This window comes from Neltuma alba, unplaced genomic scaffold (genome assembly GCF_004799145.2).
Source record: "Neltuma alba isolate B1F8T4 unplaced genomic scaffold, ASM479914v2 tig00011022_pilon, whole genome shotgun sequence".
Lineage (NCBI taxonomy): Eukaryota > Viridiplantae > Streptophyta > Magnoliopsida > Fabales > Fabaceae > Neltuma > Neltuma alba.
Window position 1 is genome coordinate 378636 of NW_021635775.1, and position 62701 is coordinate 441336.

Genomic DNA, 62701 nt, shown 5'->3' on the forward strand with positions numbered 1-62701 from the left:
TAATTTTGGTCATAAATAGAATATCTATTTCTCATATGTATCAATTTTTTTCTAAATTATATTTATAAATATTCTTTGAATCATAATCAAGTAGGAGTAAGAAAAAAAAAATTAAGGGAGATGATTGGTGTTTTGGGAAAAACATGACCTATTTTTTTATAATTAACTAACTTACCTTACTTTCTTAATTTCATCAAATTAGTTAAATAGGTCTTATATTATGAATTAAAAAAGTATTTTTTTATTTATAATTTAACATTTTGATAATAATTTTGTAAAAGATTAAATCTGAACCATTCAAATATTATTCTTATGGTTATAAAAAGAGATGAGGAGGGAAGAGAATGGGAGGGAATAATAAGAGATGTTGGTGCATATGATATGACCCGCCTCTAATTTACCATTTGCTAATCACATATTTATCATTCACATGATGTCCTTCCATAATTGCCATACCCACAAATTCCAGATATGATCAATTAATATTGTAGATAATAATGATCATATCCAATTTTTCAATTTTTCATGTACCATGAAAAAGGGCGTTGGTGAAACAATCCATGGAGTGGCGGAGCTTGGGAAGGAAATCTAGGGAAAAAAAAGTTTTGATGAGGAGCAAAGAAAGTTGATTAAAATATTCTGTTTGTATTAGATTTTAATTTACAAAACAAAAATAATTTAAATTAAGTGAATGACCGTTGCAAGAATTTTTCTCTGTCAGGTCATTATTTACATTTGTTGAGTCAACATTTTTTTCACATGAAACTAATAATAATATTATGATTAAGTGATTAAAAATACACTTTATAAAATTAAGAAAATAAACTGAAATTTAATGTAAACTTAGAGGAACAAACTTATACTTTAACCTACTTTAAATAATTAAATATGGTATAATTAATTTAAGAAAACTTTGTATTATAATTAATAAAATTTAAAGAAAAATAAATATAAATTATATTTATTAATTTATTCTAGACTATATTAAGTCCCCATGTAACACTCACATTCTTTTTTTTTTTTTTGGGTCAGCATGTAACACACATTCTCACACTATTGTTTAGATAACTAAACTTATTTAAAAAGTCTGCCATAATAGAAAATACATAAACTACAATTTTGAAAAACTTAACCACATAATTATTTTTGTATACACAAAAGTTAATCATAATATAAAAGAGTCTAGCTAATCATTAAACACTCCAACGTATTAAAAGAAACAAACTACATCTAATTTCATCCTTGAAGCAACATAATTAAAATGTATTACAAGTAAATTAAACATTCTTGTACTTCTTTGAAAGTCATTATTTCTAATATTTTCCCCCTTCTATAAGTACAAAGATGGTCTAGGGATATCATTTTAAAAAAGAATAATAACGGGAAAAAGGGTTGCAGTATGGGTATAGGAAAAACAATTGTTAGAGAAAGAAAGCAATTTTCTATCCTAGTTTTGTTTCTCCTTTTCATTGCCAGTCCAATAATTTTTCATTGCAAGTAGGATTTTTTCTGGGTTGAAAGGGCCACTTTCGTGATCCATAATGTGGCTTTTCCATCTCATCCCATCAGTAATAGCTTTGATCTTCACAAGAATCTCTACAGTATCCCTAAATATAACTGTACCTTCCGGCCTCAAAATTCTGTCCATTTCCAATAGCAACAAAGTAATATCGCACCTTCATCACCACACAAAATTGTAAAGTCAGAACTTTGATATATTCTCGTCAGTGGAAAAGAAACAAGAAGAAGAAGAAAAGCCTTGGTGAGAAATAAATCCTGATTAGGGATAGAATCAGTAGATGTGGGGTAATAAGGCCCCATAATGCCTCATTCCCTAATGCTCCTTATAATGTGGTGAACTCCCTAAGCTTTTCTGTTTTATCTATAGATCATTAGATTCTATATATAATCAGCGACATGTTGACATCTTACAAGCACGAAATGGTGTGATTTTAAATTTTCTTATGATTTTTCAAAACCACACCATTTTATGCCTGTAAAATATCAAAATGTTGTTAGTTTTATGTAGAGTCTAATGATCTCGTCCATGGAAAAAGAAATCTTGGGAAGGTTGGAACATTAGAAAATGGGGCATTAGAGGCCCTTTAATATCTTACAGGGATAAAATGGTAAGAAGTTTGAATTTTTTGCAATTTTTCAAAAAAACAAGATCAAAACTAACCAAATTTAGGGTATTTTTCTTTAAAAAATCATAAAAATTTTAAAACTATACCATTTTATATCTATAAGATATCAAAATATTGCTAGTTTTATATAGAATCTAATGATCTATAAAAACGAAAAATCTTTGGAAGGTCGGAGCATTAGAGAATAGGGGGGCATCAGAGGCCCGTTGCCCGATGTTGTTTCATGTGATTACCTGTCTTGATATATGCTAAATACACCATTGGCATGGATGAGATCATAGGTTCTTGGATAGGTTGAGAAAGCTTCACACCAATCATGGTATGTCCCAATGAAACCTCGTTCATAGATTGCTCCTAAAGTGTCTGGGTTTGAATTGGAAGGCACAATGTTCATAACCCAAACTGGATATTTGGACAAGGCAGCCGCAAAGCCTCCAAGATAAGCATTCATGTCCATAATGTTTCTGTATTTTCCCTGGGAAAGTGGAATGATTCGCTTGTAATGTGTTATCCTGTTCTTCCATTCATCATTATCCTCTTGAAATTTCTCAGCATTAATCCCTGGAAGGGAATCAGAAGCAATTCGAGGAGGGAGGGAAAATGCACGTTGAGGCCATTTCTCTAATGCCCCACCAGCCACTTCTTCAGAGTTGCTAACCTCAGGCAATGGCGTAATGCAGCTTTCTAGATCTCTATACCTATTCAAAGCAGTTTTCTGGGTCCTCAATATAAAATATCAATCTATTTTGTCTCCTAAATTTGTAATTCATTCTTTAAAACATTCACGCTGATTACACATGTAAAGTAGTTTCTATCCAAAAATAGTCATAATTAAAAATAAAACTTTAAGAAAATCAACTCATATTAAGGATCAAAGGTAGTGTGTGCATAGATTTGGAGTGTTAGTTACCCGCTATGCTGTCCCCTAATTTTTTATGTCTTATGGGCAAAAACTGGTGCAATTTTCAATTTTTTATGATTTTTCAAAGAAAAATACCCCGTAATTTCTTAATTTAAACACAAATTCTTTGAAAAATCATTAAAAAAATTCAAAACTGTGTCACGTTTTGCCTATAAGATCCAAATTTTGCCCATTTTATGAAGAATTCAATGATAAAAAGAAACTACAAAAAAATTGGAAAGTGGAGAAAAATTAAAGGGACAACAGATGGGGGCAGATGAGACGTATATGCGTGTGTGTGTGTGTATAGACACTATTTTGCAGTAAAAGTAAGTGAGTATCATACCAAGCCATGTCCGGATTGTCTGACTTGCAAATGTGCGGAGTTTTATAAACCTTTCGATTTTGCACACATTCCATATGGTTGATCGGTTTCTGCCAAATAGCCAAGTCATCTTTCTCAATAACTTTCTTCCAACAGAGGCGTTTGGCTGTGTTCTCAATAGCGTCTTGCTCTTGCTTTAGATCTTCTTGAGTTCTTTCCCATCCTCTCCAATATTTCTTCCATCGAATAGGCGGGCCAGACAGAATCCAATAACCACCTGGCCTCAGAACTCTATCCACTTCCATTAAATACAAACCATCTGCATATAATATAATCAATGATTTAATGTCCATGATAACAACTGGACAGTAAAAACAAGGCTTAAGGCTCAATTTTACCTCGAATGTTATTGCAAAAGAGCTATAACTATTCAGAAGCTTTAATATTATCCCGAAAATGTTAAAAAAAGGAGCAAAATCGACTTAGCCGTTAAAAAACTAATGTTAACGGTTAACAATTTTAACATGCAAGAGCAACATTGGTATTTTTTTTTTAAATATTTTTGGGAGGATATTGATTCAAACAAAACTTCCAAATACTCACAGCTCCTACAAAAAAACTTTTGAGGCAAAATTAGACCTTAATGCTAAAAGCAATTATGATCATACAATGATATCTCGGAGGCATGTTATACCATTTTTGCTCCAAGGTATGAGGCAACGAGAACAGTGAGCCATATCAAACGCCCTGGCTGCGTAAGGAAGCCTTTGGGAACCCATAATGCCAATCATGGCGGGAACACCTCTTTCTAAAGCAAATTGGACTTGAGCTTCATGTGTATCTCTTGGCGCGAAAGACATTGCAATGATATCCCTTTTTAACAAATATGCACCCCAACTTGCTACCTTTAAAACCATATAGACTACAAACCATTAACTCCATATCTGTTATAACTTGGCAAACAACAAGCAAAATTACTTAAACTTAGCTTGGAAATCATTTAAACTAAAGTAAAAAAGTACAGGCAAATAAGAAAAATCACAAATAACGGGAGCTTCTAACATGAGATTTTCTAAACCTTCAACATAGATTTAGCTCTAAACCCCATTTAAGCATCAGATTATAGAGACACACACAGACGAAGGATACTAAAAGAAAATTAAAGAGTTAAGGGACCAATTTGTTCTGAAAATTTTTGCTTAGGATCAATGTTGTTTGGGAAGTTCTTTTTGTTTCAATGTCGTCTTGGAAGTTTCAAAATGTAGTAATGTTGCTCCATTCTGTTAAAAAACTAACATTGATCATTAATGGTTGTAACAGCAAAGGGCAACATTTCTCTATTTTAATACTTTCGAGGCAACCTTTAACCCAAAAACACTTTCGGGAAACATTGCTCATGAGCAAAAATTTCTAGGACAAATTCGCATCTTAATCCAAAATTAAACCTTGCTTGACTTATGCATCAACTTACACCACAGCCGGTGTCAATTGCAGTTCTGATATTACCACTGGTAAGAGGAATGAGTTCATTGATGTCATCAATATATGCGTCAGCTCCATTAGGAAACATCGTACCTCCTCCAGGAAATCTGAATCTGTCACCTTCAACTCGAATCCAATTCTGAATAGCCTTTTCTATGCTCAGTTCCTTATGTGGAATATTATCATACCAAGCATAATCTCGACTCTGAGGCCACTTAAAAGGTGTCTTATAATTTGGTGGGGCAGGTATAAGACAAAAAAGCTGTTCTTCTTTCGTTGGACAGTGTCTTTCCCTATATTTCAACATGTTTCTGTCAAATCTCCTTCCTCTGTCTCGATCTTGGCAAGGAGTATATTCACTGAGTGATAATTCACATGGTGGAAAATTCTGGAGCCCACTTGAATTGTTAATCTCAATTTGATGATGAGCTTCAAAGTCCAAAACAGTGGAAGATGGAATAATAGCAGAAGAAGAACTTCCTGCTGTGTTTAATGTAGGTGACCCTCCAACATCACAATCCACTTTTGAGTAAGCCTGGGATTGGTCAGGAGGGGCAATGGTATTTTGTCTTGCGCCAATTATATAAGACAAAATGCACAATCCACTGACCCCTAAGATACAAGTGAGGCGCTTTCTCTTGGTTTCCAGTTGATTATAATGCTTTGGCGATCCGTTGTAATCCTTTGCCATTTTTCTTTTATTTCTGAGATCTAAAAGAAGTTTTGGTTAAAAAGAGCATATTCCACATTAGTTTGCATCCATAAAATTGCAATATACTACACATAATAAGACCAAACTAGTAAGAATAATGTCTTTTCTCACGTAAAGAAAAGTCTTTTTCTTTTTCTTTTTTAAAAGAGAAAATGAGTGCAAACTCTTAAAAGCAACTTATTATTTGCCACATCATTTTTATCTTAACATATTTCACAAGGGTTAATTTGAAAAAAAAAAAACATATGAAATAGGTCTTATATATAGAATCAATATTAACTCTCTAATTAACTCTTATATTAAGGACCTAGACTATTTTGAACCAATCCATAGAGTTCCACAAATAAGAAGAAAAATTCAAGGAGAGAAAGCAGATAGATACCTTAAACCTCAGGCTGATCAAACGCTTAAAATGATATCCTCCTCTTTCAATGCAATCTTATTGTTCATAAGTAAACCAAGAATATATATAATTCTTGAGACAAATCGATTGAAAATGGTTTTAAACCTAATTCAAATGTTGATGGGTGATAATTTATCTCAATAGACGGGAAATTTATCGCCTTAATCACACAGATATGAACAAGCACGACGATTTGATTGAACACTGAACTTGTGAAAAAGTGAAATGGTAAAACTCGAATCCTTTGGTAGCCCTTAAAGTTATATTTACCGAGCAAAAATACATGACAATAATTTTTTTTTTATTATTAAGTATGAAAATATAGGTTAAATAATGGCAACGAGGAAAGGGTGGCGAGGTTTTTTCACTTAGCCAATGAGAAAAAATGGTGTGGTTGCTGGTGTTAGTATTTGTTGCTTTAATTTTGGATCCCTCCCTACTTTTAGTTTATCCAGAAAATAAGGAAGCTTTGTGGGATTTAGATTTGGTCAACATGATGACTTATGATAATGATTTAGGATGTTATTTAGATGATTTAATAGCCTCAAGTTATTCTTCTTCCATCATAAATTGCTCTGCTAGATGGTTATGGAACTGGTTTGGATGAATGAGCACCAAGAACTCACCCCCTGAATTTTAAACGATCCAGATTTAATATTTTTAATTAATTATTTTTGAATAAAAATTATTTTTTAAAAAATGATAGTTAATAAATTATCTTCATTTTATATTTTATACCCATCAAAATAATTATTTTAAAAAATAAAAATAAAAAAATGCCAAATCTGGACGGTTCCAGATGGTTACACACCTCATAAATTCAGATTCTTCTTAGCTTTTTCTTTTTTCTTTGGCTTTTTTTCTAAATTATTTCCAATTCACAAGATATATATACTTTCTTGAATCGCTGTTTAATATTCTTTCACTCAACTAATTATCAATTTAATTGTTTAATTGTTTGACATACTCATAATAATTTTTATAAAGCCTGAAGAAACTTTTGGAGAAGAAAATTAGATCAAGTTCTCTATATCCATTATGTCAAGTTCTCTAATCACACTTCACTACAAAAAAAAGGGTATTAATGATGGAATTTAGCAATAAAATTTTATTTTGTCGCTAATATGTAACAAATTTTGTCACTCAAATTAGCGATGGAATTTAGTGACAAAATTTTTTTGTCACTAAATTAGTAAGGATTAGTGATGGAATAGTGACAGATTAATGACAAAAATTTATTTCATCACTAAATTCCATCATTGATTTTGTTGTAAAAGGATTAGTGATGAAAATTAATGATAAAATTTTTGTGTTACTAATCCGTCTTTAACTCCCCTAACAAAACATTTTGTGACAGAATTAGTAATGAAAAAATTTCATCAATAATTTTTATCATTATTCTGTCACTAATCCGTCAGAAAAAATTACAATATAAATGTATAACAATTATTTTTAATACTTATTATTAAAATAAAAATATAATATATGATAATTTTTTATAATATATTATATAGATTAAAATACAAATGTTATAAATAAAATAAAAAATAAAAAATATAATATACTTATTATTTTATTTAATATTTGAATAAAAATATTAATAATTAATTATTTTTAATAAAATAAAAATTAAATTGAAATAAATAATAATGTATTAAATTATTTATGTAATATTTATTATACATATTTGCATTTTCAATTAGAAATATTATTTATTTATTTTTGCATAAAAATTTGTAAGTGTTTCTCAGCAAAACTAGCAAAGATTTTAGCATGTGTGCATCCTGACTTCGAACCACCACTCCTTCACAAAAATTAGCTCAATTTGTAACGTGGCGATGACATGACAGCTCAGAATAATAGACGTGTAGTGATGACATAGACAAAGAGATGACGTGACACCATGGGGGAAGAGAAGACGATGACGTGGACGATGGGATGATATGGCAACATGGGGGGGAGAGAAGAAGTAGTGAGGTAAAGGGTGGTGATGCCATGTCAGTTGCCATGTGATATTTTAAATTTACATAATAAAAAAAATTTACCAATGAAAATTTTCGTTATTAGTTTGCGACAGAATTTCCATTACAAATCCATCACTATTTTGTGATAGAATTTTTATGAGATATCCGTCTCTAATTAGCGATGAATTAGTAACAAAAAATTTTCCTCACTAATTTTTGTTAGTAATCCGTTGCTAATTAGTAACGAAATTTTGAATTCCATCACTAAATAATTAGTAATTATAGAATTAGCGATACAAAAAATTTCATCACTGATTCCATCACTTACTAAATTCTGTTACTAATCTGTTGCTAATTTTGATTAGCGACGAAAATTCTGTCATTAAATTCCATCAGTAATTTGTTGTTTTTTTGCTGTGCTTGATTTCAATTGCTAATATCATGACACGTTGTTATTAATTATTGGTTTAAGATGCGTTTCAGTGGCTCAAAGAATTTGGTGCTCTGTGGTCGAAGTAAAACATGAAATTTCACATCCAAGCTATTGCATTTTTACAATTTAGCCCTCACAACTTGTTATTTGGCACGTAAAACTTGTCATTGACAACTAAATTATATAAAGAATGCCAATTTCTGCTAAAATTTAAATTATTGTAAATAATTTTTCAATACTTGTTATTTTTCCTACTAGACTTATAATTAGCAACTAAATCATGAAAATAATGTTAATTTCTGTTAAAACTTAGGTTATTGTAAATAGCTTTTTAACACTTGTTATATTTCATATTAGACTTATTATTGACAACTAAATTGTGAAAATAATGTCAATTTCTGCTAAAACTGAAGTTATTATGAATAACTTTTTATCATTTATTATTTCTTATACTAAACTTATTATTAGTAACTAAATTATAAAAATAATGACAACTCCTGCTAAAACTTAAGTTAATACTAATAGCTTATTTCAAAATATTATTTTGATGGCCAACGAGATGTGTTAAGTGCATAACAAATGGATTGCAAGGGAGAATTATATTAAAAGAAAAATAAGAACCTGAAAAGTGTTATGAATATAATAATATCTTTGTGGATGTCCATATCTCTCTCTTTATCTCCTATATCTCCTATAATCTCTAATATCTTCCATTATCTCTATATCCCACAATTATCTCATATTATCATGTAATCTGTAGATTCTATCAAAGATATAAAGCTGTGCCTATAAATAGAGGCCATGTATAATGTATTGTGTACTCTTGAATGGAATGAGAAAGACTCTCTCTTATTAATCATCTCTTTCTTTGTATGATTCTTCTCTATTCTTCTTTATTCATAACACGTTATCAGCACGAAACTCTAACCAAGGTGCGTATGATATACCTTTCTATTCCGGCATAATTTTAGAGCATCATCTATATTATTTTTTTTGGAGTATCTCTTGCTTTGTTCAAATAAGAATATCTCGAGCATCACATATATGGTGTTTCAGAGTATCCATATTCCTATTTAATTTATCTAGGACAATCTAAGCCATTATATGAAATTAAAAAAAATATCTACTGTTGTTTTAAACATCGGGTTCCATGGCTATGATTGGAGATTTTTTCGCCCTCTATTTCTTATTGACTTGATGTCACTATTTCGATGGAACCCGAAGTTCCAATGGATACTAGCAGTATCTTAAAAGAGTTACCATCTAAAGTTAAATGGCCAAAAGCCATATAGTTCTAAGTTCTCATCTCATTGAGATTAAATGGCTAGAAGCCATATAACTCTGATTTTACATTCTTTTCAAATTAAATGGCTAAAAGCCATATAATTTTGATTTTCTATATTATAGCCAGAAGCTATACAACTTTGAGTTTTTATCTTATGGCTAGAAGCCATATATATATATGGTTAATTCTCTATTTTTTTTTAAAATGACTTGAAGTCATATATATTTGATATTTTATCTTATTAAATAACTAGAAGTATTTACGTATAAATTTTCTATCTTATGGCTAGAAGCCATATATATTTGATTACTGTTATCTTATTAAATGGTTAGAAGCCATATAATTTGAATTTTCTATTTTATGGCCAGAAGCTATATATATATAATTTTGTTTGATCTTATTAAATGGCTAGTTGCCATATAAATTTGATTTTCTATCTTACGGCCAGAAGCCATAGATATTTGAATTTTTTTTATCTCATTAAAAGGCTAGAAGCGATATAATTTGTATTTTCTATTTTATGGCCAGAAGCCATATATATTTAATTTTTTCTTTATTTATATATCATGTTGAATTTTCTATTTTATAGTCAGAAGCCATTTATATATATTTAAATTTTCTTTTATCTTCTTAAATGGTTCGCATTCATATAATTTTGATTTTCTATCTTATGACTAGAAGTCATAAATATTTAATTTTGTTATTTTATTAATTGGCCTGAAGCCATATGACATCAAAGTTTTATCTTATGGTCAGAAACCATATATCTTTAATTTTTTTTTGTTTATTTTGAAACTAAATAGCTAGATGCCATGTATCTTTATTTTCTTTATTAAATGGCATGAAGCCATATAATTTTGATTATGAGAAGGATCATTATATGGTTTGTTTATAAAAAAAAAATTATGATAATTAGAATTATAAATAATGTAGCCCAGAAAACTAATGATTATATAGTGAAGGATGTATTGGTAAAAGAGTTTATTTGTTCTTTTTATTTCATGTTACATTTAATTAATTTGAAATTCAATTTTTATTTTTATCTTATTCTCATATATTTTTGACATTCAATTTGACATTTATTAATATTATAATTTTATTATTAGTAAATGGCCAGCAACCATTATACTCATGTTATTGAGTAACATGAAAATAATAATTTATGATGTTTTTAAAGCCCTGAAGGCTCATGGTTTAAACATGAAGTGACAGAAATGATCTTTAAAAAAATATATATATAATTTCCAATATAGAATCTTGAAGTCTAATGACTTATAAATAGCCCTGAAGGCTTATGATTCAAATCTTCCTAACTAAATAGTTTGATTTTAGTCCTTATAGATTTTTTTTTGTTGAATTTATAAATTTATGAATAAGTTTTGAAGCATTACATAATATATACAAAGAAATAAAGTTTTTGAATAACGAAATATCGAGAAAATATATATTTTGTTAAAAAAAAAGCTTCATATTTTGAAAAAAAAAAGGGGGTATAACAAAAAGTGAAGTATATCAGATAGTGAAATAATAATATATTTTAGTTACTGAAGAACTATATAGAGCATTTTTTTTGAAGAACTATATGTAATCAAAAAATTGATATAGTTCCAGAAGGACTAATAACAAAAGATTGATATAATTTCAGAAGAACTAATAGCAAAATGTTGATATAGTTCCTCAAGAACTAGTAACAAAATCGATATAGTTCTTGAATAACTAATGTAGTCCCCCCCCTTTTTTTTGTGGGCAGAAAAGGAATTGATAATGAAAAATTATAACCCACAAACATTTATATGAGAATATTTACTTATTATAGGGTCTTAAGATGATAGCTCAATTGGATTTAAATCTATTATTATATATAAATTAAGAAGCATTTGGATTTCCAAGTTAAAAATATGTTATTAGCTTACTATATATTATTTACTGTATTTGAAATACAGAAATAAGAAAAATATATTTATATGACTCACACTTGAGGGGGAGATTGTTGAAATACAAGTGTGAATCATGTTAGGTGGAATTTGTTATTATTAATATTAATTTCATTCCTTATATCTCATGTTCCTTTTGAAAAAAGCTCCAGAAGAGCCAGTAGCGCTCAACCTTCCATGAGTGCACAGGTTTCTACCATTTAGGTAAAAGATAAAAACTAATGCTCTAGAAGAGCTATATCATTATTTATTATCCTGAAGATAAAATCTATAATTGATAACATATTCCTTATAGAATATTAAGGAGAAAAATAAATAATATAACATGGTAACAAGAAGTTTACCAATAATTGAGAATGATTTTACAATAAACCAGAAGTTTATGCATTCATAGTTTGGCATGACCGGTCAGATCATCCCGGATCATAATGATGCAAAATATCATAAAAAATGTGCATTGTCATTTATTAAAGAACCAGAAGATTCTTTAAAATGATATGTGATTCCAGAATTTTTATGTGTTGTTTGTTCTCAAAGAGAACATCACTAGCTATGCTCAAAATCGGATCTGTACAGATTTATAATGTATCAAATTTATATATGGGCCCATTTAGACACCATGTAGACCAAAGTAATACTCTATAAGTGAAAGATGCATCTATAAAATGGTCACAGGTGTTTATGTTCAACTTGCAACCTGAAGTTTGCAAATATTTTCAGATAATTACATTAAGTACATAAGTTCTTGATTATGAAATCAATATGATTCTTGTTGAGATTGCTAGTGATTGTTCCTCACGTTGCTGATAATTATATGCTTATTAAAAGCCTCCATAAGTAGCTAGATCAGAGTTTATGAGAACAGAATTCCTATTTGAGTGTTGGGATGATTGATTTTATATATTTTTGCACATAAATGCATCAAGCCAACAATATATTGTGAATTCTCCTATTATATTTGGCTTTTGGTCAGGAGTCAGACATTTTTCATCTTAGAATATGCAATATTTATTATTCCACCGTAATAATGGACATAGGTGGATATTAAAAGTAAGTTGGGATCAATGTTGGATAAGAACCTCCTTATTCTTGTTTGTCTCTAAATGAAACAAAATAATGTTTCTAAAGGAGATTTATGGATTTGGGAGACCTACATTGCATATTCCCAATATGAGGGGGAGAAAATGTATAGCTGGAAAAGAGAACACATAGAATGTACTTTCACTATCAAATGTAGATCCTCGAATATAGTAGTATGAACTAGAAGTTCATGAAGTATTGCATTTGTAAAATATTACTAATGTTTGCCAGATGCAATTACTGACCCAAATGAGAATTTTTAATTCTTATATTCCGGCTAAAAATGCTCCTATTCTTGAAGACATGCTAAAAGCATGATATTATGATCGGCTCCAAAAGAAAAGAAAAGAAAAGAAAAAGGAGCAAATGATAATGATGATCATACTAAGGAGGCATGAATTGCAAAAGAGATTAAGACATAACTCTTTGACCCCTAAAGAGATTTAAGTGTCTGAAAGCAATAAAGAGATCTCGATATATTATGTCATAAAAGAAAACAGGACCGACAAAGGAATAAAATTGTCGACAATAATTTGATTGATGATATCACATGATCAAGTGAGGATCTTATATATAAATCTGTTATGAGATACAGACAGAAAAATGATTGGCCAACAGAAAAGAAAAGACGCAACATTATAACAGGAGATTTGTGTATTTTTAACTCAAACACCTGAAGTGTAAGGGGTATTTGTACAAGAAAAGAGAAAGAGAATCTTGTGGTGAATTAAAATTTTTATGTATATTATCAATCCGGCAGTTTGATAAAATCTCATATGCGTCTAGAAATATAGTGACCCACTATATAGTGAAATTATATGTGAATTCCAGAAGGATTCAAATTCTTGTATAAATATAAACGATCCAATACATGAATAGATATGGATCATAATGTATGAAAATTCTTGAAGGATTTAAGTTTCTAGAAGCATACAATTATGTTCTCAAGAACATCATTGAAGTAAGTCTCTATATGAGACATATGTGGTTAATATCAACTGAAGGAATGTTGTAAACTTATTCCAACTTGTCTGTTTATGAAAAGATTCAAAATGAGTCTGTTATCGATACTATTTATAATGATAGTATCACAACTCCTGATGAGTTTTCAAAAACTGCAAATTACTTAAAGAAAAAGTTTGAAATAAAAGCTTTGAGAAGAATACATATGGATAAATCACATCCATTATGTGGATAAGTAACATCCATTATGTGTTTCGATAGTTGCAAGATCTTTAGATATGGATTAAAGATCGATTTAGACCTTTAGAAGGTAATGAACAAATACTTGGTCCAGAAGTACCATGCTTTAGTGTCACTAGAGCACATATGTATCTATCTAGCCACACATAACTCAATATATCATTTGCTAGTTAGCATGATATAGTTTGTCGCTAATATAAAGATGATGGAGCGAAATTAAGAATATTTTTCATTTAAAGGATACCGTGGATATCCGAAAGTACCCACAACTAATTTTACTAGCTATGTAGATAAAGTATTTCTATTTGATTCTCATGTTAAGAGATCACAACATGATCCATATGTGGGTAAACTATAAAAGGACTATTCGTCTCATAATTTTTAAAAGATTATGAAATTCATATTTGACGTTTTTATCTAATTACAATATTTGGAAGGGTTGTTCGTTATATTAGACTTTGCAGGCTCCAAGATGTCAACTGATGTTGTCAAGAGGGGGAATTGATACACGCTGTACTCTTTTTTCCTTGTCTATGGTTTTGTCCCACTGGGTTTTCCTAGCAAGGTTTTTAATGAGGCAGCATTGCATAGTGTATCAATGAATGATGTAATCTTTTTCTTTCGCTAGGTTTTTATCCCATAGGGTTTTTCCTAGTTGAAGTTTTTTTAACGAGGCACATTCATATATATTGGACATCCAAGGGGAGTGTTATGAATATAATAATATCTTTGTGGATGTCCATATCTCTCTCTTTATCTCCTATATCTCCTATAATCTCTAATATCTTCCATTATCTCTATATCCCACAATTATCTCATATTATCATGTAATCTGTAGATTCTATCAAAGATGTAAAGCTGTGCCTATAAATAGAGGCCATGTATAATGTATTGTGTACTCTTGAATGGAATGAGAAAGACTCTCTTTTATCAATCCTCTCTTCCTTTGTATGATTCTTCTCTATTCTTCTTTATTCATAACAAAAAGATCTTATTTTTATGAAACAAAGTGAAAAAGAAGAAGAAGAAGAAAAGGATAGGATTGTTTCTTAAGAGAAGGCCTATTCTTATTTTATAAACTATAGTCAATCATTAGCAAGAGTGTTAAATTCGTTTATTTTGGCAATTTAATTGTCAATTACAAATTTAGTATAAAAAATAATAAGTGTCAAAAAGTTATTCACAATAACTTAAGTTTTAGTAGAAATTGACTTATTTCCACAATTTAGTTGCCAATGACAAGTCTAATATGAGAAATAACAAGTGTTGAATAACTATTCATAATAACTTAAGTTTTAATAGAAACTGACATTATTTTCATAATTTAGTTGCTAATGACAAGTCTAATGTAGAAATAATAAATGTTGAAAAACTATTCACATTAACTTACATTTTAACAATTTAGTTGTCAATAACAAGCCTAATATAAAAAATAACAAGTGTTAAAAAGCTATTTAGATCACCTTAAGCTTGATAAAATTCAACCCATCGAATTATATTTAAACCATGTCAAAAATCAAAATAAAAAATGTACAACTCATACTTTCTGGCCCATTAAGTTATTCTCTTCGTGTTGCCCTTGAGCCGGGTCTCAATTGAGGAATTATATTATAATTAAAAATAAATTATCACTACTTTCGATCCTAATTATAAGATATTATCTGTCATTTACAAATAAGGTCTTATAATTAGGACATGAGATAGTATGACATAATATATTATCTATAGAGGTGGGTCTCATATCTGAAGTTCTAAACATAAGAGGTGTTTAGATAAGTTATTACTACTTTTATTTTCTTTTCTTTATGAAGAAACCCAAAACTGACTATAGCAGTAATCTAGTGAAAAAAAAAAAAAAGTAATCTAGTCGCAGCTAAAAGCACTTGTTTCTATCATGCTTGCTATCTGAGTCATACGGATATGCATTTATGCCTTTTTCCCATCATGCCTGCTTTACGAGGAGAGAGAAGGACGAAAGGAAGGAGAGAAAGAGGGGAAGACAAGAGAAGAAGAGGGCGAGATTGGGGGGAAAAAAGGACAAGGGTATTTTTAATTTTTTCTCAATATTTCATAATTTATATTTAAGATATAATATGACAGTAATTTTATTAATTCCAATACTTATTTTGTAATTTTATATATTTAAGAGTTTTATTTACAATATTTTTTTCTATTTATTAGTCCTAGTCCTAGCAGCAGTTATATTTCACAATTCACAAAATCAAAACGTGGGAGTCCGAGTGCTCTTAAACATCGGGCCCAGGGGTACCAAGAAATTTGTTTAAGTGCTTTGTCTCCAAAATTTATAAAGGCAATAACGTGGCGTCTTACCATTAAAAATATTAATAGTTAACTTCACTATCTTATATATCAATATTAGTTTTTTAATATTAAATGACAATATTATTATAATTTTAATCTTTCTAAGTAAATTTGCAACAATAAAAAAATTTCAAGTGTCCAACAGTAAAATTTTTTAGAAACAAATTTATATCTTAACTTTTAAAGACCTGTTTGGAACAGTTTATAAATAACTTTTTAATAATGATTTACGGTTTTTTAAACAAGTATATAAGAAAAGTTTTATCTAGATTTATGTAAAAGGTGTTTAAAGAGAATTTCTTAAGCCATCCCACAATAGTTTAGAGACTAGACTTGTGGAAATGAATCTCAAAACTGGAAGAAGGCATAAACAGAACGTGGCGTGTAAGGAGCACACCTCAACAGTATTTTTTTTCCCCGATAAGTATAAAGACAATTGTATTTAAAATATTATTAAAAATACTTCTTTCAGTGAAAATATAAACCTCAAATCATGGGGCTGTGGAAATTTAGGCTCCTCCACTTCAAAGAATCTCCTCAACAGTACCTGCTTTGAAAGTGAAAGGAGCAGCCGACCTCGCGGCCCTGACTTTGTACATTTACTGAACAATAAAATTCCTTTTCACTCGAAGAAAAAGACATCTCTCACGGGCTCACCCTATGATGCGCGGGGTACACACAGTGGGGCTATTCTTTACCGAAAAGATGGATGTGTGGAGGAAAGACGCCTACGTACACTTGGGATGGCCTAAGCAGCAATTATTCAATCGTGGCGAAGGTATTAACAGAAGTGAAAGGAGCAGCCGACCTCGCGGCCCTGACTTTGTACATTTACTGAGCAATAAAATTCCTTTTCACTCGAAGAAAAAGACATCTCTCACGGGCTCGCCCTATGATGCGCGGGGTACACACAGTGGGGCTATTCTTTACCGAAAAGATGGATGTGTGGAGGAAAGACGCCTACGTACACTTGGGATGGCCTAAGCAGCAATTATTCAATCGTGGCGAAGGTATTAACAGAAGTTTAAGAGACGGAGGCCCTTCTTTTTCTATCCTTCAGTTTTTTAATCACTGTAAAAATACAAAAATCTAATTTCAACTTACTAACTTTTAACACCATAAACGAGTATAATTTCCACCGCCTGTTTAAGGGCGGCCCATAGGTCCAACTGGGTGGCGAATTGAAAAATACTACCTCCGGTCTTTAATATAAGATCTTATTTGATTTTTATTTTGATCCTAAATATAAGACTCCAATCCAATTTATCTCTCATATTTGTGCATTTTTTTCCAAGATAGTCCTTCTAATAATTGTAGTTCTAGCTAATATAGTTGATTAGTAAGGATATTTTAGGAAAGACAACACCTATTTATTACAAATAACTAATTTAACTTCTTTCCTTAATCTTCTCAAATTAGTCAACTGGGTCTAATAATTAAGACCAGAGATAGTAGTATTATTAATTAATTAAAATCAACGGGTCTTGGAAACGCAAGATGCATGCGCCTGCGCGCAATCATATTTCTATTGTAAATTTGAACCTATCTTGGTCTCCGAGTCAATATTTTTTCTTCCGTGACCCCACGCCCCCACTTAACATAAAAACTGGTAATTAATTAATTTGTAGATATTTCAGCTCAAAAAAATTAATTTGTAAATATTTAAAAACTAATTAAGTTGTTTATTTATAATAAATATATGTTAGTTTTTCTAAACTTTTTTTTTTAACTATGTGCATTGAACTTTCTCCTTGGTAAAAACTAAACCCTCTTAATGTGTCATCAATATGAATCTTTTGAAAAAAAAATTAATATAAATTTGAGAGATAAAATCAATTAAAATCTTATAAGTATTTAGGATAATCCAAACCCTAACTAGCTTTTTTTTCCCCCTAATAAAAGGATCAATTATACATTAAAACTAAAGGATACGAAGAGTCAGAAATAAACATAAATAAACATGAAACCCAACTAGAAGGGACCATGATGCTAAACAATAAAACAATGAACCACCATGAAAGGTAACATCTGTAAAACACCTACGACCATGAAAGAATGAAAAGTACTAACTCCAACTAGTTGATAAATTTAGGAGATTAAAAAAATTATTAAGTTAATTATTTGTAATAAATGGATATTCTTTTTCCTAAAATATCATTATTAATCATATGTATTAACTAGAATTATCATTTAATAAAACATTTCATACGTACAACTATTATAAGAACTATATAAGAAAAAATGGATTTTATTTTTTCGCATTCGGCTTGTAATATTTTAGTCACTGTAAATTTGAATGAATTTTAATGATGATTTTGATATTAATGATTATTAATTTTAGTTATTGATGAATTGTAAAGATAAAAATTTCTCAATAATGTTGCACTTTGGTATTGTTGTAATCAAATTATTATTATATTTCCTTGTATTTTGTTATTTGTGATTATTAATATTATTGTATTTTGTTATTTTTAATTAAATTATATGATTTTAATATGACTAGTTTGATCCTGAGTTAACCTTGGTCTGATTAACTGACTTTTGAATTATTATCCCAATCCGTTTAGTGCCGGGTCTGATTTTTTGTCCCTTAAGGCAAGCAAATAAAATAATAGGAACCATTGAATCTCACATTCTACCAAATCAGCTTTTATATTATAAACTGGAGCTAATATTATTTTACAATAAGAAAAATAAAATGAGAAGATCCAACATCAAGATTGCAGTTTTTCTTCAAAATTTTAAAATTTATCACTCACATATATAGCATAAATTTACCAATATTTACCATTTACATAATACAAAATTAACCAATTCTGGTATTTTCTTGTAATAATTTTTTTTAGAGTTCTCCTAGTCCTAGTTATAAGAAATAGTAGCCTTTTATCCGATGGCCAAAAAAACCTTTTATCTTGAGCACTTATAAAATTTTTTCTGCTCTTAATATTTATTAATAAAATCAATCGCTAAAAATTATCAACCAATTTTAAATAAGGATATTTCTGAAACATAATTTTTTTAAAATGTTAGTTAGTTATCCATCCCTTATAAAGAGTAACAGAGCAAGTATTTATCAAACGCGACAAAGTACACACTTTTTTTAATCAAATTATTTTCTTCTGATTCTTTAATGAATATCTGGGAAAACAAAAAACAACAAAAATTCAATAATGGATCAGGACCTTTCGTTTACTCGCTAGCACGCACCCCGCCTATCCACTCCGGCCTATATAAAATATACCAGAACAGAGCATTATATACCCTTTATCGCAGAAATTAGTATCCACCCAGAATTATGAGCAGCCACCGCAACCACGTTCTGGTTTTACCATTTCCAGCTCAAGGACATGTGAATTGTCTCATGATCCTCTCTAATAAACTAGCCCAACATGGCCTCAGAATCACCTTTGTGAACTCAGATTTCAACCACAGACGAGTGGTGAAGGCAATGAACGAGGAGGAGGAAGCAGAGAAGAAGAAGAGGAAATTGCCTGTGGAATTAGCGTCGATCTCAGATGGTATGGGTCCTGAAGATGACCGAAACAACGTGGCTAAACTAATGCTGGCAATTTTAAGAACAATGCCCTCAGAGCTTGAGAAGCTCATCGAAGGCATTAATGGCAGAGGAGATAGAATTACGTGTGTGGTGGCAGATGTAAAGATGGGATGGGCCTTGGAAGTCTCGCATAAGCTGGGTATCAAAGCTGCTGTTATCTGTCCTACAACTGCTGCTGTTTTTGCCTTGGAACTTCACATGCCCAAGCTGATTCAACATGGATTGATGGATTCTAATGGTAACATAATTTTTGCCCTTTCTTCTTCTCTTTCCTCTTTTAGCTTTTAGTACACTGAGGATTTATTTTAAATGACTTATAAATAATTTCTTAATCATAATTTACAGAATATAAAGTAAATATATGATTAGAGTTTTGTCTTAATTTACGTAAAAATATTTATATGCATTTAAAATAGGAAGATACAAATAAGCTCAGTCATTGATATGCATATCCTTACTTACTACTCTCTTGGTTACAAAGTACTTCTTTGGTCCTATTTATAGGGCAGTGAGAAAATTTTTTTATATGAATGTACAATTTTACCCCTCATTTATTATTGTGTTGACTTTGTCTATATGAGGTATAGTGTATATTAAATAGGGATAAAACTAAAAAGTCATTAAATTTTAAATCAGAGTTAATGAAGTTTAAGATTTTTCTTGGTTTGTGTGAAATATACTGGAAGTGTCTTATAAATAGTAAAGTTGGACTAGAGGAGTACTATAAAAGTTGGACAAGGAGCTTGTTTTGGTTTCAAATTTAATTTGTAGTTTTCTCAAAGTATTCTTATCATAGTAAAGGGGTTTTTATCAAATGCAGTTCCAATACACGCAATTGATAGTTTAAGAAAATTGACACATCTATTATAAGTAACTAAATGAATTAGATTTTTTTTAATACTTGCAAAACGGGCCGTATGCTAGAATCATTTCAGAGTTTGGGTATATTTGTTTGCGTATAGAAAAAGCACAATCATATTTAGTTTCCCGTGAATCCTTCAATTTGTAAAATCAAACTTACAGGAAAGTGAAAAATTGTAGAACAATGGTACACAGCCACATACAGTCACACACATATAGGGTTAGGCGAGCAAAGTACACGAGGGGTTGGGGGAACACATACAGTCACACACATATAGGGTTAGGGGAGCAAAGTACACGAGGGTGGGGGAAGAAACTTTTGTTGGGCTTGATATGTGACAATATATCAACAAGTTGGGTACATTAATACCTAACAATGTTTTGAATAGGATTGTTTTTAATAGGAGGATACCTATTGCTAATAAAAAAAAGATATGTAACAATATAGAGAATCTTGAAAATCTCTAAGCATTTCCAAAGTCAATTAAACAAGAATTTATTGTTTTTCAGAAACCATCCATTTTTGGTAAACGAAACCGTCTTTTTATTTTATTTCAAAACAATATAATTTTGATTTTTCTTTAGAATATTGATTTTCACTATCCCATTGTTTCTATTTTATCCATTGTTAACTATTTATTTTACAAAGAGAACACAAATAAAGTGATAATAAAAATATTAATGCTAAAATTTAATTTCTTACCGTCTAAAATGCCTATATATATATATTAATTATTGTAATATATTAACATATTTTTAAATATCAGAACAATTAAATATAATAAACTCACAAAACTTATTGATAAATTTTATTCTGGTCAACTTTATATAATAATTATGTCCATAGGTAAGCTCCGTAAATCTTTCCATACCTATGCCTTGACATATTACTATATAGGAAAATGGGAAAAATCACTACGAGTCCTAAGAAAAGAATATAATTATCTAAAAGTTTCAATGATAAGTGAACAATATGAAATTTATTGTCATGTATTAGAATTTGTCATTTACTAGTTACGAGATTTTTTTTTTGTAATTGCATTTCTTTTTTAAAATCATATTGTGATATCTCCTGTATTGCAGGATTGCCAATTATAAAAGGAGAATTTGAGATATCCCCAGATATTCCGAAGATGAACACATCTGACATTGCATGGTGTTGTATTGGAGACTTAGACTCTCAAAAGACTATTTATGATTACCTTGCAAGAATGATAAAAGCTTCACACTTAACAGATTGGTGGCTTTGCAATACAACTTTTGAACTTGAACCTGGAGCCTTATCCTTATACCCTAAGATCCTACCCATTGGACCATTAATGGAGAGCCATCAGAACCTAAGTACTCGGTCACTTGGGCAGTTTTGGGAAGAGGATCTTTCTTGCTTAAGATGGCTAGACCTGCAACCATCATGTTCAGTCATTTACGTTGCTTTTGGTAGCTTCACTGTGTTTGATCCAACCCAATTCAAAGAGCTAGCTTTAGGACTTGAGCTTACCCAAAGGCCTTTTCTTTGGGTTGTTCGGGAAGATACACATGGGGGAGGCACAAAAATAGCATATCCAGACGAGTTTGAGGGCAAAAAGGGAAAAATTGTTAAATGGGTACCTCAGAAAAAGGTTTTGAGCCATCCTGCCATAGCTTGCTTTGTTAGCCATTGTGGCTGGAATTCCACCATGGAAGGTTTGAGCAATGGAGTGCCTTTCCTGTGTTGGCCATATTTTGCAGACCAATTCTTTGACAAGAATTGTATTTGTAATGAGTGGAAGGTGGGACTGGGATTTGATTCAGATGAAAAAGGAATAATCTCACGCCAAGAAATCAAGAAAAAAGTGGACATGTTGCTTGAAGATGAGAGCATAAGGGCAAGGTCCTTGAAGCTAAAGGATATTATGATGAATAATATAAAGGAAGGGGGTACTTCAATGGAGAACTTCAGGAAATTCTTGGAATGGGTTAAACAGTAAGATGCTTAAGTTGAAAAATTCATTTTTTGATGAAGAAAAGTGTACGTGAGTTGAGTCTCAGTTTAAACACAAAAAACATTCATAGATTGTCCACTAATAAATTTCTCATATTAATATGAAGATTTGAACTCACAGTCTTATGAGTTATAAGCTGGCTTATTACCAAATAAACCAACTCTTGTTGGTCACATTGGAAAGTTCTATAAATTAGTAATTATGTATTATCGTTTACAAAACAAAAACTATGGATTATCATTAATTAACTATGTGAACAAATATTTATTTAAGGCAATTTTTTTTTGAAATAATAAACCTGTTAGGCCTTGGTTTATAACTTACTTGCATTATTACATAAAAAGGCTATACTAATCTGTTATTTTTAGTCTCATTCGACTGTTTTTAGTGTTCAAGTATGTTGCGGTTAAATTCTGAGTCCATATTTAACCATTTTTAACTGCCACAAAACATTACAAGGTTGAAAGGAAACTAATTAAATTGTGGGTTATGTTACTTATACAGGTCGCTGTTTCAAAACTCCATTAATTTTTTATGAGATGGGAAACACAAATCTTATTTTCTGAGACGCGTCAAGCCTTCATCACGTTTAATTGAAATCATATTCACAGAGTATTTAGCTTATCTTTGAACAACGCAATATCAATGAATATTTGTTCATGCGTGATGGAAACAAGTACAAGGAAAAGGATCCTCTGTTTTCGGTCCCCAAAACAGAGGCAATCTAAATAATATTGTAGTAGCATATGAGTACATAATTGTTCGACTATTGTTTTTTCAATATAAAAACTAAATCCTTAATATAAGATCTATATAACTAATTTGATTAGATTAAAAAAGTTAGGTAACTTGGTTAATTATAAGAAATATGACATGTTTTTCCTAAAACACCATAATCATCTTTCTTAATACTCATCATTTTCTTCTACTTGATTATAGTTGAGAGAGCATTTATAGGGGTAATTTAGAGAAAATTGATAAATATGAGAAATGGGTCTTATATTTAGGACCAAAACCAATTCAATAATTGGGTCCTATATTAGAAACCGGAAGAGTAATTAATTTATAAATATTAAAAAAATTAGTTAAATCATTAAAATTATCACACTTCTCACCACAACTAACTCTAGTTGATACACATTACCAAATATTATTTACTAGCGAGGAGGGAAAAAGACGAGGTTTAAGTAATAAATATGCAAATAAATAATAAGATGGGGGTGGATATTATTTTGGATCAACTGTGATGGAAAAAAGGTATGATCAGAAGAAATCCTTGATTTTGGGGTCAAGCGCATGGGAAGCAAGGATGGAATAGGCCTTCTATATTGGATGGTGGCTGTCCCAGAAAATGTCAGCTCAGTCATTTGAAGTTTTGAACACAACTCTGTAGGGTAAGGGTCGCACGTAATTCTGACATCTATATCTCCAATGCCCCAGCATCCTTTCCTCTGTTACTTCAAATCCTAGCATAAATAACCATACATACAGCAAAGTTGGTTAAAAGATTATCAAATTAGCAGCTGGTGAAGTGTCAATTAAAATCAGCAAACTTGATCTCTCGTTGTTTCCTCCTCCTCGGACTCTGAGCCACCACATCTCGTGCAGTGTACTTCCTTATTGAGCAGGATGTTGAAGCATATGAAGAAGTGGGGTATAGCAATCCAAGTAGACAAGTATGGCCTCTAGCAAGTTGTTAAGCAAATCAATTTGAGAGGAGATTTTAGAGTTAAATTGGATAGCTGCTTGGTTTTCAAAGTCTGAGCATTCTCTCTGTACGCCTCCTCCTATTGTTCTCTGTGAGGGCACACACCTAAAACTGGTAAATTGAACACCCCAATCCTTCTCGCTCCTAATCCATATGGTTCTTGCAAATTACACGCCCACATGTACAATTCATTTGATGATTTTGACTCGAAAATAGTTAAATATGTTTAAACTTGGGTTTAAAAAGAAATTTTTCTCTTGCATGAGTTTTTAAAAATAAATAGCAACCATAACAAGTATTCCCTCTGATTTTTACCATAAGAGCTAGATAACTAATTTGTTAATATTTTTGCTTAAAAAAAATTTGTTAGTATTAAAAAATTAGTTGAATTGATTATTCATAACAAATATGCGTTGATTTTTCTAAAATGTCCTTTTTAGCTATGTGTATCGTAACTTCCTCTTGATACACTATCAAGAAACGTGCAATTAGCGATGAAATTTGTTTCGTCGCTAATTCTTTTGTCGCTAAAAGGATTAGCGATAAAATTTTAATTCTGTCACTAATTACTGACGAAAATTTTTTGTCGCTAAATAGTGATGAAAAGTTTCAGTCACAAATTAGAGACAAAAAAATTTTGTCGCTAATTTTATTTTTTTAAAAAGTAATTAAAATGTTATGGGGCGCTTCTACCAACTGTCACCTCATCACCCGCGATGGCCGTATGAGCACCTCTATGTAATTCCTCCTCAAAGTGACTTCCCAAAAATCTCATCTATGCATGCAAGGCTTCACCAGTTGAGCTGCAATGAACTTGCTGACTTATTATGAAAATTAAATATATATAATATTCTTTTACACAAATAATTATATATACACATATATATTGTTAGAAACTAAAAATAAACTATATGATAATTTTAATCATAACTATTTTTGTGACAAAATAATTTCTAAATATTTTTTTTACTATTTTTTTTATAATTTTTTATTTTTTTAAAAAATATTTTAAATATAATATTAATTTCCAATGACACTAATTTTGAATTTTGAATTTAATTTTTTAATTAACATTTTGGGCCAAATTTTTTAATTAACATCGATAAGATATATAATTTAATTATATATGTATTATATTACATTATATTATATTATCTATATGTGTTTTATATATTCGGTGAAAACCATTTATAATTAGTAAAAAATCTTGTTATTCAAAAAATAGCTACCATAATAAAATCTAATAGATTATTCTATATAAGCAAATTAAATGATTTGAATAGATTATGATGAACAATATTCTCCTACTTATATATGTATTCTATATAATTTAATTTTTTTAAAAAATTCTTTCTATATACCGTTTGTTTTTATGTTGAAGACCAAAATCAATCTGTATTATGGGTATTAATTATATTATAATCAAATTTCATTGTTTACTGATTGAAATTCAAAATTCACTTCAATATTAGTTTGATATATAATAATAAATTGAGCTGTTCATATAAATTCATTGTTCGGTTTTGAATTTCTATCATATATTACATCCTTCAATATATTCTACATATAATAGAATTTTTTTTCTTTCTTATATCAATTTGCATAATAAAGTTATTAATATTCTTATCATATTTGTTTAATTATTATTAATAATCAAGATGAATTGATTTTAATGAAATATAAACAAGTTTTTTAAGGAATTGTCTTCCAAATCTCAATATGTATCTAATAATAAGATAAGTGATAATGATATCTTCATTAACATTAACTTCACAAATATATCAATTTATTTTACAATTAAAAATATGTTAAAATCATTATATTCTTAATCATGTTATTATATAAATTGTTGTAAGATTATAATTTAAAATAATGAAAATTAAAATTAGTGACGGAAATATTATTGACAAACAATTTAGTGACGGAAATTACTAGCAACGGGATTTTCTCATCGCTAAAATTTTATAATTAAATTTTGTGATGGAATTAGGGATAGAAATTTCTGACCAAAAAAATTCCATCACTAAATATTTATTAATGGATTTTTTAACGGATTAGTGAAAATTCCGTCACTAAATTTAGTAATAAAATTGTTGTCAGTAATCCATCAGAAATTAAAGACCGAATAATTTTTCGTCACTAATTCTATCAATAATAAGCTATTTTTTTGTAGTGATATAGAACTTCCTTATTAATTGTCTGCAACAAATAGGAATATTTTGTAGGAAAAAAATATGAGCCACATATTGGGTGGGTTTCTTTGTTAGAGGGGCCTTATAAGGTCTTGGGTTCTCTGACTCCAACAACTAGTTTTTAAGATGTGGTTCTCCAAAGGATTTATACTTATTACATTGATACTTTTTCATTTAATATATTATTATTTTCAATTTTTATAAATATAATAAACAGTATATATTTCTAAAAGAATTCCCGTTTTATTGACTATACCATTTTTATTGACCAGAAAAAACGTGGCAGTGGAAGTTGGGCTAACGGTGGAAATAAAATGCCTATGAATGGTAACATAGTGGGCATGTGTCATCTGCCAACCTCATTATCGCTGTACCTGAAAACATCAACAACATGCGTGTGCTATAGTTGAAATTGAAGAATCAAGACTTTATATCATAGATATAAAGTGGTGGATAAATATGCACAGCATATCTTCTTTGATTAAAAAAGGATAAAAAAACTAATATAAAACTACGACACTACCAGAAAAAAGGCTTTTCACGGCGGTTAATAGTGGCTTTTCACGGCGGTTTTGAAGGCGAAGTTGATAAAGGCGACGTTGAAAGGTAAAGAAAACACGGCGGTTCTTAGTAAACCACCGTGGAAATTAATATTTCCACAGCAGTTCTTAGTAAACCACCGCGGAAATTAATATTTCCACGGCGGTTAAACAAAAAATCGCCGTTGAAATTTAACTTTCAACGGCGGTTTTTTGTCTTAACCGCCGTGGAAAATACTTTTAATGGCGGTTATAAATATAACCGTCGTTAAAAATATTTTTTTTAAAATTCTACTTGATTTTCATTTTTACCACCCTGCAATTTACAGTTCCAAATAAATGTAGGCAGTGCAGAATACGCAGAACAAGATCAATTAGCTAGTTAATATATATATAGCATTGAAATTTCTTTTACACAATGCGAAAATAGGGAAACCGGCCAATAGAACTAAGGGGTTAATTAAGACCAAGGAACACGTATTGGCTAGGACCAATAATTCTGAAATTGAAGTAACTACTTCTCTGTACAATAGAAATCATGAACATGTACATATAAGAGGGAATCGAGAAAAAACATCTAACAATGAATTTTTTGAGAAATGACCTAACTATTTGAAAGCTAAATTTCAATAGTTTGTACCAATGTTGTTGACAAAGTGTCCCTCATCAAGTTGATGTCATCCATGAGATATGGCGCAGTATTTTGAAATATTTGTTAATAAAAAATAACATACTAAACTTAGTCAAAAATGTGAAATGAATTGAAGAACGTCATGCAACGTAACTCATCTTTACCTCGTCTAATTTCTCAGTCGTTCCTGTCTCAATTATGTCATTTATGTAGCGGATGACATAATATCCACACTCAACATGTCCTTGTTGACAACAGTACTAAAAAATAAGATATAAAATTGAATATTAGACATTATTGATTATAAACATTAACTTTAATTCATCCAAAAATGTTTAAAAGTTAGTTCAAAACAACATATACCTTTGGAAGAATCCATGTTGGTGCTTGTCTATTTTGTTTAATCGCCACAACATTAAAAGTATGAAAAGCCCTATCAATAGTATAAGAGAAAATGATATTAGAGCATGCTTTTATAAACTTCACAAGTAATAAATATATAAATATAAACTAACGTGTCGATGACATCTTTGGTTTCTTCGGATGGACTTCCACAGAGTGAATCGAACCAGTAAACTTTGTTGTCAAAAGGGGCACAAACAATTAGAGTCCAATGATAACTACAAAAGGCAAACCATGTTAATTATAACCCGACACATACAACTTGTATATCTCAAATACAATAATACACTTACTTTTCCACGTAAGGTGCAAAATATATTGGCTTTCTGGTCTGAGTCATTATGGTCATAATGTAGATTGACTTTGCTTCCACAGTATTAAATTCTTTCTGCACCCTTTGAGGACACATAAAGCCATATGTTCCTTCAAGTCCTCCGTTTCAATAGATTTGATTAAAGTGCCTGTTGTTCAAGTAAAAAACATTAGGACATGCATGAAGTATAATATGTAATAAGAAAATGATATTGTAACTTACAAAATAGCGAGCTGCATGAAGACTATATCAAGCTCCTCAAAATTGAGGAACTGAACGAGGTCCCTCTTGTCAATGGTGAAGTCGTATGTTATATCTGAACCCACAATCCCCAACGGCATCTTGAAAGTCACAGGCTTATCCATGTTTGGCACCATGGAATGAAGAACCTCCAAACTGGAATACATAAGCGCAACATCACCAGGAAGAGGCAAGAGTACAGGATCTGATGATGCGCTCATTGTGGCCTTCTTCACTGCCGCCTTCTTCACCATTGGCTTTGCAATAAGTCTCTTTGGCCACAAAATGAAATGTCCTTTAGCTTGGGCCAAGAGTCGAACCTCATCAATAGGATTGGGCACTGGTGTACCCCCTGACCACTCCACTGTCACCCTTGCTTGATTGCTCAGAATTTTGTTGCCGTGAATCGTTGTGCCCATGAATGCTCGACCACTAGCAACATGAACAGGTGAATTTTCATAATCTACATAGAGAGAACACGGCATCCCATTGTCTTCGACAGGGTCAGGGCTAGGGTCAGGGTCAGACACTGTCAGTTGCTGTGTCTGATTATTACTGCCCTTTTCGCTTTTTATCACAGGTGAACCCTGAAACATAATATGAAATTAGTTAAGGAACATTAAATAATTTTAAATGGATCAAATGAATCTTTAGAAGATTTAAAAAGATGTGCGATTATTACCTGGGAAGGTTCAGATACTCGGGGCATCTGGAATCCGCTCGTACCTATCATCATCAGAGTCTGTTGAAACTTGGCATCGAATTCGTCACGTATCTTTTGCATCTCTGCCATGTGTTGTTGACTTAGTTCAGCTCGAACTCTCTCTGTTTCTTCCTGTAGTCGTTGGTCAAGCTCCTCTTTAGATACCATGTTAGCGGAGGATGATCTAATGCTTCTTCGTGAAGCAGAGCCAAAAAATTCTTTAATATCAATCCCTTTAGGGGTCCCTTTGACTCTTCCGGGATGGTCAGCCTTTCCAATAACAGTGGCCAAGATATCCATCCATCCTTGAGGGATGAATGTACCTTGAGATAATTGCTTCTCAAGTGCATCCTGTATCATTAAAGCAACAAATTCAATTTAAGATAATTGAAAAAAACAATTAATGAAGCATAATTCTTAAATATTACTTACAATCCTCTCAGCAATAGCGGCAGACTGTGGAGTAATGAATTGACCCTTTTTAATCCTCGCCGCCTTCCATTTTTCTTGGCGAGAAGGACGCTCAATAGGTGGAATATAGCCAGTAGGATCTGAAACAGCAGCCATCTGTGCATTCTTCATCCGTTGCTCCATCATACTTCTTTCTAACCCACCATACCCTGCACGAGACATGGTATGTGGGTATACATTCTACTCAGATATTTGTTTGTTCTTCTGACTCAATGCCTATGACAATGAAACAAATTCGACAAAGTTAGTTTAGTTAAATAAAATATGACCTGATTAAAAATTAAGTTTGAAGAAACCAAACCTGAAATGCAGGGTCTTCACGTTGCTTCACAAAACTCTCCCATGCCTCGTTACTAATAAATGAATATCGTTCCTTGGGATGCTCACCCTTTCTTTTTTCACGAATATAATGTTTTGTAAGAGTGGCCTTAAAATCCCTCCACCATTCATCAAGTTGCTTAAATAGACGGTCTCTCATTTGCTCAGTGGCAGGAATATCAAATGTCAGCTGCAATACAATAATAGCAGAGTTATAAAGTAAATAAGCAACTATAATTGAAACAAGTAGAGAAAACAATGCACAATATACCAATATATCCTCCCAAATGTTTTTCTTCAAATCTTTGTCCACCTTCTTCCAGCTAGAAATGTCAATGCCAATCTTACTGCGTGCGACATAACCCACATAACTAGTAAATTGAGCCCCAACCTTTCCTATAGGCTTCAGATTATCATCAAACTCCACTGTAATCCTCATAGGCTGTGTGCTCTCATCACGTAAAGCTAAATGCCTCATACGGGTTGGCCCTCTACCCTTTCTTCGGCTAGTAAAAGAGTTGTCGTCACCAGAACCCTATTGACCGGATCCGTCCATTTCCTGTTTAAAGAACAACGAATTAATAAATGTAAGAATAAGAAATATCAAGTTAACATAAAACATTATATTATTAAGTATATTTAGCAAAAAAAATATCAAATAATTCATTTAAGGCTTACAACGATTATCCTCCCAAATTCCTTCACAATGATCATCTCTAACAGCATAGTCATCATCTACCAAATCTAATTCAACTGCTTTAGGTCGAGTAGCTGTGAAAGGCGGGGTTTCATCAAGATTAAGCTCTAAGTCACCATCATCTCCACCAACTCCTTGCCTTTTACCTTGAAGCACATAGACAATTTCTTTTTTGCTAGATCGGGAACGAAGAACACTTGTTTTGCTTGACTTGCCAAAATAAATGGCTCGTCTCCATATCCAAACCTCTCAAGATCGACCGAAACAAATCCAAATTCTTCATCCACTTGCACAGCATTACTATTAACCCACTTACATTTGAAGACGGGAACTTTAAACTTGGTATAACTAACCTCCCATATCTCTTCTATTATTCCATAATAGGACATTGCCGCCAACATTGGGTTTCTGTCTTTAGAACTAGCAAAATGCATGGCTTTCGCTACTACCATCACCCCACTATTCTGCATAGTACTCTTATCGTCTTGGGTTTTTGTGTAAAAAGAATAACCATTTATATCATATCTACCCCAACACAAAACCTCAAAAGAAGGCCCTGCAGCTAGCCTCTGTATTGTCTCAGAAGGATTGCCATCTTTTAACACTTCTCGCTTGAACCACTCTGCAAATGACTTATTATGTTCATTAGCTAGTTGCATATCACTCTTTCTTGGATTCAAGTTCCTCAGCATATTCTTGTGAGCATTTAAGTAAGGCAAAACTTCATCCGTGTTGTTTAAAATGTATAGATGTGCCTGCATTACACTTCTTTGACATAGACCTCACTATGACACCCCGTGTTCCCTTGCTTTTTCTCCCCTGATCATGTCGAGATTGAGGAAGACCAACTGCCTTTACCCTATCAAGATATGCGTTACAAAACTCAACTGCCTCTCAGCTACATATCTCTCAACAATTGATGCCTCAGGCCGATAAGGATTCTTAGAGTACCCTTTTAGGATTTTCATGTATCTCTCAAAAGGGTACATCCATCTTAAACACACAGCCACAAAGTCTTATCTCTTGCACAAGATGAGCTATCAAGTGGACCATAATATCAAAAAATGATGGAGGAAAATGCATTTCCAATTGAGAGAGGATCACATAACCTTCATTTTCTAATTCATCCAACTCAGCAGGATCAATGACTTTGCTGCAAATGGCACTAAAAAACATACAAAGTCTTGTAATAGTATTTCTCACATCGGTTTTCATAATGCCTCGAATAGCAAGTGGAAGTAATTGTTGCATCAACACATGACAATCATGAGACTTCATTCCCGTTATCTTCAAATCTTGCATTGAAACAAGTTTGCTTAAATTAGAAGAATAACCTTGTGGCACCTTAATACTATTGACAAAACCACAGAAACTTCTTTTCTCTTCTTTTGATAATGTGTGCGCAGCTGGATGTAAATAAGCCCTCTTACCATCTCTTTCTTGTGGGTGAAGGACATTTCTTATTCCAATTTCGACTAAGTCTCGTCTTGTATTGATTCCATCTTTAGTCTTTCCACTTATATGCAAAAGTGTACCAACAAGGCTCTCACATACATTCTTCTCCACATGCATCACATCTAGACTATGCCTCACATCAAAACTTTGCCAGTATGGAAGATCAAAAAAGACAGATCTTTTTTTCCATATATTTCTCTCACCGGCAGTCTTCTTCTTCTTCTTACCGAAGACCACATTAATTCCCTCCACCCGTTGATAAACTTCTTCTCCAGTTAATGGTCTTGGAGCCATTTCATATTCTTGTGAGCCATTAAATGCCTTTTTCAATCTACGGTAAGAGTGATACCGACTAAGAAACCTTCTGTGACCAAGGTATACTGTCTTCCTGCCATGTTTAAGTTGCATATAGTGGGTGCCTTCTTCGCATATTGGGCATGCTTTATGCCCCTTAACACTGTATCCTGACAAATTTCCATATGCTGGAAAGTCATTTATTGTGGTAAGATCATGGCACGTAAATTGAAGGTCTCTTGTTTATATGCATCAAACACATCAACACCTTCCTCCCATAATTTCTTCAGATCCTCAATCAAAGGTGCCAAATACACATCGATATCGTTTTCCGGTTGTTTTGGCCCCGAGATCATCAAAGATAGCATGATATACTTTCTTTTCATACATAACCAAGGAGGCAAGTTGTAAATTACGAGGAGCACTGGCCAAGCACTGTGTGTGCTACTAAGATTACCATATGGGTTAATTCCATCCGTACAAAGCCCTAGTCGAAGGTTTCTTGGCTCGCCACCAAATTAAGAAAATTTTTTATCTATTGTTTTCTATTGAGGAGAATCTGCCGGGTGACGAAGCTTTCCATCACATATTTTCTCATCGAAATGCCATCTCAAGTTCTTTGCATCTGTGGCATTAGCAAATAGACGCTTAAATCGTGGTATTATTGGAAGATACCACAGAACCTTCAAAGGAGAACCTTTGGTCATCTCATTATAATCACCATCATCTTTCTTCATTTTGTATCTTGAAGTCCCACATTTAGGGCACTTATTCAACCCTTCATAATCATTTCTGAATAATATGCAGTCATTAGGACACGCATGTATCTTCTCATATTCCAAACCCATCGGACACAAAATCTTTTTTGCCTCATACATTCGTTTCGGAAGTGAATTCCCTTTGGGAAGAATATCACTCAGCAATTCAAGCAATTCCGTAAAACTAGCATCGGTCCAACCATTTCTTGCCTTCAAATTCATCAGTTTCAATACGGTTGTCAATCTTGTGTAATCATCTTTGCACCTCGGGTATAAAGGTGTCTCTGCATCACTACACAAAGTTTCAAAGGTGGAAGAAAACTGTGTAGAGGATTCAACCTTATATCACGAAACATATCCGAAATTCTATCACCAAAGTCTTCATTCACAACCTTCTCATTTGCAGACAGTGTAGTCTTTCTAATTTCTCCATGCCATATCCAATTTGTATACCTCAAATTTATCCCATCACAGATAAGATGCTCTTTTATCTCAGAAATACTCCGTCGACTATTGTTTAAACATTTGACACAAGGACAATAGTACAATCCATCTCTTTTACTAGGGGCATTTATCTGAGCAAACTCAAGAAACTTTTCAACCCCATCCTCATATTCCTTGCTAATTCTCTTAGCTTTCATCCAACTACGATCCATTGTTCTACAGATTATTTAAACAACACTTTACTATCAATCAAAATTCATAACGAAGAAAAAAAACACAAAATAACAAATAGATTATTTATTACTAAATTCTTATATTTATTACAAAAAAATTACCAAAAATTCGAAATAAATATCAAAAATTATAAAAAAATTTAAAAACTTCACAACTAATCAACTCCAAACATTTAAACATGTTTCTAATACAGTATATAAGAAGGAATTAAGGTTTTCTCACATTCAATGCCTACCAATCAACACCAATCAACGGTTCAACCACATAAAAAATGCAAAATGAATAATACAAGCCAACCACAATGTAAAACTAACAAACCCATTTCATATATAACAGATTTTCATGGCCAAAACATTCAACAAACCAAGAAAAATTAAAAAGAATGAAAGAAGAGGATACTCACAGAGCAGAGAAGATTCAAATGCGAAATGAGGGCGTTCAAACGGCGGCGGATTGCGGCAACGCACCACAAGCTTAATGGAGGAGTTTAAATGGTGGGATAGTGGGGGGTATGGCCAGTAATGGCAGTTTTTCAGTGGTGGGACAGAGGGGACCACGGCCGAGCAAGAATGATGTGAAATGAGGGGCGTTCGAACCACGGCGAATGGCGGCGGACGGCGGCAAGGCACCACAAGCTCAATGGGGGAGTTTAAACGGTAGGGTAGTGGCGGGAATGGCCGGTAATGGCAGTTTTTCGGTGGTGGGACAGAGGGGGACCACGGCACACTGATGAAATGAGAACGAAAGTGACGAAAAATCGAAGTGGAGAGTGGAAAATAAAAGCCTCTTCAACTTATTTACAAAAATGTCATCGCCTTTTTTTTTCACGTCGTTTTTCTACTTAACCGCCCTTATTTTGCAACGTTAAAAGTCTTTTTTCTAGTAGTGCGTTACCAAGAGTGTGAGTCAACCTCAAATCTTTTACAGCTTGGAATCTTTTTATATATATGTTAGGGTAAGGGTCATTTTTTGTTCAGAAAGTCGTGAATATTTGAAAGTTTTTCTTAGTTTAATATTCTTGAAAGTGTTAAAAAAATAACAATAACACTCTTTTCATTGAAAGTGTCAATATCAATAGTGTTAGTTTTCTAATCGTTCATGTTAGTTTTTTAACAGAAATAGCAGCATTGCTCCTATTTTAACACTCCTGTGATGATATTGAGTAAAAGAAAACTTTTAGATACTTACAACTCCTTTACAAATGCTTTCAAGATAAAAATGACCCTTAACCTTATATTTTACAACAAATATGTGTTTAAGAGATACCCGAGTAGCTTCATGGAGTAATACCCGGAAGAAGCTTGAGGCTTGGGCAGCCATGAAGTCAGTGTATGATGAAATACCGTACCGAGCTCTTCTTCTGATGCAATATTGAGTCTAAGTATTGGCAATGTCATCACTTCCTACACACACTATGTATATGCCCTTTGATACAATGCTTCCTGCTTTGCTTACTCCAACTCCTTCCTTTATTTTCTTCTTGTACTCTTCGAACATCTCTAGTTGACCTGATAATGGTAAAACTGGCCAAAAAACAGGCAAAAAAAAAAATCTATCAAATCAAGTTCAAAGAAACTATAATCATATTCATGGAAGCTATAATTATACTATATATGATTCTGAATATAAGAACTAGTAGGAATCACATTTGATCGTAAATATAATGTCTCAATTTATTTTATCTCCCAAATTTATAACTTTTTCTCTAAAATGTCCTTAATTATTGACCGTAAGGTTCCACCAAGGAATAATTTTAATGCATATGATTAAATTAAAGAGGATAGTTTAGGAAAGTTAGCACATATTTATTACAGGCAATCAACTAAACTAATTTAATTATTATCTTCAAATTATTTATATCTAATTCTTATATTAAGGATCAGATATACTAGTATATACCACTAGTTCAGCAGTGAGAGGATCATATCCCGCACTAGCAGAAGCAAAGCTCACACCAGTGAGGAGATCATCTAGTTTCAGATTAGGTTCAAGATATGGTGGCAAAAGTTGCTTCAGCCCAAATTTTGCAGCTGAAAAAGAGACAAGAAAACACAACTTATCATGTCACACGAAGAGTGTGTGTGTGTGTGTGTGTTTGTGTTTATATTGGATCATTTTTCTTCTTTTCGCTTTAGTTGGATTATTATGTAGTTCGCTTGAAATTGAGCCAATATCAAACATATCATATCTTTTGATTCTTGGACTCTACATTTGACAAATTTGATGAGAATAAGATTTCAATTTTCCTTTTACTTCAACTACCAAAGACGTACGTTGATAATTCCATAAATAATAATAATTTTTTTAAGTCGGTAAAAATTTAAATAAAGTTTTTTTGTCGAAAATTGGGATGGCAATTCTACTTTTATAAATAGAATCAATTTGTCATGAACCAAGTCTATTCATCCAAACGGAAACAAGCGAAGACAAAATCAAAACCACACCAACTACATGAACTACAAAAAAAAAAGACTTTCAATGACAACTTTCAGCAGTCACTGAAGGTCAATTTAAGAGCGAGACTTTCAGCGGCAACTCCTAATGTTGCCACTGAAAAGGACTTTTAGCCGTGACAGTTATTATCACTGCTGAAAGAAGCTTTTAGCGGCTACTCAACATGTCGCCATTGCAAGCACCTTTTGGCAGCGGCATTTTGTGTCGCTACTAAATGGTAGTTTCAGTGATGACTTTTTGTCACCGCTGAAAATTTATTTTAACTTTTTATTGTTATTTTAAGTTTTTTTATAAAAAAATATTATATTTAGACAATAATTTTGCTTATTAATATGATATGTTATGACAAAATAAAATATTTTTACATGTTGGCGTGTTAGAGAGAGAGAAAGAGAGGGTTAGAGAGATAATATAGTGTGAGAGTAAGAGAGAGGGAAGGAGAAAGGAATGAGTGTGTGTATGAAAGTGAGATATTATAATTATGTGTGAGAGAGAATTAAATAATCATGATAAATTTTATAATTAAATTTTATAATTTTTTATATACTATTTTCATATTTCATAATTATAAACATAAATGTTAAAATAAATAATACAATAGTTTAAATAATTAGAATAAAAAATATAAAAAATACTATTGTATGAATTATATTTTTATACAAAATGGATATTATAAATAAATATTTTAATAAAATAAGAAAACTAAATATAAATATTTAACAATAGTCTTATTATTTAACAATATTTAATATAACAGCCTTTAGCGGTGACTTTTTGTTGCTGCTGAAGGAGACTAAAATTCTATTTCAATATTTTATTATTGTTATATATATGTATTTGATTTTACAACAATTATCACCAAATTCATTCCAACTCAATGGCAAGAAAAAGGAACATAGAAGGAGGAGGTCAAGAGTTCGAATTATAAAAACACCATATTTATGGTGATAATATTTAGTTGGTCATGTGGTGCGTCGAGGTGTGGACGTGTGGCATAGGCGACGTTGTGAGTGACGTGGTAACACCTGGCAGGCTACCAGTAGTGACGTGGTAGTGGTCGATGGCCAGCTTGGGACGATGTGATGGCAGTTGATGGTGGTCTTATTTTTTCCAGTGACACTTTCATTGGTGACTTTTGTGTCGCTGCTGAAACTATATTTTTCAGTGATGACTCTTTTTGTCACTGCTGATAAATTTCACCAACAGTCGTTATGGCAATGACTTGGCTGTCTTTCAACGGTGACTTTGTAAATATGGCAAAATCAATTGGATTTGTTAGACACCATTTTAGCCAAAAATGGTACTTAACAAAACATGAGGATATTTTCTCACTAAATTCAAAGAGTTAGACAAAATTGGTTATGATGTTATATTTAGAATAAAAATAAATTTCTTTACAAACTCTTACATTTAAGACCAAAAGCATACCAATTGTTTTTACGTACCTATGATATCCGAGGGCACCAAACCATTGCTAAACCTTCCTGTAGGAAGATCGCCGGTACGAAAATCTTTACCATAAGGTAAAAAATTGCACTTGAACAAAGTGGTGATGTAGTTATTGTTTCCAGGATCAACAATGGCGTCTCCAAGCACAATAACTGCTGGGATTGTTTCGCTGTGTGATAGACTCAACAGCAGAAGAAGAAGAAATTCTTTGTTGAAGGATGATGAGTACGGCACAATACCAGAGAATGACGATCACAGAAGGAAATTGAAGATGAAGAAGAAGATTTTAATGAAACTGAGACCTCATTATGTTTCTCTAATGCTTGCCCACACTTCGATGTAATCCCTCGAAATTAGGCAATGGACGTTTTCCAATTTGGGTGTCTGTGCTTTCTCATCCTGGTGCAAGCTATTTATAGGACAATATGGACTCTTATTCACTGTTTGTATTAATTATTATATATAAATATATATGTGTGTGTGTGTGTATATATATATTTGCAGGATCTCATGTGTGTTATAGAACAGCCAATACATTTTGAGCAAAATTACTTTCGGTACATACTCATCCGTATGTATGTTACACACACGCATACATATTCTATTAAAAAATGTTTCATATTTCATTGTGTTGCCCACACTTTCGGCACATGTTTTGATTTGAAAAAAACTTTTATGAACATTTTTCTTTTTATTTTTAGCCCATTCCAAGTATTGAAGTAAATACGTGCACCTTTAGTGGTGTAGATTCAAAATCTCCTAAGAATACATATACATATACATATGCATATATGTTAGAATTCAAATGCAAATTTGTTCAGAAAGATTTTACTCAGGAGCGCTAGGCACTCGAAAGTTGTTTTGGATGCAAATTTGTCCCCAGAGTTTAAAATCATAACAATATAAACTCCTGCCGTTAAAATGTTAAGAGTCAAAACGTCACTATTTTAACAGTCAATGTTAGCTTTTTAACAGCGGGGCCAATATTTCAATGATTTTAAATTTTCATAGGTAATTTGTATCTAAAAAAAACTAACAGGTGTCCAATGCTTATAAGTGAAAACTTCCAAACCAAATTTGCCTCTTAACCTTATATATTATAGGAAAAATTCCCAATAAAGAAGCCTGAAATTATGATATTCCAATTTAGGTACCTAACACTTTAAAATGATAGAAAGTAAAGTAAACCAAATTAATTCAAGAAAAATTAAAAAATGTTTCCTTTTTAAAGCTCAAAGCCCCTCACTGGAGCCTCATTGTCGGCCGGCAATACCCTCCCGCTGCTGCTAGAGCTCGAGCACTGGCTGTTGGTGAGGTGGCTACCTATGGGGACTACTTTTTTTGTTGGAGGTTTGTTGTTTCTTTTTTGGGGGGGGGGAGTAAAGTGAGGTTGGTGGGATTTGATCCCCAACTTGTAGATTCCCAGAATTAAGAGCCTGTTTGGTTTGAGGGGAGGGTAGGGAAGGATGGGGGAGGGGAGGTTTTATCCTTATCTTGTTTGGTTTGATTAAAAAGGAAGAGAGGGATGACATTTAATGATCCTTTATTTGGTTCAAGAAGGGGAGGGGAGGGATAGTAATAATCAATTTACCATTTTATCCTTACATATTAGTTTATATTTTTTATTGATATATTATATAAATTAATTTACATCTTCATTTAAATGATACTCCTCCGGTCCTTATTATAAGACTCAATTTGACTTTTTATTTGGTCCTAATTATAAGACCCAATCCATTTGTCTCTTATATTTATGCATTTTTTCCAAGATAATCCTTCTAATAATGATAGTTTTAGCCAATATACTTAATTAGCAAGGATATTTTAGGAATGACAACACTTATTTATTATAAATAACCAACTTAACTTACTTCCTTAATCTCCTCAAATAAGTCAATTGGGTCTTATAATTAGGACCGGAGGAGTATAATTTAATGAAAATTCAGTCTTATCATGTTAACATGCGCACTAAAAAATTGGTACAGTAAGTTTTTATTCTAATTAATATAATAATATATTTAAAATAACCAAATTAACAAATTTTATGCTCTAAGAAAAATGAAATTTTATTCTCTTTAGGCTATCCTTTTTTTCAGCTTTAAAATATATTTAATAAATAATATATTTATAAAAAAATTAATTTTATAATTTTATAATTTTTATTTTTAAATAATTTTTTATAATATATTTTTTAATTATAATAATTTATATTTTTTTAATTTTTTTTACTTAGGATAATATATTTTTCATTTGAAATAAATATTATAATAATATATTTTATAGGTAGTAGTGGAATATTAAAAAAACTATAAGCGTATAATGGTCCAATAATTTAGCTCCCCTCTAAAAGCTCCCAATTTGGAGGGGAGGTAAAATGAGGGGAGGGGAGGGGACATTTTGGCTTCCCTTCCCTCCAAAATTTTTAACCAAATGAGGGGAGGGGCTCATTTTCCCTCCCCTCCCCTCCCCTACCCTCCCCTCCAACCAAACACACCCTAAGAGTGACAACTAAGCTAAGAAGCTTTATTAATATTATAATGCAAAAATACATATAAGTTAATTCTTTTACTTTGGTTTCAACTTGTAACAAATATTCATCTGAGAATAACAAGTACTAATTGTAAAATGACAAGTCTAGATTTGGGATTAACACCATATTTTTTCCTGATGCATATCATGTGAATCAGTTTATAAATACTTTTTAATTTATATGTTCATGTAACTTATCATAAATTAAAATATTTTTTCACATGCTCCACTCATCTTCATTGTTTTTGTGTCCTTTTCATCTTTTCGTTTTTTTAGGCTATATTGTTTTACATGCTTTGGATTTGGCTTTGGATAGAGTTCAATGGCATCGTGCGATCCATGTAACCGACCCTACCTAGTGGGATAAGGCTTTGTTACTGTTGTATTGTTTTACGTGCTTACATCATGTCTTGGGACTTAAGTCCTATGAATGTATATATAATTTTAATAAAACTCAATAGAGGTATATGTTAACATGTTTTTAGAAGTCAACAATATTCTTTGTCTAAAACTAATTTTTTTTATAGTAAAAGTATATTAATATGCCATAGAAAAATAAAGTAGATTGTTATTATGGATTCTTTTTTAATTTTTTGAATCAGGATGTGTATATAATTTTGACAAGGGCCTTGAGTCCCTTAATCTGTATATAGATATAGATAAATAGCATGCAAAACAATGTAACCCAGAAAAAAAAAAAAAAGATGAAAGAGGGGCAAAAACAATGAAAACGAATGAAGCATGTGAAATAGTATTTTAACTTATAATGAGTTATATAGATGTATGGATTGAAAAATATTTATAAGTTCATTCCAAATCCAGAGTTGTCGTTTTACAATCAGGACATGTTATTCTTAGATGAATTGTTTTCATTTTTAATTGGTTCACATGTTATTTGACATTATATGTGAAGAAAAAAATGTATTGTTAATCTCAAATTCAAACTTGTTATTTCACACTTAGGACATGTTATTCCCATATGAGTTATTGTCATTTTAATTGACTTATATGTTATTTCACATGTTATGCATTAGAAAAAAATGTGTTGTCAATCCCAAATTCAAACTTGTCATTTCATAATCAATGCTTGTTATTCTCATATAAACTGTTACCATGTGTTGGAGCCAAAGTAAAATAGTTAACTTTTATATATATATATATATATATATATGCATACATATAGTAAAGCTTCTTAGCTCAGTGGTTACCTTTAATTTTGAGAACCATTAGTTTGGGGGTTCAAATCCCGCTAACCTCACTTTCCTCCCAGTGAAATAAAACCTTTCCTTAACACCAAAATTTTTGAAATAGTTTAAGGGGTTAGCCTTGGTAGAAAAAAAATTAGACTAGAGTATTAAACACTACCATAATTATAAAGAATTTGACTTATTCAAAAGTCCCCACAAATTAGGGCACAAGTATCACCTGGCAAACCATCACCCATACAAATAACCACAAGACCTAGGGCACATGAACAGTAGGGACTAATTAAGCCTAGCGCACAAGTTTTACTCTTGCTTCAACTCAAACAGTCTCAAAATCATAACAACTATCAAGAAGATAAAATTTTTTCCTAAAAGGTGATAAATGTGGATCCATAAAGTTCATACATAAGAAATTCTATGGCCTCTGGCCATTAATTAAATATCCATCAAATACATGAATCCAAAAGTATGAAGAGGATAATTAGATATGCAAATATAAAACATGGATCCTAGCATAGTAAAATCCATAATCATTCCAAACGTAAGCCATAAGAGGCCTACTAGACTATGCATACCTAAGCCTCTAGCTGCTTTCCTTCAGGATGACCCCAATCGGAAGGTGCTCCTTACAATAGCAAGATTAATAGGATGAGACATAAAGTCCTAGTTTTCAAAGATCACTTCACAACATATACAAATAGGATGATAAGTAGGTAAAATAATACCCTATAAAACAACAATTTAATTTATAAACATACAATCTTAGATGCAACAATCATCATAAAAATATATGTCCTCCCATCCATCGCACTCCTCCTTATATCCCTTTGACGTGGACCCAGACCTGTCATGTGGAGTAACTCTGCCAAAGGTCACTACACCTACTTTAGGACAACAAGCCCCCTCCTGCACCTACATCGTCCAAGAATAGATTATAATGCAAGAGGTGTCTACCCAAGCGTTTTGTACCAATTTCGGGTTGAGAAAAAGGTAGAACTACAAAGGCCTGACAAGAGACCAAACACTTGATCATAGTGTTAGCATGCTGCACAAGCTTTAAAAGTAGTTATCTTTAACATACAGTCTCAACCTCTACATATGAACCATATGCATCAATACAACATAACAGACTTAGGAATACAATCGATATTGTAATAAAGGGCATACTTTGAAACATTCACTAATACAAACACCACAAGAAAAAACCACCAACACAAACATACAATAATATAAAAAATACTTCTTACTTCACCAAAATTTGATAAACTATCAAACTACATACTTTTCCTTCATAAACGCCTTAATCGTAAGTCTATATAATTTGAAAGGGTTTAGAAAGCCTTACAATCCGCAGTGAGTGTATAAAGCAAAGTAATGCCAGTTACCTCAATTCCAAGCTTCACTCTTGGCTTGAACACAAGGCACCCCTTTACGAGTCAGGACATATGCTAATTTATATTACCATGTAGATTATAGTCAAACACAAGTAACAATTAAATACAAAAATCAAAGACCTCAAGTCTCATAACCCACCACAAATCCTACAATCAAACTTCCCAACCCATAGTCAAAATTCTCAATCCAGTATTGTAGTCATTAATTCCTCCACCTAAATAACTCATTATATTCCTTAATCAACCTCAACAACAATTATTCAAACGATCCTCAAGTCACACACACTTAGAATTTCCACCTCCAATATACCCGATATTGAAAAATGATCATGTCAATAATGTAAACTAATTAAAACCCTTATCTATGCTCAATTAACAAAACCCAATCAATAAAACACCCCACATGTCCTATACCAATCATAATCATAGTGGATGAAATCCGCAAGTTTTGGAGCACAAATCAAGTGCCAAAAGACTTGACTCAAAGATAAGAGGAGCTTTCTAATCACCCCCAACCTTGCGCTTTCTAGTTACCGATCCCTCATGCATTAGATATGAAAAGATGATTTCCATTTTAATCACCTCATTACCAAATCTTAACAAAATTCCACTTTCAAAATCAAACCCTAACCTCCAAATCCCTCATGAATCAAAATCCAATAAAACTAAACCAATTAAAATTGTTATCTAACCCAAGTAACTCCAATGAACCTAAAAGATTCGGTCAAAAACTCAGAAGTTTAGAAATCCTCAAGAACCCTAAAAATTTCAACTTCCAAATCTGAGAAAATCCAAGAGAAAAAGGTGAAAAACAAGTTAGAATCACTTATTTGAAGGTTTGGAAGCTCAAAAATACTCCCCAAGACTAAAAACCACAAATCCTAGCAGAGCTTTTTCGCTTCTCCTCCCTTCTCCTTTTGTTTTTTTTGTGTTTCTTGTAACATCTCGATTTTTGGGCCCTGAAGTACTAGAAATAGCCTGAATAAGATAGGCTACCAGACCCCTTTTTAGTAGAGGTCTTAAAGATGAGAAAGAAAGTTAAAGCAGTTTTAGGGACTAAACTGCAAAGTGAATGTTTTAAGGGGCTAAAGGGTAATCAAAGTTAGAGGCTCCAGTAAAGTCTCAAAGGCCCAAAAAGAGAAAAGAGGCTAGATACAGACCAAAGGTTAAGTTAGAAGCCTCAAAGAGATTGTTTTGATGAGGTTGAGCCTAAGCAGGGGTAAAACCGTAAATTCAGAAAGTTACGGCCATCAGGGGTAAAAATGGAAAGTACTTAGAAAATTCTAAGAAAATCCCAGAAAATGGGAAATAATATTCTAAGACTCTTTTGTGAAGAGAGATGATGAAAATACCCCTGAGGTAACTTAAAAGGAATTTAGAAGTTTATGGCTCAATTTAAGATGTAGAGGTAGATTTAATTGTTGAGTCATAAGGAAACCTCAGAAAATTATGGTAAAATGGGAATGTATGATCTAAGAGACTGTAGAAAATTATAAAATTAGTCTCATCCCTAGAAGACAAGCAAAATGGCTTTAAGAATACTTAAAAGCCAGTTGTGCCCAAAAAAGGCATTTTAAAGAATGATTTTTAAGTGGGGCTATAGGTTGAGTTATGACCTGAGAAAATTCACAGTTTTTTTCTAGAATAGGAGAAATTTTATGATATTTTTGGATGAATTTTTGGAGCTCTGGACTGAATAAAATGCTCCAGTCAAATATTAAATAATTTTGTCCCCTAAATAGGAGACAAAACCAAAGAAAATATCTAAAAGCCATAATGACGATGTTGAGTCAGCATGCTGAGTCATCAAGCGTAATCATGACACCGACGAGTCATCATGCTGAGTCATCAAGCGTAATCATGACACCTACGAGTCATCATGCTGAGTCACCAGAAGATATTTATGGACAGCATAAAAATCAGAACGCAGTATGGGAATATTTTAGACAATCTTTTGTCTACCCATTATAGCGAAATCTCTACTGCATGACTCAGTAAGGTTAAGTAGCCTGTCAGTAGAGCTAATTATTTTCATCTATGCTCCTCTAAGGTGGCACCATATATGTACTTAATTAAGATGAGAAAATAGTGTCAGAACATGTCCTGGTGGTACAGGGTAAGTCAGGACCCGAAAAGTATCTGATATGGTGCAAGATTGGCTTGATAGGTGGAGAAATAATTAAGGAGATATTTTTGCACGAATTTCCATTTATTTTCTCCCTATTTTAATGCCATAAATGATGAAAGGACATAAAAGTGACAAGTGTACGGTTAGATGAGAAAAAGAAAATATTACGTGTACGGCTAGATGGAAGACACGTGTACGGTCGGATGCAAGGCACGTGTGCGGTCGGATTAAAGACATGTGGCTTGATGATGTAAGCATGATGTCATCATGATGAGGTAAGCATGATGTCATAGGACACTTGTCACCGTAAGATCAAAAGAGAAAATGGACGGTCCAGATCGAGCCACGTATTTTTAAGATCAACGGTCCAGATTCGGTCTGTTTTTCTATAAATACCCCCTCCCCTCCCTACCATTTCGTCCAAGCATAAGGAATCCATGGGGAAGCTCTTGCAAAATGGTTTCTAGAGAGAGAAAGAAGAGGGAGAAAGAAAGGCCAAGTGGTTCCAAGCCAGATCAAACTCTAAAACACGGTATGTGGTGGTTATAGCACCTGATTTTATACCTATTTCGGATTAGTTACTGTGCGTATCTGATTCTGAAATTTTGCATGCTTAAAGTACACTCTGTGAGCTTTAAATCCATAGGTAGAACACTTCATTTGGATATGTGTACGATTTATGGTGATTTTTCAAAGTTAGGGTTTGAAATCTGGAAACAGTGTTGAACTTTTGGAAGAGTTTCGAGTTCCGTACAGTTCCGGTACTGTTCAGCGTAGAACTGGTTCCTGAAACTATTTTTCATTTAAATTTAACTTAAGGATCTTTCAGTGAGACTTGGAAGCACTCAATTTGGAGTTTTCTAGAATTAATTATGAATTTTCAAAGTTGAGCAAAAATTCTGGAAATTCTGCGTGAACAGTACCCGCGAAGCAAAATTTCCAGATTTGGTATTCTTGAATCTAAGGCCATCTAAAGTGGTCCTAATTGACAAGAAATGGATCTTAAGGATGGGAAATGATAAGATTTATGTTAGAAAAGTTGGAAAGAAAACCCTAAGACTAAGAGAAAGGGTTGAGGTTCAAGAAAGCTAGTCTTGAACTTTATGTAATCTAGTAGTCCTAATGGATTGTATGATCAATGTGACTATTTTTAGGACCTTTGGAACATCCAAGAGGATGTTTGGTGATGTTGATGGAATGTCCACATGGTTGGAAAGGCAAGGAAACCAAAGGAAAAGCAAGGGGAAAGCCATGTTACAAGGTAGTGAACTTACCTATACTGTGTGCTTGATATGTATGCTTGCATGATGTGATTGTGTTGCCATGATGTGACTAAGCTATGATGAAATGTTTGCAAAGTTATGTTTGCAAGTTTATGTTATGTTTTGCCTTGGCAATATGTTATGGAAGCATGAAATGCTTTAGCTTACTTTCCATGGCATTCATGTGTTAATGTTATAACATGTCATGCATGTGCATTATGTCTTGCATGCTTATGGGTAGTGTTTGCTACTGAGATTCTCCCGAATCTCACCCCTCCCTAACCAACCATTTAGGTCAATCAATGACGGGCAATAATGGCATGAGAAGCAAGGAGAAGTAAGCGGAGAATTATTCTTGTTAATGGATGAGACTGTTAATAAATGTATAATTCTACTATTTTGTGAATTATGTTATGGATGCCAATGATGCCATGTATTTGGTTATAATATTTATGGCATGAATGAAAGTGTATGAGCATGAACGGGAAAGAGTAAGGCCATGTCATGTATGCCAAAGAAATAAAAAGAATTAAAGAGATGTTAAGGGATAAAACGTAAGTCCTGGAGCAGTGAGTTTGTAGCTCCAGTTTGACCTATCAACGAGTTAGTTAGGTCATAAGATTTGGCAAGCAAAGAGATCTGATGTTTCTATTTAAAATGAGGGGTAGTTTGCCCGATTCCGATAACCGAGCAGAAAGTTATGCCTTTCCAAAGTTAGGCAAAAATACAGTAAAATCCGAAAATGACCAAATGAACAGTAAATTTTTCAAAGGAAATTGAGCTTGAATTTCAAGGCAATCAGTTCAGAAACTATTTTTCCTCAAAATTTTATCCAAAGAGCTTTCTGTAGAACTTGGAATCACTCAATTTCAAGTTTTCTATAATTAGTTATGAATTTTTGAAGTTTGTCACATTTTAAGGTGACAATGAATAGTAACCCGTAAATGAAAATTTTCGAACTTGATTTTTCATCAATTGTAGCCTTCAAAAGTGATTCCAAATGCTTCCGCAAGGAAAGTTAATTGATTTAAACATGAGGTGTCACATTTCTAACATTGGTTTTTATTAGCATTTTTGTGTGCTCGTTATAGCAAACCTCACCTTTCACGACGGTGAACTACGCAGAGGAACTAAAAATTTTGAAATTCAGGGGCGTTTGTCACGGTGAACTTCACAGAAGCGATCAGGTCTCCTCTCTGTGTTGTTTGCTATGAAGCTGTGGCGAATAATACAGAGAGCATCTTTTGCCCCTCTTATGTGTCATTGGCAGTGGCGAAATACATAGAAAGCCCTACAAAACTGTCTCAAAACAACCTTTAGCTAACGCTCTTTTACTCTGTTAACCTCAAATGACCATTAACACATATCAAGATCATATTACAATCAAGATTAACTACCCCCAAATTCTTGGTTAAAAACCTGGCTGTTATAGCTGGTCGCTGGTCAGGCTCCGATGAGGAGCTCTAAACTTATTTTAAAAATAAAAATCAAAGGGCATTTTTGTAATTTTTTTCTGAATTTCAAAATTTCAATTTCGGTTTACTTCTTTTTCTGTAATTTTGAAATGTTAGATGCTTAAATTGGAATATCATAATTTCAAGCTTCTTTATTTAGAATTTTCCCTACATTATACCCTTTTTACTGGGGTTATTACTGACTCTAAACAAATGTGTTTTTCCGTCCATAATTGTCTTCTGGTGTGCCATCAACATGTTTGTCATTGCTTGCAAATTGATTGACAGCAACGCGTAACTAAATGAGACACAAGTATGAGAAAATAGGTCGAATGATAACAATTTGCATGTGCTTGACCCTTTGGATGCTAGGCAATATTTGCACTGGTGGTGTTTGAACCAAACGCAACCCATATTAAGGAGCTACCTAGAGTCTGTTATATTATGACAAAATTGAGGTGAAACTCCTTATATTCATTAAATCAAATTTATTGATAAGTGTACATAGACGTATTTTAACGACTAACTAACTAAATGACAAGTATTCATATTTTATAGGTGAATTTATAAATGCATTTACGAATTTTAATAACTAATAATAACAAAATAACAAGTGTGCATATGAAAATGTACAAATTCTAATTAACAATATAAGAGCTTATATAAAAATTTATAAATATTTTTAGGTTAATTTACAGGTACACATACCCATTTTAACAACTAACACAAAAATAACCAGTATAATTAGGATATTTGACCTAATTAATAAATGCCGACAACTTGACCTAAGTTTTGCTCTATATAATAAAAATTGGTTTTTCTATTTTGTTTCCCCCCTCTATTTATAATTAAAATCACGATATATTTTTTGGAAACAAGTATTAATAATACCCAAACATATGTAAGGTTTTTTTGTTTTTGAGGACAAGTATTAATTCTACTTAGGAATATTCTATATTATGATGATTTACTTAATGACAAAAAGGACGATAAAAATTAGGATTTATATTTATGGACAAAGGAAGTACGACTGAAGACTGTATCATAATCAACAAGCTATTGATTTCTATAGTGATCATACTTACTTGAATTGGGGTCAATCTTATATTCCCTTCATTCTTAATTATAAGTAATATTTAATTAATTCACATAGACTCAGATGTATAATTAGTTAAAATTAATTGATGTTCTTAAAATTACTTAATTTAAGAAAATAATATTTATAATTATATATAATGAGATTTAACCTAGTCTTGCTTATCTCTTCCAATTCATATTTCACTATAAATAATTAATAATATTCATGCCAAGAAAAATATTAAAAAGACAATATTAATTGCTTCATGTATAAATTTTTTTTTTGGACCAGAGACTGAAGGGAAAACCACCTAATGCGGGGCTTCATGTCTAAATTTTATAAATTGATTTGTAAATACAAAGATGAAAGGGAGGATTACAATCAAGTCCTACAGAAAAGAAATAATTACTAAAAGGTCCCAGTAATAACATGAACAGCTGTAATGACAAGTCCTACAGTGGAGAAAAACAATTTCTGAGATTTGTCTTGTAATTTTTTTCTATCATGAGATTTGATTGTAATTCTCCAAAAACTTCTAAAGTCAAGAATGGAGTGAGGATTTGTTGTTATTATCATCACATGTTGTAGTGCAGAAGCATGCTTGCTCCCACACGTACATTTAATTCTTCTCCTTGGAACACTAATGTATTCGATTGAAGGGGCAGAGATAAAGATTTTAATGAGTTTGATTTGAAATTTTTTTAAAAAAATTGGAAACTTTTAATTAATTTTTATTCTTTTATTTTATATATTTTCTAATATTATTTTATTTTATATTTTTATTCAACATTTATAGGTTATTTATTTATTTCTAAATTAATCTTCATTAAAATCTCTTCACCCATCTAACAAAATAAGAAGTTATATATATTGTTCGTTCCGCCAACTTAAGTTTGGACCCAAGCCTTAAGTTCTCCGGTTCTCTTTAGGTTCACACACACACACATTGGTCATATGTAATTATTGCGCACTCCCGCTTCCCCGCCAATAGGAGCGGGGCCAGCAATACTTAAAAGGTGGGGAATCAATGTTTGAGTCGGAGGCTAGTATGTCTTAACGTGTTCCTAAATAAACTTTTTAATTCATTTTTTTACTCTTTTATTTCATATTTTGTTTTTATTAAAATTTTATAGGGTAAAGATGTAAAAATATACATAAACTTTTATCTAAAATGTGTTAATCACTATAAACTTTTTGGAGGTGCAAAAATACTCATGAACTTGTAAAATCAGAATAAAAATAACACATCCTTTAAATTTGCCTAACATCCTTTGCTTTTTACAACTGGACCTTAAAAGTAAAAAAGTACTCCTAACTTGAAAAAGGTAAATGTGTAAAAATACCCATAAAATTTGAGAGAATTACAATATGATCCTAAAAAAATAATTACAAAATAAATCCCAGAAGTTGTTATTTTTTTTTATTTTAGAATTTGTCATTATAAGCTGTTTAGGTCATATGATTTTTAAATGAAATTAATGGTATTAACATTATGGGACTAAGAATATACTTAGTAAATTTAAAGAACTTAATCAAATCTCGATGTAATAAAATTAGAAGACTAAATGTATCTATTCACCCTAAAATTATTAATTTTATTATAATAGTACCATAAAATTTAATAATGTTTTTTTGGCCAAAATTGAGAATTAATTTTTTATTTTCATGTTTATGTGTACTTTTGTATCTTTCAAAAAGTATATAGTGTTTGGCGGAGTATAATTAAATTCTTTTCATCATTATCCTATGTTGTTGTTATTATTATTATTTTTTTAAGTTAGAAGCATTTTGTATTTTGACAACATTAGTGTGATCCCCAACACAAAAAGTAACAATAGTTAGACAAATTTAACTTATGTGTCATTTTTTTTTTCTTATTTTATAAGTTTGTTCTTATTTTACAAGTTCATGAATATTTTTACGCTTCCGAAAAGCTTATAGCAGTGAGCACACTTTAAATAAAAGTTCTTGAAATAGTTTTGCACCTTCACCCAATTTTATAATCTCACTTTCTTTAAATTAAACTCATTAAGATTTGTCTCCCTTACACTTCATTTTTCCTCTTGCCAAACAGATCATTAAAGACAAAACGACATCCCCTAAGGGAAGCTAGAAAAGCTAAGTAAGAAAAGTCACTATTCTATGAGATCTTGAAAATGAGCAGCCATGACTTATTTAAAGTATGATTAATTACTCAAGAGACTAATAAAAGATAATTTGTACTAAATAGATAAAACAATAAATAAAGTACAAGAATAATTTTATGAGGATTTGAATGATTACATTAATAAAATAAAATAAAAATTGAAAAGAAAAATTAATTATCACAAAAAGAGTTTAAAAAATAAAAGAATAATGCGGTCCAAGTTAAATATCAAATAAAAAAAAAGGCATATGAAAGGCCGTTAAAAATGTGTGATAGATACAATCAATGACTACTGTTAGAGTAAGGCTACGTAGTCCTTATTTTGACGCTTTCAAAACAACATTAAATTTCAAAAATGTTTCGAATACCCACAGTTCTTGTGCAAAAACTTCTATGACAAAATTGAATCTTAACCCTACATTTAAAAATAAAACTATATATACTGACTATTTATACATTAGGCTTTAATATTTTAACTATTGCACTACGCCAAAAGCTTGTTGCAATGACTTATCTATGGCCTATTTGTTTTGTGGAATCAATAGAAATGTAAATCAACTTAATAATTAGGAATGGAATGTAATGCAAAAGTGATTGCAATAAGTCCATTTGGAATGATTGACATTCTGTAAATATATTTTATATAAATAATTCAACATAAATTAATATACCATAACCAAAATACTCTTGTTAAGATGGCATGACTGTGGGTCCGCTTCATGGAGGGCGAAGGACGGGGAAGGGAGAGAAGAAGACAGCGAGGTGTTGCGAGAAAACTTTCATATTTAGGGGTGTTTAGATGGAAACCAAATTATGGTTTTAAAAGTGTTTTTACGGTATGCGAGATATATAAGGAGGAATTTGTCTCGTTTTACAAAAAAATGCTTCTGAGAAACACTTTTAGGTGCTTCCAAACACCCCCTTATTCTATAAGGCTTTTTTTTTTTTGGTTGGGACAACAAGGATCATACAAATTGAGTAATGACAAATCCAAAAATTTGGACCATTTTTGTAGTCTCTCACACACACATATACACACACTCTTTTGGATTATTTAAGGGTTTGTTTGGTTTCTTGTTTTGAAAACAATTTTTGTTTTTAAAAATAGAAAAACAAAAAAACTTGTTTGTAAGTTGCTTTTAGTTGATTGTTTTAAAAAACAAAAAACAGTAATATGTTTTTAAAAACCAAAAAACCAAAACAACTTTAATATGTTTTTTTGTTTTTGTGTTTTTATTTTTTGTTTTGAAAGTTTTAAAAAAAATTTTTTTCTCACCTACTATCCACCATTTATTATTACAAACGAAAACTATCACAGTCAAGTGTGGTTTTCAAAACTTGTTCTAAAAACAATTTTATAAAATTGTTTGAGAACAAGAAAATAAAGAACAAAAACAAACAAGCCCATAGTATTTTTATTTATTTATTTAATTTTTACTTTTTCACCCTGATATGAAATATGCACTTTCCAAAAGGGCAGAAGACTCGATACTTTCACTGTGTCGTCCCCTTGCTATACACACCTCCACAAGATGGTAGAATCTTCTAGCTAGCCAATCAAACCTTTAATTAATCTTCTTTATATATTACCAATAAGAGTGTACCTTTAACTCCCCAATGGTCTCAAGTTTTCTATTTCGAACGCCCGTCTGGCTGCAATCGACGACGACGCTCTCCACTTTATTCGGTCGTTTCACCAGATCGATGCGCTTTGATGATTTTGATTTCCAACGACCGTCGTTTAGCTGTTTGAGGGTCTCCGATCAGTTTAGAAATGGGAGCTTTGGATGCCATTTCCGACTTTTGCGCTGCTTGTCACAGGCACCATAAGAACAAGTTCAAGAAACGCAAGCAACTTCAGGTATTGTGAAATCGGTTTGTCTACGCATGTTATTATTATAAATAAGTATAATTACCTTTTTTTTTTATAAAATTTATTTTGTAGTGTAAATTAAATTTTGTATTAAGGAATGCTGGAGTAGGGGTAGAGGGGTAGTATTATCAAGTTGGGCAGCATTGATTTAATAAATCTTTAATTTTTTTTATAGTTTTTAAATCTTAATAATCTTTTTAATCATAAAAACCACATGCCCTCGAGCATGCTTATGTTACGCAAGAAGACTCAGTTTTATAAATCCAAAATGATTAAATGAACTTTTAGCAAATGAAATTAGGCTAATAATTGTGAGAAAATATAAAATTTATATCTTTCAATGAACTCAATTTTAAAGGTATTAAAAAACAGTTAAATTACTTATTTGCTAAAATGTATGTTAGTTGCTTAAAGTATCTGTTGTAATTATTTACAGGAGAAAATACTTCTTCGATAAAAACTCATTTAATATATGCATTTTATGCTGAAGTTTTAAATTCAAGATTAAAAAAAAAATCATCTAGCAACTCTTACATTACCTTTAATTTGGATAAGAGGAAAAATAGGGGAAAAAAGAATATAAGTAAGAAAAAAATCCCAAAAAAATAGTAAAAATTTTACTATCTTCTAAGATTTTGTTTTTTTAGTATTTTCTCCCCCTCTATTTCTTTTGTTATTTCCCCCTCAATTCAAAGCAAGCCTCAGAATCAAATGGAGTATTAAAATATACCATCAAAATTAGGGAATAAATTATTTATATAGTTATATATATTTTGTTATATATTATGCATAAGGTTCATTGATCAACCAATTAATAATCAGGCGGTGGAGATAAAAGTGAAGATGGACTGTGAAGGGTGCGAGAGAAGAGTGAAGAAGTCAGTGGAAGGAATGAAGGGGGTGACGGAAGTAGAGGTGGACCCCAAGCAAAGCAAGCTCACTGTGACTGGGTACGTGGACCCCAACAAAGTATTAGAGCGCGTGAGGCATCGAACCGGAAAGAAGGCTGAGTTTTGGCCATACGTCGCCTACGACGTCGTTCCTCGTCCCTACGCACCTGAGGCATATGATAAGAAGGCTCCGCCAGGATACGTGCGAAACGTCTTCCAGGATCCAGAAGCTTCCGCTCTCGCACGTGCCAGCTCATTTGATGTCAAATACACCACGGCCCTTAGCGACGAGAACCCCAATTCTTGCTCGATCATGTAATTTTGTTCTTTTCTTTTTTTTTAAAAAAATTATTATAAAATCCTCAAAAATGAATGTAATTACAGAAAGTTTTATAACAAGTAAATCATATGAATCTAGGGCAAAAGAGCTCTAATACTTCACTTTTATGCTCCTTGAAATGTCCAACTGAACTTTCCTCACACTTAAACTTCTATATTAATGACAAAAAAAAAAAATCTTGAAAATATAAATAAGTGAAAAAAAGGAAGACAACTGAATTAACCATGAAACTGTGAAAATTCAAATAAGCACAACTTAAAAACTAAGCATTTAATCTGAATCATTAATTACGTGTAAAGAAACTCATTCACTTAACTCACTAGTGTAGGGGTTATTTTTCATTTAGCTAACTTGTTTAATTACTCTGCCATAAGCTTGCAGTAATTCCAATTCTCTACCACCAATTACATATATGTACATTTTAAAATCAAGAAATATAATCTTTGAGAGTTGTAATATACATGGTGTGGATCGATAAATTTCTCAAAAATAAATAGAATGGATGGATATGATTAATGTATACTAACTTGGAGCGTAAAGATGTGAGTGAGCTTTATCTAACAAATAGTTGTTTTCTTTCCCCCCTTCTTTCTTTCTTTTTTATTTTAATTATTCTTTTCTTTCTTTTATTTTTGCCTCCTTAAAACCTAACTAGTAGCATGTATATATATGGTCATGAAGATATAAATTTTAATACTGCAAAGATATATAATGCACAACATTGATTAATTAGTGGTCATCCTCTTAAGTTATGCAACAAATAATGAAATAAAAAGGCCAGCAGGCTTAAAATAAAGGGTCACAAAAAATGCATTCATTGAAAGGAAGCCGTTTAGTCTAAATGACTAGCAAAATTCAGAGGAAGCCACTGAAGGCGCTACAAGAAAATATACTTTTTACTTCCCTCATTCATGTTTGTTTATGAAAACAGAGGAGAAAAAGTGAGTATTCTTGTTTGTTTTGTCAAAACAAACAAGAATAGCTTGGATGTTCTCGTTTGTTGGGTAAAACAGACGAGTACATCCAACTTCTCGTCTGTTTTACTAATAATAGACAAGAGTTCTCGTCTATCATTAGTGAAACAGACGAGAACATTAGTGAAACAGACGAGAACTTCCCCTTCTTGTTTGTTATTAATAAAACAAATGAGAAGGGGCTAAAATTTTTTAAAAAAAATTCCATGATAGCTTAAGTTGATTAGCTCATCGCAAAAACATCCCTCCCTTTCGTCGTTGTTTTTCACATCACCTCTTCTGACCAGCGCCCATTGCTCCCCTTGCGGCCACAATGCTTGCTGGGACTGCGAAGCTTGCAGGAGCTGCGTCTCCAATCCGTCATGCATTCTTCCTCTTCATTTTTTGCGAGTCTTGCACTCTTTCAGTCCATCGTGCGTTCTGCCCTATCCCTCTCCCAGTTCATCATGCGTTCTTCCCTCTCTAAGTCGATGACTCTACCAAACAAAGGAGCTTGCTATTGAAGCTACAGTTACCTGCGTGCATTTTGCACTCTCCCTCTCCCAGTCCATTATGCATTCCTCCTTCTTCGATAGCTCTACTGAATAGGGTAAGATCAAGAAATTTGTTATTCTATGTGTGCTGTAAATGGAATGTGGGTTTGTGTAAATTGTTGGTAAATCTAGAATTGCATTTATAAAGTTTTAAACTTGTGTACATTGATTGGGTAATAGATTTGAATCCTAAGAAATTTGTTAAACTTGTTTGAATATTCATGCACACAGGTGTTTGTAAAAATATCTAAGAAGGAATTTCAATATTGTTATTGTATTACAATGGTAATGTAGTTATTATCATCTTGAAAGGTTTATTTAATAGCAAATTCATATTTTTTGGATGTATTATCTCAAAAAGGAAGTTTGTCAAATTTGTTATTAGTTGAAAGAGATTCAAAAAGTGAAAGAGAGGATAAATCCATATATGAAAGAGAGAGAATAGAAATTTAGATTTGAATTGATATTTGCTTTTTATTATTCAATTGAAAAAGTTAACGGACAAAAAAAAGAGGAAAAATTACATATAGGTCTCACAGAAGACAATTTATTCAGGAAAAATCCTTTAAATCTTGAAATGCTTCCTAAGTCTCCAGGGACTACAGAGCAAATATTGGAATTATGAAAAAGTCTGTTTTGCCCTTATTGATTGAAAAAGGAAGAACAGAGGGGGAAAGCCTTCAGTTAGTGTGCTGGTGCTGCATGCATGAGGAAGAGAAGCTTCTGAAAGAAGGAACGAAGGTCTGCACTAGTGCTCCATATTCTAGGCAAGCTATGTTTTTTCTTCATGTTCTTTGTAGGTCTCATCAGCTATGTTTTTTCTTCATGTTTTGTAGGTCTCATCATTAACAACATTTTTCTTCTTTCATACACAACTGATTTGAAGTTTAATATTGGTTTGAAAAGTTGATTGGCTGTGGGTGTATGGGTATTAAGGATGTGATTCAACTCACTTGAACTATCAAGGGAGGCTCATTTTAATCATATGTGGTTTTAATCATCTTAGGTATGGTTTTGTTATATGTGGTTAGGGTTATAAAGCGATGCTCTGTTTTTTAGTGAATGATGCTCTGTTTTTCGGTGATTGATGCTATGTTTTGATGAAAATGAATGAAAATGGTAGGTTTTTATTGTTATAACCCTTGTATGTCTTGTTAATGGGTACATCGAAGGTTGTCAATATAACTATATGACTTGTTATGAACAAGTGATTGTGATAGGTTGATATGAAGGATGGCAACTTCAAGTAGGAAACATTTTGTTTTGTTACCTCCATATAAGGGGACAATTTATTAATGGTGTGTAGAAGGTGAAATGCAGTATATTGGAGGTGGTGTGAGAACAAGAATGATAAAGGAAGGCACATCACATAAAGAATTTAGAACAATGGTAGCATTAATTGTGGGAAAAAAAGTAATAGAATGGTTATGAAATTCACAGTAACCTTTAATAAGTGTACATTTATGGACCTTGTAGATGATGAAGGAGTAGAACATTTAATTAACTTAATGGTGATGGTGGTCATGTATATATAGGAGAAACTGGAGATCAAAATTCACACTAACAAAGGATGTTTTAATAGAAGAGCAACATGTGTGTAAGTTGTATTATTTACTTCAGAGTAATGTTGGCTATTGTCAATTGTTGTGCATAAGTTCTTATTGCAGTGATCGAAGGTTGTCATTAATGACCCACGATTTGTCGTGTTATGTAGGATGGAAGACTTGTTCAAAGGTTTAGATGCATTATCCATGTCTCTACCCAATGTGTTTAGTGAAGACTCACTATCATTGCCATGTGATTCACAAATGATGCCAACCCAATTCCAGAAATGAATTCAATAAAGTGGAAGGGTTGGTTATTGGAGAAGGACAAAATTTTTTTAATGCAGTGGTCCTTAGGCAAGTACTATATAGGTATATCATTGTTGAGAAGTTTTATACAAATTTGTGAAGAACAATTAACAAAAAATCATTGTGAAGTGTATGGAGGAGGGATGCCTGTGGTACATGGGTGCATACTTAATGGGACAAACACAGATGTGAGTTCTTAATAATAAAAACATTAAGAAGTGAGTATATGCATTATGCACAGGATAGCTTGGTTGTATCTCACTCTAGAAGGTCAAACTTAATATCATCAATCATGATAAATTCTTTGATGTGTAATATAGATAAGAATGCTAATGAAATTAGAAGAGATTTGTACAAAGAATATGGGGTGCCACTGAATTATAGTCAAGCATACAGGGGTGAAGAAAGAGCATTGAGGGAAATACATGGGCATGCAGAGGATTCATACATGGTGATTCCTCTAGATTTGTGAAAGGCTTATTGAAACTGATCCAAACACAATTGCTCGATGGGAAGGCTTGGATAGTAATAGATTTGAGAGGGTGTTCATTGCTTAGGATGCTCAATTAATAGATTTTTAGAAGGGTGTTGAAATATCTTTATATAAACAGATGTCATCTAAGTGGTCCTTACAGGGGGACATTGATTTTAGCTAATGCATATGATGGGTACAATGAACTGTTTTCATTAGCATATGCTATAGATAGTAGGAAGACATATGATGATGGGCTTGGTTTCTCTAGAATGTTAAAGACATCACAAGATCAGTAGAGACGACAATAGTTTCAGATCAGAATAATGCCATATAGGTGCTGTGTGGACAGTATTTGATGGCGAGAGACATGCTTTTTGTTATAGGCATGTGAAATAAAATTTTAGTGCACATTATTTAAAATTAACCAAGCCAGGGGACGAGTTTCAGGTAGTTCAAAGGAGGTTGCATTGAAAATGCTGGATGGAATTGCCTACGCAAGGATTGGAGATGAATATGTTGCTACAATGGGAAACTTAGATCATTTTGTCCATAATTAGCTAACTGTGTTGAGACTCAAGGAGATGTAGATTAATGGGCTTCAAGCAAATTTTCATTTAAACGATGGAATAATATAACAACTAATGTTGCAGAGTCATTTAATGCTTAGATTTTGAAGGGAAGGAAGTACAATGTGTCAGTTCTCACACATGAGCATATGGAGAAATTAGCAAAGAAGATGATTGCAACCAAAATGGCAATGAGAAATTAGACAAATGGCGTTTGGGCCCAATGTTGAGTCCAAGTTGCAAGAAAAAGTAGCAAGAGTGGAGAATATGCATAGTGTATATTATAGAGATATAACAAAGTTCAGGTTCACACTATATCTCCTACTGGAATAATTTGTGTCACTGTTGATCTAACGACACACGAATGCACTTGTTTAGCATGGCAAATAAGCAGAATATCTTGTGTACATGCATGTGCAGCGATAAAGCTACTTCACAATAGTGTCTATGAATTGTAAATGATTTTTATAAACTATTTGCCCAAGAGAAAATATATGCCAGTAGTAGTGAGACCAATTGCGACACATGATTGTCCACGTCCTGAAGCTCTCACCGTTATGCAGATGATGACAGGAACATTTTTACAGCCACCAATCACTAAAAGACCATCAGAGAGGCCAAAGAAAAGAAGGATTGAATCTGAATTTCAAAAAAAAATCTTTACCACTGTGGAAGATGCCATGAGCCAAGCCACATATGAAGACTTGCCAGAACCCCAATCCAAGTTGAGCTTTGTTGGTAGCTGGTTTATATTCTTTCTGTGAATGCTTGTGACGTGACAGAATTGTTTTGTAAATGTCATAACCTACACCTCAAATTGTCCATCATTATCCATGCATGCAACCTGTATGCTTTTTTGAATGGGTTGTAAATTTGGTGTAGTTACAATATACATATATCAAGTGGTAAATGATATCTGGTTGTAATCTGATATAATATCATATCTGTATTTTGAGGTACTTGTCAAGAGGTTGTAATAGACTTATTATCAGACGCCGTGGAGGTTGTCATTGGCAATCTGAATGATGTTACTGATGATAAAGTGACAATTTCTCTACTTGTAGTATTCAATGATTTCTTAACACATCCGAATTGTGTTAAAGTTGTAACATGATATGCTTTGGTTTAATTTGATGTTATGTGGAGGCTGTGATATCCCACAATTTGAGTTGTCGAGAGCACTGCGAAGGTTGTTAACCACTTCTCTTCGAGTTGTCAACAACTGCCATTGAGGTTGTAAATGAATCTCTACAATAAAAATCTGTTGTAATCTTTTTGGGTTCAGTTAAAACTATTAATGACTTCAAAATGCTTCCTATTATATTATTAAGGCGTTATATGTGCTGATAATATAATTTTTTTTACAAGCTGTGCTATCCCACATAGTGAGTTGTCAGTGACACTATTGAGATTGTTAACCACTTCTTCTTGGGTGTTAACAGCTGCATTGAGGTTGTAAATAAATCTCTGCAATAAAAATCTACTGTAATCCTATTGGGTTCATTTAAAGTTGTTAATGACTTCAAAATACTTCCCATTATTGTTAAGGTCGTTATATGTGTTAATAATACAATTTTTTTACAAGTTGTGGTATCCCACAAAATGAGTTGTCAGTGGTACTGCCAAGGTTGTTAACCACTTCTCCTCGGGTTGTCAATAGCCGCCGTTGAGGTTGTAAATGAATCTCTGCAATAAGGACTGTGATATATACCTATCATGTCATCATGGTTACTATGTTTATCTAGTTTTATATTAGTCCATATTTCTGGACATGATCTGGGTTTGGAATGAAGAATTTTGTTGTTATCAAAACATATGAATGCTATTACAAAAACTTCATAACCAGTAAACGATGTCAATACACATTACATATCTGAACATCCAGCTGTCATTATATGGTCAAATCAAAAAACAAAATCTGAACTTTACATTCAGCTGTCAGTATGCGGTGAAATAAGAAACAAAATGTGAACTTTACATTCAAATGTCATTATGCTGTCAAATAAAAACAAACTAAATACAATATATGCTCATCGTTTATTTCTTCCTCTTGCTTTGGGAGTTTCTCATAGTAAAGACAGCACTTGATCACCATGCACAGCATTGACTCAGGTGAAAAAACACGCCTACTAACATGACTGTAGTTCTCTTTTTCATCTCTGACCAAAGTTCTCACCACCATAGACATGAACTATGTCACAGACACAAACAATAGTTATAATCATAATGACATTGCTAGTTCTCTATCTATGTAAACAATTGTCTTACCCTGTCGTTCATTCATTTCCTATCTTGTATGCAACAAAGCTCAGCACGTGTCGGGAAGTTCCATACATCTCTACAATGTACCTATAGCAAAAGGAACAATCAACATTAAGTTGTATGTCTAAAATTATTGTCAATCAGTGTCCTAATTACAATCAGTCCCAACACTTACTTGCCACCTTCATCACATCTTGTTGTGCACAACAGAAATAATTCCTCTTTCTCATCAAGTTTTCTCTTGCAACACACTTTTTTTTCACCTCCTCTAACTATAGAGATTTGATTGCATGGCTTCTCACCCGTGTTGATCTTCTTAGTTCCATTTGCCCTTGTGCTTCCTTGTTCATTTCATCCTTTCCCTCCTCATCATCGCCTTCCCCCTTATCCTCTTCTGCTGCTATATCACTAGACTTGTCTTCAGTTTTTTATTCTCCATCATCCTTTGATCCAGAGTCACTCCCTTCTCCTTTCTCTTCATGTTGATATTGACTCTCTTCTTCATACGGAGCACTTTTTTCCTCTTCTTTATCATCTTTTTCTGGTTCACTCCCTTCTTCTTTCTTTTCATCTTGAGATTTAATTCTTCTTCATAGGAGCACTTTTTTTCCTGTTCTTTATCATCTTTTTCTGGTTCACTCCCTTCTGCCTTTTGTATTGAATTGAATCTTTTGGCTTCTTCTTTTACCATCTTCACCAGTTTCTTCATCTTCACTCAAGTTGTCTTCATTATCTTTGCTACTTATTGCTTCCACCATATCTTTCTTCTTATTCTTATCCGTTAACCTCAATTACAGGGAAAGGAAACCAATTTTCTCCAATTGTCGACACCAACCTTCAACCATGTTCACCAACCTTCATACGTTCTTTTTATTTCTTGTAAAATAATAGTAATTAAAGTAATCACTACTTCAAATTGCACACTTGTACCAAAATAAGCTCAACATTATTTACTTACTAGGTGGGTTAACTTTATTTTCTGTATTGGATGACTAGTAGATAAAGCCCCATCGACGTTGGTAACACCATGAAGTATGCCTCTGCCACTATTTTTTTTTGATTTTACTCTTACCTTCACTTTTTCCTCATCTCAATAGATAATGGCATTCTTATTTTTTTGAAGTCTTTTCTTATCCCAAAGAAAAGTGTGTAGGCAATAAATATGCATATCAAGTAAATGATAAATTAGCTATACAATAATGACAACATGCAGAGAGGGCCACTGACAACTACACATAGCCAATCCAACCTACATTTGTTCTATTCACAACATGCATAACAGCCAATCACAACCCACACTAACCGAATGAAAACATGAACAACATACAATCACAACCTACACATCAGCCAATAACAACTACATTTGTGCCGTTACACAACATGCACAACAACCAGTGACAAACCCGCACTTAATCGAATGACACATCAACAGTATACATAGCAACCTACACACACAGCCAATCACAACCTACGCTTGTGCCATTAACAATAGCCAATTACAACCTATTACATAAGTGACTGACAAACCAATAGAGGCTAATGACATGAATAGTAGGCAATTAAACATATACATAAGCAAGTGACAAACCAACAGAGGCCAATGACAATGTGCACATAGCACAATAACAACCTTCACAAAGCCAATCACAAACATACACATAAGCATTTGACAACGTACATACCAATAAATGACAACATACAGAGAAGTAAATCACAATATACAGAGCAATAAATCACAACATACAAAGCAACAAATTACAACACACATAGCACCCATTGATAACAGCAAATCGCATATATGACAACACAACTAACATCAAAGTAAATGAATCATACCCACACTTACC

At 32.2% G+C, this 62701-nt stretch overlaps 3 protein-coding genes and 1 pseudogene across 3 annotated transcripts; 2 read left to right on the plus strand and 2 right to left on the minus strand.

Moving 5' to 3' along the window:
• Nucleotides 1-1447: 1447 nt before the first annotated feature.
• Nucleotides 1448-5546, minus strand: LOC114760780 (probable methyltransferase PMT18). The gene is made up of 5 exons (XM_028950063.1): nucleotides 4845-5546; nucleotides 4068-4278; nucleotides 3395-3692; nucleotides 2381-2845; nucleotides 1448-1676 (listed from the first exon to the last, which is right to left on the minus strand). Exons 1-5 carry the CDS (start codon nucleotides 5544-5546, stop codon nucleotides 1448-1450), a joined length of 1905 nt encoding a protein of 634 aa, XP_028805896.1.
• A 13940-nt stretch (nucleotides 5547-19486) lies between these two features.
• LOC114760789 (UDP-glycosyltransferase 83A1-like) lies at nucleotides 19487-22721 on the plus strand. Its single transcript, XM_028950073.1, has 2 exons — nucleotides 19487-19985; nucleotides 21692-22721. The coding sequence occupies exons 1-2, from the start codon at nucleotides 19487-19489 to the stop codon at nucleotides 22573-22575; spliced, it is 1383 nt and encodes a 460-aa protein (XP_028805906.1). The 3' UTR covers nucleotides 22576-22721.
• Nucleotides 22722-24207: 1486 nt separating this feature from the next.
• On the minus strand, nucleotides 24208-38157 carry LOC114760790 (GDSL esterase/lipase EXL3-like; annotated as a pseudogene).
• Nucleotides 38158-52861: 14704 nt separating this feature from the next.
• Nucleotides 52862-54170, plus strand: LOC114760778 (heavy metal-associated isoprenylated plant protein 27-like). The gene is made up of 2 exons (XM_028950061.1): nucleotides 52862-52949; nucleotides 53784-54170. The coding sequence occupies exons 1-2, from the start codon at nucleotides 52863-52865 to the stop codon at nucleotides 54168-54170; spliced, it is 474 nt and encodes a 157-aa protein (XP_028805894.1). The 5' UTR covers nucleotide 52862.
• The last annotated feature ends 8531 nt before the right edge of the window (nucleotides 54171-62701 follow it).

Excerpts from the sequence above, each read along its gene's own strand:
- LOC114760780 (XM_028950063.1), bottom strand. The coding sequence starts at position 5,546 with ATGGCAAAGGATTACAACGGATCGCCAAAGCATTATAATCAACTGGAA. Across the intron at positions 3,693-4,067 it reads CATACCTTGGAGCAAAAATG|ATGGTTTGTATTTAATGGAA; the intron begins GTATAACATGCC and ends TATTATATGCAG. Across the intron at positions 1,677-2,380 it reads TTTAGCATATATCAAGACAG|GTGCGATATTACTTTGTTGC; the intron begins GTAATCACATGA and ends GTGGTGATGAAG.
- LOC114760789 (XM_028950073.1), top strand. The coding sequence starts at position 19,487 with ATGAGCAGCCACCGCAACCACGTTCTGGTTTTACCATTTCCAGCTCAA. Across the intron at positions 19,986-21,691 it reads TGGATTGATGGATTCTAATG|GATTGCCAATTATAAAAGGA; the intron begins GTAACATAATTT and ends CCTGTATTGCAG.
- LOC114760778 (XM_028950061.1), top strand. The coding sequence starts at position 52,863 with ATGGGAGCTTTGGATGCCATTTCCGACTTTTGCGCTGCTTGTCACAGG. Across the intron at positions 52,950-53,783 it reads AGAAACGCAAGCAACTTCAG|GCGGTGGAGATAAAAGTGAA; the intron begins GTATTGTGAAAT and ends ATTAATAATCAG.